Source organism: Molossus molossus, unplaced genomic scaffold (assembly GCF_014108415.1).
Source record: "Molossus molossus isolate mMolMol1 unplaced genomic scaffold, mMolMol1.p scaffold_m16_p_1, whole genome shotgun sequence".
In the NCBI taxonomy this organism is placed as follows: Eukaryota; Metazoa; Chordata; class Mammalia; order Chiroptera; family Molossidae; genus Molossus; species Molossus molossus.
Window position 1 is genome coordinate 88,902,610 of NW_023425344.1, and position 72,089 is coordinate 88,974,698.

General features: G+C 37.7%; 1 pseudogene; it reads right to left on the bottom strand.

The window, feature by feature from the left end:
- Window positions 1-51,897: 51,897 nt before the first annotated feature.
- On the bottom strand, window positions 51,898-53,212 carry LOC118619917 (annotated as a pseudogene).
- Window positions 53,213-72,089: the final 18,877 nt, after the last annotated feature.

A 72,089-nucleotide genomic window follows, 5' to 3' on the forward strand; every position in this document is an offset into this window, starting at 1 on the left:
TTTGTTTATTAGATTCCACAAATAAGTGAGATCATGTGATACTTGTCTTTCTCTGACTGGCTTATTTCATTTATCATAACACTCTCCAGGTCCCTCCATTCTGTCTCAAAGGGTAAGAGATCCTTCGTTTTTATAGCTGCATAGTATTCCATTGTGTAAATGTATCACAGTTTTTTTATCCATTCATCTACTCATGAGCTTTTCCTTGACACTTGAGCTTTTCCAGATCTTAGCTATTGTAAATAGCATTGCTATGACATAGGGGTTCATATATTCTTTCTGACTCATGTTGCTGGATTCTTAATATATATTCCTAGAAATAGGATCACTGAGTCAAATGGCAGTTCAATTTTTAATTTTTTGAAGAAAGTCTATATTGTTTTCCAGTCTGCAACAGTCTGCATTCCCACCAGCAGTATATTAGGGTTCCCTTTCCTCCACATTCTGGCCAGAACTTGTTGTTTGTTGATTTGTTGATGGTAGCCATTCTGGCAGATATGAGGTGATACCTCATTGTCATTGTAATTTGCGTGTCTCTGATGATTAGTGACGCTAAATATTTTTTTTATGTCTCTTGGCCATCTGTATGTCCTCTTTGGAGAAGTGTCTATTTAGGTCTTTTGCCCATTTTTTAATGGGATTGTTTGTCTCCTTTTGTTAAGTTGTGTAAGTTCTTTATATATTTTAGAAATTAACCCCTTATCAAAGGTATCATTACTCCAAAAACGTATGTGAAACCAAAAAAGATCACAAATAGAAGTAGCAAACTTGAGAAAGAATTACACAGTAGGAGGGATCGCAATACCAAATATAAAATTATGCCACAAAGCGATTGTAATCAGAAGAGCCTGGCACTGGCACAAGAACAGGCATATAGATCAATGGAAAAGAACAGAAATGGACCCAAGCCACTATGCTCAATTAATATTTGACAAAGGTGACAAAAGCATACAGTGGAGTAAAGACAGTCTCTTCAATAAATAGTGTTGGGAAAATTGGACAGGTACATGTAAAAAAAATGAAACTAGACCACCAATTTACACTATACACAAAAATAAACTCAATATGGATAAAATATTTAAATGAAAGTCATGAAACCATAGAAATTGTAGAAGAAACCATAGGCAGCAAAATCTCAGACATCTCACATAGCAGAATTTTCATCAATACATCACCTAGGGCAAGAGAAACAAAGGGAAAATAAACAAATAAAACTGCATCAAAATAAAAAGCTTCTGCACAGCAAAAGAAACCATCAACAAAATGAAAAGGACTTCTTGGAAACCCAGAGGGGCTTGGTAGAACTGGGACTTTGGAAAGTAGAAGTATAAAAATCTTTAAAACACTGTTGGGCATTGTTGTGTAGAACAAAAACAAAGGATGTTTACAAATGACAATTTTCCTTATTTTGTCTAATATATAATTTTCTAATGAATTTTAGATATTTATGAGGTCTAGCTTTTAGAAGTATTTTGCATATGTATAGATTTTTTTTCTTATAATGATATGAAATGCTGTTGTAATTATTTTATGGAGTGTACACTCTTCCATTTATCTATTGCTAGATAACAAACCACCCCAAATACTAATTTTCTCATTAATATGGAATGCAGGCAGGACCCAGTGGGGACATTTCAGTATCAAATGGGGTGGCTTGAAGGCTGGGGGACTAGAAATTTTAGGAAGATTCCTTCACTCACGTGTGTGGTGGTTGATATTGGCTATTGCCAAGGAGCTCAGCTGGAGCAGTGGTCTGAACACCCAGATATGGCTTTTCTATGTGGATGTTTGGCTTCTTCACAGCATCCTGTTTAGGTTCTAAGAGCAAGAGTCCCAAAGGAGAGAGAGACAGAGAAAGCTTTGCCATTCTATGGCCTCCCTTCAGAAGTCACATACTCTGAAATTGTATGACTCAGCCATATTTGGTCTGTGGAGGGTCTCACCAAAAGCTGCCTGGTTTCAGAAGTGGAAATAACACCACTTCTTGATGGGGGTGGGCGAGGTTGTGGAAGAAAAATATGCAAGACCAACAATAATGCTCGTACCATTTTTGGACAATGTCATCTACCATAGCAACTGCCTAGGAGCAAGAAAAATGAAAGACCTGTGTTCATTTTTCTATGAGAAGAAAATAAACATGAACATCACACCCTCCTTCTGTTTAGCAAACAATGTAGTACACACACACACACTGACTTCAAATTACAGTAGCCAAGCCTTTGCACTCTCAGTAACTAAACTGAGACATTTTTCTCTTCTCCTATTGTTCAGTTGGTGGTCAGATTCAAGGCCTGAATAAGAACAGAACACTGATGTATTTTAGTCTTGAAAGAACCAGGTTGATATACTGGGAATTACTTATTCCTATTCTAACTAATGCTACTATTTTATGAAATAAAGTTTAATAGAATAATTATTAATGCCTTAAGAAAAAAGTGATATATTGCCCAAAATGGTTCTTTTTTGGATTACGGAAAGGGGTCCTTTAGCAGTACTCAAAAGATATTTCTTTTTTTTATTTTATTTTATTTTTCTTACAGATGTTTCTCATTCTTTACCCCATTGACACCCTCCTCCCCATCCCCCCCCCCCACACCATCCCCAGCTTTGTTGTCCATGTCCATTGGTTATGCGTACATGCATATAAGTTCTATGGTTTATCTCTTCCCTCCCCCCACCACCCCTTCTTCTGAGGGTTGTCAGTCTGTACCCTACTTCCACTTCTCTGGGTCTACTCTGTTACGTTCATTATATTCCACAGATAACTGAGATCATATGATACTTGTCTTTCTCTGTTTGGCTTATTTTGCTTAGGATAATACTTTCCAGGTACCTCCATGTCATCTCAAAGAATAAGGGATCTTTCTTTCTTACAGCTGCATAGTACTCCATTTTGTATATGTACCACAGCTTTTTTATCCATTTTTCTACTGATAGACATTTGGGCTGTTTCCAGATCTTAGCTATTGTAAATAGTACTGCAATAAACATGGGGGTACATATATTCTTTCTGATTGGTATTTCAGGCTTCTTAGGGTATATTCCTGGAAGTGGTTCACTGGTTCAAAGGGCAACTCAATTTTTAATTTTTTGAGGTAACACCACATTGTTTTTTCCATAGTGACTACACCAGTCTGCATTCCCACCTGCAGTGTACTAGAGTCCCCTTTTCTCCACACCCTTGCCAACACTTGTCTGATGATTTGTTGATGGTGGCCATTCTGACAGGTGTGAAATGATACCTCATTGATGTTTTAATGTGCCTCTCTCTGATAATTAGTGATGTTGAGCATTTCTTCATATGTCTCTTGGCCATTTGTAGGTGTCCTGCTTGGAGAGGTGTCTATTCAGCTCCTCTGACATTTTTTAATTGGGTTGACTTCCTTTTATTGAGTTGTATGAGTAGTCTATACATTTTGGAAAATAACCCCTTATCTGATATATCATTGGCAATGATGCTCTCCCATACAGTGAGTTGCCTTTCCAATTTAGTTCTTGTTTCTTTTGCTGTGCAGAAGCTTTTTAGTGTGATGTAGTTCCATGTGATCATTTTTTCCTTTGTTTCTGATGCTTTAGGTGATGTATCAGTGAAAATTATGCTGTGTATGATGTCCAAAATTTTGTTGCCTACATTTTCTTCTAGAATTTTTATGGATTCATGGGTCACATTTAAGTCTTTTATCCATTTTGAGTTTATTTTTGTGTATGGTGTAAGTTGATGGTCTAGCTTCATTTTTTTGCATGTACCTGTCCAATTTTCCCAACACCATTTATTAAAGAGGCTGTCTTGACTCCACTGTCTGCTCTTGCCACCTTTGTCAAATATTAATTGAGCATAATGTCTTGGGTCCATTTCTGGGTTCTCTGTTCTGTTCCACTGGTCTATATGCCTGTTCTTGTGCCAGTACCAGGCTGTTTTGATTACAGTGGCTTTGAAGTATAACCTGAAATCTGGTATTGTGATCCCACCTACTTTGTCCTTTTTCTCCCAAGATTGCTGTGGCCATTCGAGGTCTTTTTTGGTTCCATATAAATTTTGAAGTATTTGTTCTAGTTCTGTGAAATATGTCATTGGTATTTTGATGGCGATTGCATTGAATCTATAGATTGCTTTGGGTAATAAGGACATTTTAATGATGTTAATTCTTCCAATTCATGAACAAGGTAAGTGCTTACACTTGTTTATATATTCCTCTATTTCTTTTTTCAATGTCCTGTAGTTTTCTGCAAATACATCCTTTATTTCCTTAGTTAAGTTTATTCCTAGGTATCTTAATTTTTTGCCACAATGGTCAATGGGACTGTTTTTTTATTTTCTCTTTCTGTGACTTCATCATTGGTGTATAAGAATGCTGTTGATTTCTTAACATTAATTTTGTATCCTGCTACTTTTCCGAATTCATTTATTAAGCCTAGTAGATTTTTGATGGAGTCTTTGGGGTTTTGTATGCATAATATCATGTCATCTGCAAATAATGAAAGTTCCACTTCCTCCTTTCCAATTTGGATCCCTTTTATTTTTTCTTCCTGTCTGATTGCTGTGGCTAAGACTTCCAGTATTATGTTAAATAGGAGTGGCAAAAGTGGGCATCTTTGCCTTGTTCCTGTTCTTAAGGGAAATGCTTTTAGTTTTGGCCCATTGAGTATGATGTTCGCTGTAGGTCTTTCATATATGGCATTTATTATGTCGAGATATGATCTCTCTATTCCCACATTGCTGACCGTTTTTATCAGAAATGGATGCTGGATTTTGTCGAATGCTTTTTCAGCATCTATTGATATGATCATGTGATCTTTATTCTTCATTTTGATTATATGATGCATCACATTTATTGATTTGCGAATATTGTACCAGCCTTGCATCCCTGGGATGAATCCCATTTGGTCATGGTGAATAATTTTTTTGATGTATTGCTGGATACGATTTGCTAGTTTTTGGTTCAGATTGTGGTGTCTATGATCATCAGGGATATTGGCCTGTAGTTTCCTTTCTTTGTAGTGTCTTTTTTGGCTTTGGAATTAAAATTATGCTGGCCTCATTATTCAGGTTTGGAAGTCTTCCTTCTTCTAAAATTTTTGAAATAGTTGGAGGAGAATGGGTATTAGTTCTTCTTTGAATGTTCAGTAAAATTCCCCCATGAAGCCATCCAGCCCTGGGCTTTTGTTTGCTGGGAGAGTCTTGATTACCTCTTTAATTTCCTTAGTTGTTATTGATCTGTTTAAGTTTTCTATCTCTTCCAGGTCCATTTTTGGGAGATTATGTGTTTCTAGAAATTTGTCCATTTTGCTTAGATTGTCAAAGTTGTTGACATAAAATTATTCATAGTAGCTATTAACAATCTTTTTTATTTCTGTTGTGTCCGTTGTTACTTCTTGTCTTTCGTTTCTGATTTTGTGTATTTGGGTTCTCTCTGTTTGTTCCTTGGTGAGTCTAGCTAAGAGTCCATCAATCTTGTTTGTTATCTTTTCGAAAAACCAGCTCATTGTGTCATTGAGTCTTTGAATTTTTTTGTTTGTTTGTTTGTTTGTTTTTTGTCTCTGTCATTTATTTCTGCTCTGATCTTTACTATTTCCTTCCTTCTACTTGCTCTGGGTTTTCTTTTTGCTTGCTTTCTACTTCTTTAAGTTGTGAGGTTAGATAGTCTATTAGAAATTTTTTTGTTTCTTGAGGTATGCCTCTAGTGCTATGAACTTCCCTCTCAGAACTGCTTTTGCTGCATCCCATAGATTTTATTGTTGTGTGTTTGTTTTCATTGGTTTTCAGGAAGTTTTTTATTTCTTCCTTAATCTCCTTGGTAACCCATTCATTGCTTAATAACATGCTATTTAGCCTTCATGTGTTCAAATGTCTTTGCATGTTCTTGTTGCAATTAATTTCTAGTTTCATGCCAATATGACCTGAGAAGATGCTTGATATGATTTCAATCTTCTTGAACTTGTAGAGATTTAGTTTGTGTCCTAACATGCGGTCTATCTCTGAGAATGTCCCATGTGCACTTGAGAAGAATGTGAATCCTACACGTTTGGGGTGTAATTCTCTGTAGATGTCTATTAAATCCATTTGGTCTAGTGCTTCATTTAGAGTCTCTGTTTCCTTGCTACTTTTTTGTCTAGAGGATGTATCCAGTGATGTCAGTAGGGTGTTGAAATCCCCTGCTATGATTTATTGCTGTAAAATTCTCCTTTGAAGTCCACCAGAAGATTTTTAATATATGTTGGTGCTCCTATATTGGGTGCATATATGTTTATCAAGGTTATCTCTTCCTATTGGATAGATCCTTTCAATATTATGTAGTGGCCTTCTTTGTCTCTACTTATGGCCTTCATTTTTAAATCAATTTTATCAGAGTATTGCTACCCCAGCTTTGTTTTCCTTTCCGTTTGCTTGGAAGATTTTTTCCATCCCTTCACTTTCTATCTATGTGAGTCTTTTGTTGTGAGGTGGGTCTCTTGTAAACAACATATATGTGAGTCATGCTTTTTTATCTAGTCAGCTACTCTATGTCTTTTTATCGAAGCATTCAATCCATTCATATTTAATGTGATTATTGATATGTACTTATTACTGCCATTTTTTTAGTGTGGTTATATTTTTCTACCTATTTCTTGTACTAATTACAGCAGTCCTTTTAGCATATCTTGCAGTGCTGGTTAGGTGTTAATATAGTCCCTTAGCCTCTTTTTTGTCTGGGAAGCTTTTTATTTGACCTTCTATTTTGAATGATAGCCTTGCTGTGTAGAGTAGTCTTGGATTCAGATCCATGTTTCATGACCTTGATTACTTCATGCCATTCCCTTCTAGCCTGTAGTGTTTCTGCTGAGAAGTCAGCTGATGGCCTTAATGGGGGTTCCTTTGTAGGTAATCTGTTGCTTTTCTCTTGTTGCCTTTAACATTCTCTCTTTGTCTTTAATTTTTAGCATTTTAATTACTTTGAGTCCTGGTGTGGACCTATTTGGGTTCTTCTTACTTGGGGCTCTCTGTGCTTCTTGAACTTGATTGCCTTCTTCCTTCACCAAATTAAGGAAGTTTCCTGTCACAATTTTTTCAAATATATTCTCTAACTCTTGCTCATTTTCTTCTTCTTCGGGGACTCCTATGATGCGAATATTACAATGTTTCCAGTTGTCCCACAGTTTTTTTAAGCTGTCTTCCTGTTTTTTAATTGTTTTTTCCTTTTGAATTTTCTGAAAGGTTGATTTTTTTCTACCCTGTCTTCTAATTCACTGATCTGGTCCTCAGCTTCCTCTACTCTGCTGTTTAGACCTTCCAATATGTTGTTTATTTCTGATATGTCATTTTTTCATTTCTTCTTGGTGGTTTTTAATTTCCAATTGGTTGATTTTCAACATTTCTATGTCTTTACCTATGGTATTGATTTCCTTACTCATGCTTTTGAGCTTCCTCAAGATCATGGTTCTGAATTCTAGCTCTGTTAATTTGCTTAACTGCTCCTCATTTATGTCATCTTTGGTAGAGGTCTCTTTGTTTCCTTATTTCTCCATTTGGCTATCATAGTGGGCTTTGGAGCCTACCAACTTTTCCCTGTGGGTGTTGAAATTCTGCTATTTGTGGCTTCCTCTCCTGGGTTTGGATGAGCATGGGAGAACCCACGTTAAACACCACTTTCAAGTCTTACTTTCCTGGGCACAGTTGCTAGCCCAGGAATGATTCAGTTATCCTCTAGCTTTTTGCCTGGAGGCTATTAGTTGTGGTTACTTGAAGAGCCTTGGCTTCTCAGTTGAATGAAAAACTCCCTCAGGTGCTCAGGGTAAGGGGATTTCCTTAGGGTGGGGCAGATACTGGTTTTTAATGAGCCTCAATTTGCATTTTGATGGCCCACAGGGTGGGGTTAAATCTCCAAGGGAGGGGCGCTGCCTCTCCCCAGAGCCCTCTGAAGGAGTAAGATGGCTCCCATCCTGCATGGCTGCAACTCAGCAAAAGCTCTGAGCCCCCTCCAAATCCCAAGTGTCCCCACACAATGCCAGTCCAGCTGCCCTCCCTCTGCCAGAGCCCAAGGTAAGTGGCTATGGCTATTTTAGTTTCTGTCCTGGCTCTGCACTGTGGAGCCACTTGGGAGTTTAACCCTGAGGGCGCTGCTCACAGCTAAGATTGCTGCTGTCTGTGAGCTCCCAGCCCCTCCTCTCGTGCCTCTGCAATCCTACCAGGATCAAATCAGTTGTCCCTGGTTATATGATCCTCTCAAGCTGCTTTTCTGTTCTTTTTTCCCAATGATTTCTCTTTATTTTAGTTGTAATTCCATTTTGGTCCTGGGAGATTCACTCCGCCTCCATTTTGGAATCTCAAAAGAGATTTCTGATAGACACAAGACATTAGACTAAATGGATCCCAGTGATATCTGTCACACCAGTTTCAACATTATCCATGGTTAGGTGTGCCCAGAATAGCAGCTTCCACAGGTACAGCTTACATAAATAGTTGCTTATTAAATTGATAACACATTTTTTTCCCTGAAGATAATTTTTAAAACCATTTTAACAACAGACATTGGCCACAGATCAAGGATTCACTGCTGTCAATAAAATGTAAAATCATCTCATATAGTTTCTCAAGATTTTCTCCATAAGCCAGGTATCCCTTTGATGAATTTTAAGACTTTTATAACTTTTATTAAAATTCAGTAGTCAAAGATTGTACCCATATAGATTTGGATACCAGGAAATCTCTCTGGTCAAACAGCAGTATTTCTCTTTTTTTTGCCAGTTATATGAGAAACACAAACCAGAATGTCAAAAAAAACATTAGACACCACAGAAATACAAAAGATCGTTAACAACTACTATGAACAATTATATGGCAACCAAGTCGACAATCTAAGCAAAATGGACAAATTTCTAGAAACACATAGTCTCCCAAAACTGGACAAGGAAGAGATAGAAAACTTGAACAGACCAATAACAACAGAAGAAATTGAAGATGTAAGCAAGACTCTCTAAGCAAACAAAAGCCCAGGCCCAGATGGCTTCACGGGAGAGTTTTACCAAACATTCAAAGAAGAACTAACAACCATTCTCCTCAAACTATTCCTAAAAACTCAAGAAGAAGGAAGACTTCCAAACTCGTTTTATGGAGCCAGCAAAATTCTAATTCCAAAACCAGAAAAAGACACTACAAAAAGAGAAAACTACAGGCCAATATTCCTGATGAACATAGATGCCAAAATCCTGAAAAATATGCTAACAAATTGGATCCAGCAATACACCAAAAAAATTATCCACCATGACCAAGTGGGATTCATCCCAGGGATTCAAAGCTGGTACAGTATTCACAAATCAATAAACGTGATACACCACATACATAAAATGAAGAATAAAAACTACATTATCATGTCAATAGATGCTGAAAAAGCCTTCGACAAAATCCAGCATCCATTTCTGATAAAAACGCTCAGCAATGTGGGAATAGAGGGATCATATCTTGACATAATAAAGGCCATGTATGAAAGACCTACAGCCAACATCATACTCAATGGGCCAAAACTAAAAGCATTTCCTTTAAGAACAGGAACAGGCAAGGATGCCCACTTTCGCCACTCTTATTTAACATAATACTGGAAGTCTTAGCCACAGCAATCAGACGGAAGAAAAAATAAAAGGGATCCAAATTGGAAAGGAGGAAGTGAAATTGTCATTATTTGCAGATGACATGATACTGTACATAGAAAACTCCAAAGACTCCATCAAAAATCTACTAGGTTTAATAAATGAATTCAGCAAAGTAGCAGGATACAAAATTAACGTCAAGAAATCAATGGCATTCTTATACACCAATGATGAACTCACAGAAAGAGAAACTGAAAAAACAATACCATTTACCATTGTGGCAAAAAAAATAAGATACCTAGGAATAAACTTAACCAAAGAAATAAAGGACCTACTCACAGAAAACTACAAGTCATTGAAAAAAGAAATAGAGGAAGGTTTTAAAAAGTGGAAGCACATACCCTGTTCATGGATTGGAAGAATTAACATCATTAAAATATCCATACTACCCAAAGCAATCTATAGATTCAATGCAATCCCCATCAAAATACCAACGGCATACTTCACAGAATTAGAACAAGTACTTCAAAAGTTTATCTGGAACCAAAAAAGACCTCGAATAGCCACAGCAATCTTGAAAAAAAAGGACAAAGTTGGAGAGATCACATTACCAGATTTCAGGTTATACTGCAAAGCCACTGTAATCAAAACACCCTGGTACTGGCACAAGAACAGGCATATAGACCAGTGGAACAGAACAGAGAACCCTGAAATGGACCCAAGGCAATATGCTCAATTAATTTTTGACAAAGGTGGCAAGAGAATACAGTGGAGTGAGGGCAGCCTCTTTAATAAATGGTTTGGGGAAAATTGGATAGTTACATACAGAAAAATGAAACTAGACCATCAACTTACACCCTTCACAAGAATAAACTCAAAATGGATAAAAGACTTAAATGTGACTCGTGCATCCATAAAAATCCTAGAAGAAACTATAGGCAACAAAATTTCAGACATCATACACAGCAGAATTTTCACTGATACATCTCCTAAGGCAATAGAAACAAAGAAGAAAATGAACACATGGGACTACATCAAACTTGAAAGCTTCTGCACAGAGAAAGATACAATCATCAAAACGGAAAGGCTACCCACTGTATGGGAGAGTATAATTGCCAATGATATATCAGATAAGGGGTTAATTTCCAATATATATAGAGTGTTCATACAACTCAACAAAAGGAAGACAGAGAAACCAATTAAAAAATGGGCCGACGAACTAAATAGACACCTCTCCAAACAGGACATACAAATTACTAAGAGACATAGGAAGAAATGCTCAACATCACTAATCATCAGAGAGATGCAAATTAAAAGAACAATGAGGTATCGCCTCACACCTTTCAGAATGGCTGCCATCAACAAATCATCAAACAACAAGTGTTAGCGAGGGTGTGGAGAAAAGGGAACTCTAGTACACTGCTGGTGGGAATGCAGACTGGTGCAGCCACTATGGAAAACAATATGGTGTTACCTCAAAAAATTAAAAATTGAACTTCCATTTGACCAGTGATCCCACTTCTAGGAATACACCCTAAGAAGCCTGAAACACCAATCAGAAAGAATATATGTACCCCCATGTTTATCGCAGTACTATTTACAATAAAAGATCTGGAAACAGCCCAAGTTTCCATCAGTAGACAAATGAATAAAAAAGCGGTGGTACATATACACAATGGAGTACTACACAGCTGTAAGAAAAAAAGATCTCTTATCCTTTGAGACGACATGGAGGGACCTGGAAAGTATCATCATAAGTGAAACAAGCCAAACAGAGAAAGACAAGTATCATATGATCTCACTTATTTGTGGAATATAATGAACATAACTGTCTGAGGAATGGGGTAGTCCCAGAGATGTGGAAGTGGGGTACAGACTGACAATCCCCAGAAGAGGGAGTGGTGGGGGAGAGAGAAACCACAGAACTTATATGCATGTATGCATGAACAATGGACATGGACAACAAAGCTGGGGACAGGGCAGGGAGGGAGGGGAGGGGGGAATCAGTGGGGGGAAAGGAGAAACATCTGTAACAAAAATTAATTAATAAAAATAAATAAATAAATAAACATTAAAAATGAAACAAATCTTAAAGTTTTCAACTTTTCTTAATTGTTCCTCCAATTCATTATGATAAATTGTGGGCTGTGGAAGGAAGGTAGAAATATAAGAAGGAAGAAAAGAAGATAGAAGGAAACATGTTTAGGGAAAAAAATAATTTTTGAGCATAATTTATTCCGCTGTGATATTTTTAAAATATAAACTCATGTTAGAAGCAATTTACTTTGACTAAATGATCACAGTTTTCAAACTACAAGAATATTAAACTACAAGGTTATCCACAAAATAGTTACTCTACATCAAAGACAAAATGAGACAGTATATTATAGTTTTTTTAAACTGAGATTATTTCATAAATTTTTAAAAAATAAAATTTTATTATAGATATAAAGAAATTTCCTAGATATTTACCAGTAATATGGCCCCATTATTCAGAGTCCATGAGCATGACTCACTGTGTCCTTTGTGCTAGGTTCAGTGTGGTGGAAAGTGAATGGTATTTCAAGTCAGAGGGCTCACCCTGCAACTCGATTTTCAAAATTCATGTCACACCCCTAAACCACAGTATCTTCAACATAAATAAGACATAACAAAATTAATCACACTTATATTTTCAAAATTAAACAAAAATGTGTAGATTAATTTATTAGTAAGTATTTAGGAAGTACTAAACTATATCATAATCATTAGTTTTATCAATTTGAATATCACATTGCAAAAAATGGCCAAATAAGAAATTGTTCTCTTTTTTTCAGCTTTATTATACTGTTTTTGTTTTTGTTTTTTTATGAAATTGGGTTTGAAGTTACAGAATAGGAGATGGAAGAAAACTTTTTTTTTAAATACTAACCAAAATTGAGTTTTGAAATATTTTGACTAATCCTTAAAATTTGTAAAGTTGATTTTCTGCTTCCATTCCAAAACAAGATTTTTCAGAAACTCAGGTATTTCACATGTCAAGCTATATATTACAGAGGCAATAATAAGGTAACAGTGTGTGAATATAATGTAGGTTTTTTAAAAAATATTTTTATGCTAATATATGTCATACGAGGAGAGAGACGATATTCTTTCTCCTAATCAAAAAAAAAAAAAAAAAAGATGAGTTGGGGAAACTTAGCCACAATTAGTGTTTCTCAGGGCTTTTTCTGAAGTGGCATCAACACAGAAAGCAAATCATGATCAGTTTTCCCAAACACTAAATGATATATATTGTAAGTTAAATCAGCTTATTTGAACTTGTCTGCACTGTGTTCCAATGGCCAGTTTGAGTTCACACTTTCAGTATAGAGCCATGTGTACCCCTTATAACTGATCATCACTGCAATGAGAAAATTCTGGACATGGTCATAAATAACACAGCCAGTGTGTTGGGCATCTCACTAGAGAACTAGCCTCCCCAGTCTGTGTCTCCAGGACCACAACTTTGATTCCTTGAACTTGACAGGAATCAAAGCTATGCTAAGATTCACACTTCCTACCTGCCGACTGATGGGAAGTAAAATAATCTTGCCCATTTAAACCAGTTATTCTTAAATTTCAGACAGCATTCACCATCACAAAGTTGTGAGGTGAGAGTCTCAGGCTGTTCCCGACCCCCGTTTCTAATAGCTGGGATGACAAGCATGGGGTGGAAAGAATAGTAAGACCTGAAGCAAAAAGAAGACTCAAGTCCAAATTCTGCCACATAGATTTGAGTGAGCTTGAACACCTGTCAACTTACCTAAGCCTCACATTCCTCAGAAAAAGAAAAAGAAATCATTGACCTACTACCCAATACCAAACTGAAAATTCTAAATGGGCGGTTGTCAAACTCAAGTATGCTTCAGTATCACCTTGTGAGTTTGTTAAAACACAGGTGGCTGGGCTCCACCCCCAGAGTATCTGACTCAGCAGGTCTTGGGTGGAGCATGGGAGTTTATATTTCTCAGGTGATGCTGCTGCTGCCAGGGGGTCACACTTTGAGGACAACTGTCTACTATACCATACAAATGTAGGTCAATAACATGGCTTCAGTACTAGGTGTCAAAGTAGCTATTAAGTAATTCATTGGCAAAACAGGACTTCTGAAACAAAATAGAACCCATTGCATAAGGCTGTGGCAGGGCTGAACAAACCACGCCACAACAGTAATCAGAAGCTTCTCAGATCACTACAGGTGTTACCACACGAAGCATGCATTTGTCCTAATGAGATTTTTTTTCAATCAGACACTGCTGAGCTCCACCAACTGGAAAATGGGAGTGCCTGCCTCTGCCACGCCCGGTTCTTGTTCAAACCCCAGAAGTCTGCCTGGCTGGTAGAGATCAGTTCCTCTGTTTGGAAATTTGAGTTTATTCTTGTTTCTGCTTTTTAAATCCTACCAACCAACTTGCTCAAACTTCAATGAAGTTTTGACCAATAACAACCTGGACTCAGTATTTAATAGCAATATTCAGTAAATGGTGGTGTCACTTCACACAAAACAAATTGAGGGACCTCAAGCTTTAGTAGTGGTGGCAAATTGTGATTCCACTCCCTTTCGTCTGGTTCAGTAATTAAACAGTCTTGAGGTTGCTCTTGGGACAAAATTCAAGAATTTAATGTACAAAAGATCGTTAACAACTACTATGAACAACTATATGGCAACAAATTCGACAATCTAAGCGAAATGGACAAATTTCTAGAAACACACAGTCTCCAAAAACTAGACAAGGAAGAGATAGAAAACTTGAACAGACCAATAACAACTAAGGAAATTGAAGAGGTAATCAAGACTCTCCCAGCAAACAAAAGCCCAGGCCCAGATGGTTTCACGGGGGAGTTTTACCGAACATTCAAAAAAGAACTAACACCCATTCTCCTCAAACTATTTCAAAAATTCAAGAAGAAGGAAGACTTCCAAACACATTCTATGAGGCCAGCATAATTCTAATTCCAAAACCAGAAAAAGACACTACGAAGAAAGAAAACTACAGGCCAATATCCCTGATGAACATAGACGCCAAAATCCTGAACAAAATACTAGCAAATCGGATCCAGAAATACATCAAAAAAATTATTCACCATGACCAAGTGGGATTCATTCCAGGGATGCAAGGCTGGTACAATATTCGCAAATCAATAAACGTGATACACCACATAAACAAAATGAAGAATAAAAACCACATGATCATATCAATAGATGCTGAAAAAGCATTCAACAAAATCCAGCATCCATTTCTGATAAAAACGCTCAGCAATGTAGGAATAGAGGGATCATATCTCGACATAATAAAGGCCATATATGAAAGACCTACAGCCAACATCATACTCAATGGACAGAAACTAAAAACATTTCCATTAAGAACAGGAACAAGACAGGGATGTCCACTTTCGCCACTCTTATTTAACATAGTACTGGAAGTCTTAGCCACAGCAATCAGACATGAAGAAAAAATAAAAGGGATCCAAATTGGAAAGGAGGAAGTGAAACTGTCCTTATTTGCAGATGACATGATATTGTACATAGAAAACCCTAAAGACTCCATCAAAAATCGATTAGACTTAATAAATGAATTTGGCAAAGTAGCAGGATACAAAATTAACGTCAAGAAATCGACGGCATTCTTGTACATCAATGATGAACTCACAGAAAGAGAAACTGAAAAAACAATCCCATTTACCATCGCGCCAAAAAAATTACGATACCTAGGAATAAACTTAACCAAAGAAATAAAGGACCTATTTGCAGAAAACTACAGGTCATTGAAAAAAGAAATAGAGGAAGATATAAAAAAGTGGAAGCACATACCCTGTTCATGGATTGGAAGAATTAACATAATTAAAATGTCCATACTACCCAAAGCAATCTATAGATTCAATGCAATCCCCATCAAAATACCAACGACATATTTCATAGAACTAGAACAAATACTTCAAAAGTTCATATGGAACCAAAAAAGACCCCGAATAGCCACAGCAATCTTGAAAAAGAAGAACAAAGTAGGTGGGATCACAATACCAGATATCAGGTTATACTACAAAGCGACTGTAACCAAAACAGCCTGGTACTGGCACAAGAACAGGCATATAGACCAGTGGAACAGAACTGAAAACCCAGAAATGGACCCAAGGCAATACGCTCAATTAATATTTGACAAAGGTGGCAAGAGCATACAGTGGAGTAAAGACAGCCTCTTTAATAAATGGTGTTGAGAAAATTGGACAGCTACATGCAAAAAAATGAAACTAGACCATCAACTTACACCCTTCACAAGAATAAACTCAAAATGGATAAAAGACTTAAATGTGACCCGTGAATCCATAAAAATTCTAGAAGAAAATGTAGGCAACAAAATTTCGGACATCATACGGAGCAGAATTTTCACTGATACATCACCTAAGGCAACAGAAATAAAGGAGAAAATGAACACATGGGACTACATCAAACTAAAAAGCTTCTGCACAGCAAAAGAAACAATCATCAAAATGGAAAAGCAACCCACTGTATGGGAGAACATCATTGCCAATGATGTATCCGATAAGGGGTTAATATCTAATATATATAGAGTGCTCATACAACTCCACAAAAGGAAGACAAAGAACCCAATTAAAAAATGGGCAGAGGAGCTGAATAGACACCTCTCCAAACAGGACATACAAATGGCCAAGAGACATATGAAGAAATGCTCAACATCACTAATCATCAGAGAGATGCAAATCAAAACAACAATGAGGTATCACCTCACACCTGTCAGAATGGCCGCCATCAACAAATCATCAAACAACAAGTGTTGGCGAGGGTGTGGAGAAAAGGGGACTCTAATACACTGCTGGTGGGAATGCAGACTGGTGCAGCCGCTATGGAAAACAACATGGTGCTACCTCAAAAAATTAAAAATTGAACTTCCATTTGACCCAGTGATTCCACTGCTGGGAATATACCCTAAGAAGCCTGAAACACCAATCAGGAAGAATATATGTACCCCCATGTTCATAGCAGCACTATTTACAATAGCTAAGATCTGGAAACAGCCCAAGTGTCCACCAGTAGACGAATGGATAAAAAAGCAGTGGTACATATACACAATGGAGTACTATGCAGCGGTAAGAAAGAAAGATCTCTTATCCTTTGAGACGGCATGGAGGGACCTGGAAAGTATTATCCTAAGTGAAAGAAGCCAAGCAGAAAAAGACAAATACCACATGATCTCACTTATATACGGAATATAATGAACATAACAGTCTGAGGAATACAGTAGACCCAGACACATGGAAGTAGGGCACAGACTGACATCCCTCAGAAGAGGGGATGGGGGGTGGGGGGGTGGGAAGAGATAAACCACAGAACTTATATGCATGTATGCATGACCAATGGACATGGACAACTAAGCCAGGAACAGGGTGGAGGGGGGGTAGGGTGGGGGGGTGCCAATGGGGTAAAAAGGTAAAATATCTGTAACAAAAAAATAAATAAAAATTCATTAAAAAAAAAAAAAAGAATTAATGTAGGCCTTTTCTCAGAGAGCTTCCGCACTGGGGAACCTCCAAGAGGACAGAACTCCTTTGCTCAGGACCTCGCCCTATATGTCTCTTCATCTGGCTGTTGATTTTGTAGACGTTTATATCTTTGTAATAAATCGGTAATTTCGAGAGTCAAACTATTTCACTTACAACTTTCAAGAACTCCACAAAAAATGTATCTCTGTAAAATAAATTTGTTTACTAAAAGCCAGAAAAGAGGGTGCTTTTAAAAATCGAAGTATTATTTGCAGTATTTACACACAGTCTTTCATGGTTATGCTGAAGTTACCATTTCCTTCAAGTGGCCATCAAAATAACATATTCTGCCCTCCTGACTGGATCTTGGACAAAGAAGCTCTGTGAACGCGATCTACTCATAACTATGTCCCATGTCTCCTTATAAAGAAGCCCAAGGGCTTAAGTCTGCATCAAGAAGAATTGTTCTACTTCGCTCAGTTTTACCTTAAAATTACCATCTTGCAAAATAAATATCGTAAGGCATTTCGTTAACCAAGTCCTTTTTTTCCTACATTAAGACTCAGAACTACGTCAATGTATTTCTAATGCAGATTTCACTTGTGAAAACCAAACGATCAAGACAGGCTGAAGCCCAGAATCTGGTATCAACTCCTGAGTCAGCTTTTTGTTAATCTTCTGGCTTGTCAGAAAAATGCTGCTGGACATTTGTGCATAGTAAAATACAAATCAAATAGTTCTTAGAACCAGACAGCACTCTTTTTGACATTACCAGCTAACATAATGAAAACTGAAAGTGATGCTATAGCCCTGGCCAGTTTGACTCAGCAGTTAGAGTATAGGCCTGCAGACCAGAGAGTCCTGGGTTCAATTCCCAGTCAAGGGTATGAACCTGGGTTGCAGGTTTGATCCCCAGCCCTGGTTGGGGTCATCTGGGAGGTAACAAATTGATGAGCCTCTCTCACATCAGTGTCTCTCTCTCTCTCTCTCTCTCTCTCTCTCTCTCTCTCTCCCCCCCCCCCCCACTCTTTCTAAAAATAATGGAAAAATATCCTCGGGTGAGGATTAACCAAAAAAAATGTGATTATATATATAGATATATAATCACCTTTCTGACATTATCAATGCATATGAGCTTGTTGGAATATATGTCTTAAATTACAGGTTAAATTAATTAAGGCCTTTCCCAACAAATTCTTCAATAGCGCTCTAAAAAGCTTTCTAATAAATAGACACAGAGATGAATTCTCATTTATCTACATTTGATATTTTACTGGAAAATTGATATTGACATAATTAAGGACAATAAATAGACTTGAGAACTAGTTTTTCCTTGTGGAAGGTAGCTATCATATTGAATTTTGGAACTTAATGCATACATACTCATGTTTATTCTAAAACATTTACACTTTATGACTCAAATATAGAAATAGTTCAAAATTCCAGCAAAAAGTATATGTTGTGATTCCAATTGTCCCTTCATGTGCCTTACAAGGGAACAAACACAAGTTCACGGAACTTCTTACATCCCATTTTCTCAGGTTCTGAAAGAAAGACGCTCAAACAAGATTAACTCTTTACTTTGGAACAGGCAGCCTGTAAAGGGACAAATGTAGCCTAGTCTTTCTCTACACGCTCTTACTGTGCCCTAAATTTTTAGTTCTTTTTACATGTATGTTGGGGGTTGGGTGTGGGGACTGACAGCTATGCTGTGTCATATTGCCTTCCATGAAAGACAAAATATAAGATGGTTTGAGCTTTCTTCTCACATTAAGGTATATAAATGGCTTTAAATCCCAGTCTCCCTTCATTAATAGTGAAGTCATTCTCAATGAAAAATGTTTCAACTGTTTTTATTCTTTTCCCAAAATATGGGAGCAACTAACTATAGGTCCATAGAGGATAAACATTCCAAGAACCACTAAAAACAGTAGGATACAAACCTTTATGGCACATTACTGTACATCAGTCTTACAAACTCTCAAAGTTCTTAGACAACTAATCTTGAATCAATCTGCACTTAATTTTTCAAGTAACACATCACACTGAACATTATTCAATTATACACCAAAGCCAAAAAATCCACAAATACTATATATGTATATTATATACAGATATTTCATTATATAAAATTATATATAGTATATAAATAAACACAGACACATACATGGTTTCCCAATATACAATAAGAAAATGTTCTGTTTGCCCTCATTTGCTTTATTAGTTTAATTAATAATTATGGAAGATCTGGTAATGTCAGGCACTAAATATTGGATAAAGATAAATTAGAACACATTACGGGACTTAGTAAACCTTACACATTAATAAAAGAGACAAACACAAAAATGTATATATAAAATAAACTTTACTTCAACTTGGTTTTTAAAAAGAGACAGACTCATAAACAGATAATCACAATATAGTGTGAAAAGGGCTATATTAGTGTGTTGTGGTGAGTTTGTTTAGTTTCTGTTTGTTTACATTGTACTAAGACAGTAAACAAGAGGTAGCTCAATTGAGTCCCTGTAAAAGCTCCGTGTCCAGGTCTTTTTCCTCCGTGTCCTGGAGTGCCTCGTAACTCACCAACTTGTAACACCATCCTCTCTGTCACACACCCACACACTCCAAGTGTTAAATATGAGTCACTGGGAGCGTAACACAGCTGATCTGCAAACTCACAGCCCTGGCGGCAGCTCACTATCACTATCAGGTGATTTCAAAACTGTCCCCTCCACCAACATGCCCACCTGAGCAAAGCCAGTCCTGCTGCTCTCCTGGGCACATCAAAGCAAACAGAAACATTTGAAGTGGGCCACACAGTGAGAACGGCCTTCGGAGTCCAGAGCAAGGGAACAGAAGTGTTGGCACAAACGCATGTGCAGTTTCTGTTTAAGCACCATCTTGATACACACTCACTAGGCACCCGGAGATGGCTCCAGGCTCTGCTGGGTACATGGGTTCAGAAAGGAATGTAGAGGACCTACTGTATGGATCATGAAATCTAACAGTTGATATTCAAATAAAGAAATGGATTAAGACATCTTGTACTTGTAATAGAATATTGATCAGCAAATTTGACTACACCATATATTTCTATAATTTGCTGCCTCATTCACTGTTACCAATTTAAGCTATTGATGATATTTTTAACTTCCAAAAATTAACGACCAATTTAATTAACAATGTTATTTTTTTAACATTTTTTCTTTATTGGTTTTAGAGAGAGAGGGCAGGAGAGGGAGAAAGAGGTAGAAACATCAATGAGAAAGAACATCGACTGGCCGCCTCCTGCATGCCTCCCACTGGGGGTTGAACCCACAACCTGGGCATGTGCCCTGACTGGGAATTGAACCAGTGACCTCTTGGTGCATGGGTCCACGCTCAACCACTGAGCCACACTAGCCGGGCTCAAGTAACAATTTTAAATATTGAAGATGTGTTTTAATAGTGGGTGGGGGTGGAAATGCTCCCTAATTAACTGGGTTAAAAGTTTCTTTCTTGAGGAGTGGCAGTCGTGAGTGGATCATCATAGGCTATCAACACAGACAGAACTATCCCCCCTGCTCTCTGTGCAGAATTCTCCATGATCACGCACCAGCTCCAATTTTGGTCTGTCTACTTTTATACACAATCCCTCTGTCAACTGATGGAATCTATAGTTCCACTTCCCAAAACTGTCCCTTTTTCCTCTAGACGAGCTTTATTTAAATTTCTAATAAATTTGGGTGTCATTACTGCATTTCAGCAGTAGTTCTCTAACCCAGTATAGTTTTCAATTGAGAGGTTAGTTTATTATGAACTGAGTATGTTTGAAATTCTGTCTAGTATGTGTTATGATCAGTCCTACTTAACGAAAGGGGACAAAAAGCACTCACAAATTCTCACCATGTCCATGCCCTAATTGTCATTAGTTTACATCAAGCATTTTTTATTTAACATGGTGGGCAAACAGGTTAATTTAATCTTTTGGCATCTGTGATTTTTTTTTTCATGCTACTGAACTTTTATAAGGTATAATCAATGCATTATTTCTAAAGCGCCAAAGTTTGTCTTTGGTTTGGGCATTTGGGAATGTCTCCTAACCAAACAATGAGATGAGTTTTTTTTTAACATGATGGATAAGAGAAAAATAACATTTTTTTCCCCACAAAACCTGACTGTAAACATTGGCCTGCCCCTCCATGACCCTGGATGCTGCCAGTCACACACGTGCACAGAGCATGGGAACTCTCCGCTCGGGAGCCCTCCCCTGCCAGCTCCGTTATGCTGCCGGGCAGCTCCAAGCAGGCAGTAAATCTGTCAGCGGGGCCTAGTACCAAGTGGCACAGGGCTCCTATCTAGCCTTTTAAGACAAGCCTCTGAACAGTTTCTTCCCTTTGGGTTGACATAAATGCCACACTCAGGAAAAGACTGATACCAAAATCTTTACTCAAGTTGCCTTTTCTCTTAAAATATTTTATCAATAGAACCCGATAAGAACACATTTCAAAGAATCATCTAAATGTACCCATACTTGAAAAATCAAGGACACTCATTTTGTTTTGGTTGACCTGTAAATACTGCCTCATGCCTGAAGAGCTGAAGATAAACGGCGTGATATACTGAGAGGGGGTCACTTCGCAGTCGCGGTCGGGGTTGAAGACTGTACCGAAGTTCCATCAACTTCAAGTGGGAGACCTGTGTGTATCCACCTTCAACTTGGATGCTGCCGTTTCAGCTTTTCTTTCTGCCATTAGTTCCAGTTCAGTGCTATTGTCAGTGATGTATTAAAATAGAAAGTCACAAAGTAATCTGAGAAGGAAAAAAAAAGCAAGACTCTGTCTGCATTCGAAATAGCGAGGCCATTTGGAAAAGATGACTTTAACACAGGAATCCCCAAACCTCTCAACTAATAACAGAACAGTCTCAAAACTGAACTGATTTGTAGTATTTCAGCCATGCAGTTCATATTTAAAATAAGTGTAGTGATTGTTTTCTCAATATACATACATATTTTAAAAATTGATCCCATGCTAGAACAAGATTTTGGAGGGAAACCTGGGGTCAAACTCTATTTTGGTCACTTATATGTAGGTATATGCATGTTAAATGAGACGGTATATATTAATATCTGAAATATGATTTTTAAAAGTATATTAGTTTTTACTTTCTCACCAGACATTAAATATTAGGATTTAAAAACATTTATTTTTACATGATCAATGTAAATTTGTTGTTTTAAACTCCCTAATAATGCCCAGCAGGTATGGCTCAGTGGTTGAGCATTAATCCATACACCAAGAGGTCATCAGTTCGATTCCCGGTCAGGGCACATGCCCAGGTTGTAGGCCCAATCCCCATTGCAGGGCATGCAGGAGGCAGCCAATCCATGTTCTCTCTCATCACTGTTTCTCTCTCTCTCTCCCTCTCCCTTCCTCTCTCTTTAAAATCAATAAAGAAAAAAGAAAAAAAATTTAATAAATTTTCTAATAACTATGGTATGATTTTTTATTATTTTAGTACTATTTCCTTTATTATTTTAATTTCTATATTTATTTATTCATTGGTATGGGCTAATCTTATTTCATTTCATAAGCTAAATCTCATATGGTGATCAAGAGAATTTTAAGATCATCCCAAGATTCCTACCTCCTGGTGTGCACACCCTATATAACCCCCTGAAATGTAGTAAGAACTTGTTATTATGATGAAATAATTGTTACCTGAATTAGGTTATATCTCATGAGCAAGGTTATAGAATAGACACTCCCTGGTGTGTTACATTATATAAAACTCTGTTTTAGCAGACTAGAGAGTAAGAGATACTGCTGCTGTTCTTGACCTAGAAAAAGTAACCATTCATGTTGGGAAAGGCCTTGGAAAAGGGCATTGAGTGGCCTCATAGGAGCTGAAACCAGCCTTCTGCTGACAGTAGGAAAATAGAGACCTCATCCTACAATCATAAGAAACTGAATTCTAGCAACAGCCACATGGTCTTGGAAAAGCACCTCAACATTCAGAGGTGAATACAGACTGGCTAAAACCCTGACTGCAGTTCTGTAAGACCCTGCACAGAGGAACCAGGCTCCTAACTCAGATTCCTAACCCACAGAAAGTGTAAAATAATAAATGTGCATTACTTTAAGTATGAATTTGGAATAACTTGTTACACAGCATAGGAAACCAATTCAAGAAGCAAATTACATTTCATAGTAAGTGACTAGTATGAAAGTCATTCCTTCAAGGAGAAAGTAAAGTATGAGTAAATGGCTCCTTAAACCAAATTTGTTAGGGAAGGCATGCCAGCGCCTATCTATCAGAAATCAGTATCGGTTGGCAGTGAGACAGAGGCTTATTTTTAAAAAGCAGATAGTTACACTACAGATGCTATTTAGGAGTAACAGTGACAACCGCTCATATTTATTGGTCATGTTTCATGTGCGGGCACTTCTGTTCTAAGCACTTGACGCTTGAACATTGAGATGTTTTCCCATGGCATATAATTGAAAGTTGAACAAAAAGGTCAAGATACTTTTCAAAACTATTTTCTCAAAATAGTTCTAGGTTTGAAACATCTAGATTAGAGCCAAATTTATAGCTGTTAAAATATAACTTATTCATATGGAATGTCAAGAGACCCAAAATAGCCAAAAACAATCATAAAAAAGAACAGAGCTGGAAGTCTCACACTACCAGATTTTAAGACTTACTACAAAACTACAGTAACCAAAATGCTGTGATACTGGTATAAAGACAGACATATAGACCAATTAAATAGAATTAAGATGTGCATATCTGCCCTGGCCAGTTTTGCTCAGCTGTTAGAGCATCGGCCTCCAGTCCAGAGAGACCCGGGTTCGGTTCCCGCTGAGGGCATGTACCTCGGTTGCAGTTTGTCCCCAGCCCTGGTTGGGTTGTGCGGGTGGCAGCCACTCGATGTGTCCCTTTCATGTCGATGTTTCTCTCTCTCTCTCTCTCCCTCCCACTCTATCTGAACAAAAAAAAAAACAAAAAACAAAAAAAAAAAGGAAAAATGTCCTCGGGTGAGGATAAAAAAAAAAACAAAAAACATGTGCATATCTGTCTAGTGATTTTTGACCAGGGCGACATGACCAATCAATGGGGAGAGGATAGTCTTTTCAACATACGGTGCTGGGAAAACTAGGATATACACATGCAAAAGAAGTCAGAACCTTACCTTACATCATAGATGAAAATAGACCAAAGGTCTAAACATAAACCTACAACCAAAAAACTCTCTAGAAGTAAACAGGGGGAAAGCATCATCATTTGGGTTTGGCAGTAGTATATCAAGCTCAAGTAACAAAATAAATAAATTGGACTTCATTAAAATTAAAAACTTTTGTGCATCAAAGGACACTTTTAACGGAGTGAGAAGGTAACACGCTAAATGAAAGAAAATATTTGTACAGCATATTTATAATAAGGGGTCAATATCCAGGATTTATAATAAATTCCTAAAACTTAACAACAAAAACAACCTAAAATATGAGCATAGTACTTAAACAGATATTTTTTCAAAAAAGATATACAAATGATCAATAGGCACATGAAAAGATGCTCAATGTCACTTCTCATTAGAAAAAAAATGCAAATCAAAACCACGAGATACCACTTCACTCATTAGTATGGTTATTATCCAAAAATCAAAAAAATAAATAAGTGTTGGTAAGGAAGTAGAGAAATTAAAACCCTTGTGTACTGCTGGTGGAAATGTAAAATGGTACAATATGGAGGTTCCTCAAAAAATTAAAAAACAGAACTGCCATTTGATCCAGAAATTCCACTTCTGAGTATATACCTCCAAAATTTAAAGCAACTACTGTACTTGTATTTGTACACCCAAGTTCATAGCAGCATTATTTAAATTAGCCAAAAGGTGAAAACAACCCAAGAATCAATAAACAAAATATGGTATATATAACAGAATATTATTGAGGCTCATAAAGAAAGGAAATTATGGCATATGCTACAATATAGGTTAACCTTAAAGATATTATGCTAAATGAAATAAGCCAGTCACAAAGGGCATGTGCGTTATAATACCACATAGATGAATTTCCTAGAGTGGTCAAAGTCATACAGAGAGAAAGTAGATGGTGGTTGCCAGCAAGTATGGGAGTGGGGGAGGAGAAATGGACAGTTATTGTTTAAAGGGTAAGGAGTTTTTGTTTGGAAAGATGAACATTTTTTGGAGATGAATGGGGTGATAGTTGCAAACACAATGTGAATGTACTTAATGCCACTAAACGGTACATTTTAAAATAATTAAAATAGTAAATTTTATGCTATGTATATTTTACCACAATCAAAAAAATTACTTTAGAAAAATCTCTCACTTATTCTAACTATAAGATAGATTTAATCAACATATGAGAGTGTGATTTTTTAAAAATCCCTTCACACCTGTAGGTTAACACCACACTTTAAAAAAGCTGGTTCTGATACACTGACCAAGTTTCCCAAAGAGCGATACTAATAGCAAATTTAAAATAAGAAGAGTCCTTGCTCACTTGAAATGCTATAGATAACCCATTCTAATATGGCAGTTACCTAAGAATCAGAGAGAACAAAGTTCAAATTCTGATTCCACAACTTAGCTACGGAAAATTGAATAAGTACTTAACTCAATTTCTTTATAAAACTTCGTCCTTTTAGGGCTATTACAAAGATTGCTATAATATATATGTGTGTATTAGTCAGGGTAATCTCAGTGTCTTATAAGACAAAGTATTCGGTTGACATCCTTCTACATAGTTCTTCAGAATCCTGGTTACTTTGTTCTCATCAAATCACTATCCACTGGCTACTCAGCATTTACCCAGTAAGAATGTTGAGAGTAAGGATATCATTTAGTTGGCCAGAACCTGATTCCAGGGTTCCAATCTTCCTGCAAGGGAAGCAGCTAAACATAGTCCTATTTGCCCAGAAAAGGGAATGAGATTGGAGCATCTAGCCTATTTTAGCCTCCTGAGAGAAAGCTGCCTCCTATCCCCTAAGGACTATCTCCAAGAATATAGTGAAAGTGAGTAAACAAACTTTCATTTCTTCTTTGATCAGTCAATAGTTCCTGGTGTCAGGTATTTCTCACTTTGTAGGTAAGATTCATTTGTCCTCAGGGGTACCCAACTGTTCTCTGGGCTGTTTAAAGCCACAAGATAAACACTGTGCATTTTCCTGGAATTTCTTAATGGTTGGGGGAGTGAGGTAGAGTTGAAGGTGAGTTAAGTGCATTAACTGGTACTTAATTTAAAACTTGAAATTTATAAAGTAAACTTGAATAATACATGGAGTAAAATGCAAAATTTTACATGAATTTCTAAATGGGGAAACATGAAATTTCTGAAGGAGAGGGACCTTTATGATGAATTTGTGAATGTGTTCATATTGCTTTAGGGTTATTTGGGAGAAAATGTATCAAAAACACTGGATTATTGAAGGTGAACATATTACCTTTGTGTCCTTAATTATTTAGCAATATTTCCACTTCTTTTTGTACGTCAAATATTTTGTTTTATACATATATATACATATATATGATTACTAAATATTAGCATACTCTGAATATTACACACTAGATATACAAAAATTTACACTTCATTAAACCCTAAATACCTTCCCACACCTTCAGTATAAATATACCAACATTCTTTCAGCTAAAAGCGGTTATCACCCGAATGGCACTATGTCTGTGTTGCCATCCAACTGTTAAGAGCAGTTTGCTCTTGCAAGTGTTCAAAGATAGGCAGGTGGAGAGGTGTTTTAAGACAAAGTATAGCCAAGCCAAATAACTAGTTCAAATTTGTGTCTGTCAACATTTCAAAAGAGGTGACTTGTTGCCTGCATTTACAGATCTAAGATACTTGTTTATTTGAATTTATAAGAGTTTAACTCTTTCACTTTACATTTTAGTATTTAATAGTATTATATTAGATACCAAATGCATGATAATGGTATTTAATTAAACAAGCTAAGATGCACAAAGATGGAGTTAATGATTTCACTCCTGCTTGGTCCACCCAGAAAACCAATGTTAACATTTTTCTCCTAGATCATACAAACACATGTAAGTATATGTGTATTTAGGATTCTTAGATGTTCCTTTTTATAAAAAAGGGATTGTACCAAACACACTGCACTTCTTACTTAATATATTATAAACATTACTCCATTTAATAAATTTAGATCTAATTTAATTTAAATTGTAGAATAATATTTTCTAATATAATATACCATAATGAATTCAACTTGGGCAGTAGTGTGCTTTTTTGTTTGTGTATATGTTTGTAAACCATTACAGAAAAATCTGCAATAACTAGCCTTATATAGATATCTTTTTACAATGGAGCTTTTATTTGTTAATATAAACTAGGTTTACAAAGAGCCACTAAACGTATTTTTTAATTAAATTATTTATTTTTGTTACAGATGTTTCTCCTTTTTACCCCACTGATTCCCCCTCTCCCATCCTGCCTGTCCTGTCCCCAGCTTTGTTGTCCATGTCCATTGTTCATGCATACATGCATATAAGTTCTGTGGTTTCTCTCTCCCACACCACACACTCCTCAGGATTGTCAGTCTGTACCCCACTTCCACATCTCTGGGACTACCACATTCCTCAGACTGTTATGTTCATTATATTCCACAAATAAGTGAGATAATATGATACTTGTCTTTCTCTGTTTGGCTTGTTTCACTTAGGATAATACTCTCCAGATTCCTCCATGTCGTCTCAAAGGATAAGAGATCTTTCTTTCTTACAGCTGCATAGTACTCCATTGTGTATATATACCACCGCTTTTTTATCCATTCGTCTACTGATGGACATTTGGGCTGTTTCCAGATCTTAGCTATTGTAAATAGTGCTGCTTTGAACATGGGGGTACATATATTCTTTCTGATTGGTGTTTCAGGCCTCTTAGGGTATATTCCTAGAAGTGGAATCACTGGGTCAAATGGCAGTTCAATTTTTAATTTTTTGAGGTAATACCATATTGTTTCCCATAGTGGCTGCACCAGTCTGCATTTCCACCAGTAGTGCACTAGACTCCCCTTTTCTCCGCACCCTCGCCAACACTTGCTGTTTGATGATTTGTTGATGGCGGCCATTCTGACAGGTGTGAGGTGATACCTCATTGTTCTTTTAATTTCCATCTCTCTGATGATTAGCGATGTTGACCATATTTCTTCTCTTTCATTTCTTATTTTGTGTATTTGTGTTCTCTCTCTTTGTTTCCTGGTGAGTCTAACTAAGGATCCATCAATCTTGTTTTCAAAGAACCAGCTCTTTGTTTCATTGATCCTTTGAATTGTTTTCTTAGTCTCCATGTCATTTATTTCTGCTCAGATCTTTGCTATTTCCTTCCTTCTTGCTCTGGGGTTTTCTTTTTGCTTGCTTTCTAGTTCTTTGAGTTGTGAGGTTAGATAGTCTATTAGAAATTTTTCTTGCTTCTTGAGGTAGGCCTGTAATGCTATAAACTTCCCTCTCAGAACAGCTTTCGCTGCATCCCATAGATTTGGTGTTGTTGTGTGTTCATTTTCATTGGTTTCCAGGGAGTTTTTTTATATCTTCCTTGATCTCCATGGTAACCCATTAATTGTTCAATAACATGCTATTTAGCTTCCATGTTTTCAAATGTCTTTGCATGTTCTTGTTGCAATTGATTTCTAGTTTTATGCCACTGTGATCTGAGAAGATGCTTGATATGATTTCAATCTTCTTGAACTTGTAGAGACGTAGTTTGTGCCCTAACATGTGGTTTATCTTTGAAAATGTCCCATGTGCACTTGAGAAGCATGTGAATTCTGCAGTTTTGGGGTGTGATTCTCTGTAGATATCTATTAAATTCATTTGATCTAGTGCTTCATTTAGAGTCTGTGTTTCCTTGTTAATCTTTTGTCTAGAGGATCTATCCAGTGATGTCAGTGGGGTGTTGGAGTCCCCTGCTATGACTGTATTGCTATTGATTTCTCCTTTGAAGTCCTCCAGAAGATTTTTAATATATGTTGGTGCTCCTATATTGAGTGCATATATATGTACCAAGGTTATATCTTCCTGTTGGATAGATCCTTTTAATATTATGTAGTGGCCTTCTTTGTCTCTAGTTATGGAATTTATTTTGAAATTTACTTTATCATATATGAGTATTGCTACCCCAGCTTTCTTTTGCTTTCCGTTTGCTTGAAAGATTTCTTTCCATCCCTTCACTTTCAATCTATGTGAGTCTTTTCTTGTGAGGTGGGTCTCTTGTAAACAACATATATGTGAGTCGTGCTTTCTTATCCAATCAGCTACTCTGTGCCTTTTTATCCGAGCATTCAAACCATTCACATTTAAGGTGATAATTGATATTTACTTATTATTGCAATTTTGTTTAGTGTGCTTCTATTTTTCTTTCTATTTCTTCTACTAATTACAGAAGTCCTTTTAGCATATCTTGCAGTGCTGGTTTGGTGTTAATATAGTCTCTTAGCCTTTTTTTGTCTGGGAAGCTCTTTATTTGACCTTCTATTTTGAATAAAAGCCTTGCTGGATAGAGTAGTCTTGGATTCAGATCCTTGTTTTTCATGACCTTGATTACTTCATACCACTCCCTCCTAGCCTGTAGTGTTTGTGTTGAGAAGTCAGCTGAGAGCCTTATGGGTTTTCCTTTTGTAGGTAACCTGTTGCTTATCACTTGCTGCCTTTAGGATTCTCTCTTAGTCTTTAATTTTTGGCATTTTAATTACTATGTATCTTGGCGTGGGCCTGTTTGTGTTCTTCTTACTTGGGGCTCTCTGTGCTTCTTGAACTTGAATGTCTTCTTCCTTCACCAAGTTAGGAAAGTTTTCTGTCACTATTTCTTCATATATATTCTTAGCTGCATTTCATTGATCTCATCTTTGATATAGTTCTCTTGTTCTTTCATTTGGGATTTGTTTCTTTGTTTCACCATTTTGGCTATCTCAGTGGGTTTTGGAGCCTTCCAAATTTTCCCTGTGGTTGTTGGTGTTCTGCTGTTTCTGGCTCCCTCTACTGGATTTGGATGAGCCTGGGTGGGCCCACATTAAACACCACTGTCAAGTCTTACTTCCCTGGGTATATTTGCAAGCCCAGGAAAGGTTCAGTTATCCTCTAGCTTTTTCCTATTGGCTAGTAGTCTCAGTTACTCAGTGCCTTGGAATGTAGCCCTGGTGTTTTGCATAAGAGGATTTCCAGAGGGTGGGATAGATGCTGGTTGTTAATGAGCCTCAATTTGCATTTCTTTGCCTCACCTGGGAAGGCTGAATCTCTGAGGGGGGTGGCTGCTGTTTTTCCCCACAACTCTGGGAAGGAGCACACTGGCCACTGTCCTTTGTGGCCCCAACTCAGCAAAAACTCTGAGTGCCCTCCAAATCCCGGGTGTCCCCATAGAGTTCCAGCCCAGTCTGCCCTCCCTCTGCTGTAGCTCTCAGGTGAGTGGCTGTGGCTATTTTAGCGCTCTGTTCTGGGTCTCTGCACTGTGGAGCCAGCTTGTTCTTTATTCCCCAAGGGCGCTGCTCACAGCTAAGACTGTTGCTGTCCTTGGGCTCCCAGCCCGCCACCCTCTTGCACCTCTGCAGATCTTACCTGTGTCCTTGGTTATATGGTCCTGTCCTGCTGCTTTTCTGTTGCTTTTTTCTGAGGGTTTGTCTGTATTTTAGTTGTAACTCCCATTTGGTCCTGGGAGATCGTTTGTGTAGCTTCCATTCACTCCGCCTCCATTTTCACGTCCTCTATGCCTATCTTGTGTGCAGCTGGGTTGCACAGGCCTCTCTGGTGCTCCCTCACCCTGCAGGTCCTGCGGGTAACTGGATCGCACAGTCCCTTTGGGGACCCGGCTCTATGCCTATGTTATGGGCTGCTGGGTGTCACAGGCTTCTCTGGTGCTTCAGCACCTCGCAGGTCCCATGGTAACTAGATGGCACAGACTCTGTTGGGTCGCACAGGCCTCTCTGGTGCTTCAGATACCCACAGGTATCACGGGTAATTCAATTTTTATTTTTTAGGTTCAGTTCATATACAATACTATATTAGTTTCAGGCTTATAACATAGTGATGAGACACTTATGTAATTTTCAAAGTGATCATCCCAATAAGTAAAGTACCCATCTGACATCATATATAGTTCTTACAATGTTATTGACTGTATTCCCTATACTGTACTTGACATCCCCATGACTATTTTTATAACTGGCAATTTGATAGTCTAATCCCTTTTACCTTTTTAAACCATCTGCCCAACCCCCTCCCATCTTGCAACCATTATTTGGTTCTCTGTATTTATGTGTTTCTTTCTGCTTAGTTTATTCACCTATTTTGGTTTTCAGATTCCACATATAAGTAAAAATCAAATGGTATGTGTCTCTGTCTGACTTACTTCACTTAGCACACTACACTCTATCTAGATCCATCCATGTTGGCACAAATGGTACGATTTCACCCTTTTTTATGTCTGAGTATTATTTCACTATATATATATATATATATATATATATATATATATATATATATAATCTTCTTTATTTGTCTGTCACTGGACACTTAGGTTGCTTCCATATCTTGGCCTATTATAAATAGTGCTACAATGAACATATAGGTGCATATGTCTTTTCAAATAGTATTTTGGATTCCTTCAGATAAATACCCAGAAGTAGAATTTAATTTTGGTGGGACCTCCATACTGTTTTCCATAGTGACTGCACCTATTTACAATCCCACTAACAGGGCATGAGGGTTTTATTTTCTCCGTATCCTCACCAGTACTTGTTGTTTGTTGATTTATTCATAGCCATTCTGACAGGTGTTGTCTCATTGTGGTTTTAATTTGCATTTTCCTGGTCATTAGTGCTGTTGAGAATCTTTTCATATGTCTCTTGGGAGAAATGTTTATTTGGGTCCTCTCCTCATTTTTTAATTGGATTGTATTTTTGCTAAGTTGTATGCATTTTTATATATTTTTTATACTAACTCCTTACCAAATGTATCATTGGTGAACATCTTCTCCCATTCAGTAGGTTGTCTTATCATTTTGTTGATGTTTTTCTTCTCTGTGCAACAACATTTTACTTTGATGTAACCCCATTTGTTTACTCTCTCTTTTATTTCCCTTGGCAGATGAGTCGTACCCAAAAAAATATAGTTAAAGAGCAATGTCGAAGAGTTTATTGCCTATGTTTTCTTCTAGGAGTTTTATGGTTCAGATCCTACATTTAACTCTTTAATTCATTTTGAGTTTATTTTTATATATGGTATATGAAAGTGACCTAGTTTCTTCTTTTTGTATGTATCTGTTCAGTTTTACCAACACCATTTATTGAATAAATACTCTACTCATTGTATTTTCTTTCTTCCTTTATCATAGATTAGTTGAGCATGTAGGTGTGGATTTATTTCTTGGCTCTCTAGTCTGTACCATGGACCTATGTGTCTGTTTTTATACCAGTACCATGCTGTTCTGATTACTATAGACTTGTACGATAGTTTGATATTAGGAACCATTTTCCTCCAACTTTGTTCTTCTTTCTCAATATCACTTTGGCTATCTGGGAACTTTTGTGCTTCCATATAAACTTAAGATTATTCTAGTTCTGTGAAAAAATGTCATTTGTATTTTGATAAAGATTGCACTGAATCTATATTGCTCAGGGTAGTGTGAATATTTTAACAATGTTAATTCTTCCTATTTACAAGTACAGTATACCTTTACATTTATTTGTATCCTCTTCAATTTTGTTCTTCGGTGTCTTATAGTTTTGCAAGTACAGGATTTTTACCTGCTTGGCAAAATTGATATGTGTATTTTATTCTTTTTAATTGTAAATGGATTTTTTATTTCTCTTTCTGATAGTTTGTTATTCATATATAAAAATGCAACCAATTTCTGAATGTTAATTTTGTATCTCTACTTTGCTGAATTCTTTTATTAGTTCTAAAAGTTTTTGTGTGGAATCTTTAAGGTTCACTATATACAGTATCATGTCATCTGCAAGTAATGACAGTTTTACATCTTCCTTTCCAATTTGGATGCCCTTTGCTTTCTTGTCTGATTGCTGTGACTAGGATTTCCAATGCTTTGTTGAATAAAAGTGGTGAAAGTGGACAGACATCATTGTCTTACTCCTGATCTTAAAGAAAAAGTTTTTGGCTTTTCACCATTGCATATGATGTTACCTGTGAGTTGTCATGCATGGCCTTTATGGTGTTGATGCATGTTTCCCTTAACCCCACTTTGCTGAGAGTTTTTGTCAAAAATGGATGTTGGATTTTGCCAAATGCTTTTTCTGCATCTATTGAAATGATTACATGATTTTAATCCTTGATTTTTTTTTTTATGTGGTGGATAATGTTAATTGATTTGTGGATACTGAACCAAACTTACATCCCAAGAATAAATACCATTTGATCATGCTATATTTTTTAAATGTATTAATGAATTCAGTTAGCTAATATTTTGTTGAGGATTTTTGCATCTATGTATTATCCTATACATAGATTCAAATCATGGGTATTGTACTATGATTTTTTTTTTTTTTTTTTTTTTGGTAGTGTGTTTGTCTGGTTTTGGTATCAAGGTAGTGCTTGTCACATGAAATGAGTTTGGGAGCCTTTCTTTTTTTTCAATTTTTGGAATAACTTGAGAAGGATAGGTACTAATTATTCTTTCAATGTTTGGTAGTATTCACCTGTGAAGCCATCTCATCCAGGGCTTTTGTTTGTTGGGAGTTTTTTTTATTACTGATTCAATTTTGTTAGTAGTTATCAGGCTGTTCAGATTTGGTTTCTTCCTGATTTAGTCTTGGAAGATTGTATGTATCTAGGACTTGATCTATTTCTTCCAGGTTGTTCAATTTGTTGGAATATAATTGTTCATAGTATTTTCTTATGATGCTTTGTATTTCTGTGGCATTGGTTGTCATTTTTCCTCTTTCATTTCTGATTTTACTTAATGAGCCCTCTCTCTTTTAATCTTCATGAGTCTGGCTAAAGTTTATCCTTTTGTTTATCTTTTTTTTCTCTTTTTTTTTCCCCCTTCACATTTTTTACCCAGTCCCCCTCCCCTTATTTTTTAAAGAGCAAGCTCTTGCTTTTATTGCTCATTTCTATCATTATTTTAGACTCTATTTTGTTCTGTTCTGATATTTTTTAAACACTCATTAAAAACACTTTATTAAAGCCTTAATAATCTTCAATACAGTTCAGTTGTAAACAACAAGTGAGAATCAAAGGGCAAAAGAATCCTAAAACAACATTAAAGGTCAATTCAACATTAAAGATCAGTTTCAGATGAAAGAAATTATCAGTAATGGTAATTAAGCAGTTAGCAACTCTTTTATTTTTTAATTAAATGCTTTGGGGTGTCATTGGTTAATTAAATTATATAGATTTCCAGTGGACAGCTCTATTATGCATCATCTGTATATTGCACTGTGTGCCCAACACCCAAAGTCAAATCTTCTGTCACCATACATTTAATGTCCTTTATCCTTAGCTGCCCCTCAAACCCCCTTCCCTCTGATAGTGATCATACTGTTGTGTTAATGAGCTTTTGTTTATTTGCTTGTTTTGTTTATTTGTTGCTTTCAGTTTTATATCACATACACGAGTAAGAACATATGCTTCTTGACTTTTTCTGCCTGACTTATTTTGCTTAGCATGACATTTTTAAGATCCACTCATGTTGTTCAAATGAAAGTATTTCATCTTTTCCTATGGCTCAGTTGTATTTCATCATATATATATGGTGTGTGTGTGTGTGTGTGTGTATGTGTGTGTGCGTGTGTGTGTGTGTGTATCTCCAATCATCTACCAAAGACACTTTGTTTCCATGTCTTGGTCAATTTAAATAATGCTGCAATGAACATAGGGATAAATATATCTTTGTGAATATGTTTTCAAATTTTTCAGGTAGATACCCAGAAGAAGAGTTGCTGAGTCATGTGGTAATTCTATTCTTAATTTTTTGAGGAGCGTTCATATGTTTTCCATAGTGGCTCTACCAGTTTACATTCCCACCAGCAGTGAAGTGGGGTTCCTTTTCCTCCACAACCTCTCCAACACTTTTTATTACTTGTCTTGTTGATAATAGCCATTCTAAAAGGTGTGAGGTAATATCTCATTGTAGTTTTTACTTACATTTCCTTAATAGCTAGTTGTCTGCTCTGATCTTTATTATTTATTTTCTTCTCACTTTGGGTTTTATTTGTCCTTTTTTCTAGTTTCTTTATGTATAGACTATATATAGACTATTTGAGATTTTTGTTTCTTGAAGCAGTCCTATATTATAATTACATTTGTTTTTGTCATTTTTTTTTACTTCTGTGTGTGTGAGAGAGAGAGTCTCAATTTATTATTGTAATTACACATGGTTTTCCTATTATTGTCTTGTAACCTTTGTACTTGCTTTATAGTTGGCCGATCCACTGTTTTTTACTGTTTGCCACTGTTCGTGAGAAGTTTTTTCTTTTCCTATATTTTCTCATTTATATTTTTTATTTTTTCTTCTTAAAGGAGTCCCTTTAACATGTCTTGTGATACTGATTTAATAGTGACAAAGTTTTTTAGCCTCTTCTTCTCTGGGAAACTCTTATCTTACTTTTGACTGTAAATGACAGTCTTGCTGGGCAGAGTAATCATGGTTATAGGTCCTTGTTTTTTATCACTCTGAGTATTTAGTGCCATTCAGTTCTGGCATATAAAATTTCTGTTGAGAAATCACCTGACAGTTATATAGGAGCATCTTTGTGCATATTTAACTGCTTTTCTCTTACTACTATCAAATTTTCTCTTTGTATTTAATTTTTGGAATTTTAATTATAATGTGTCTTCATGTAGACCTTTGGGTTTATCTTGTTTGGGATCATCTGTGCATCCTGGACTTGTATGTCTGGTTTGTTTGTTTGTTTGTTTGTTTGTTTGTTTTGTAGGGTTAGGGAAGTTTTCAGTCATTATTTCTTCAAATAGGTTTTTAATCACTTTCTCTCTTCTTCTTCTGGAATCCTTGAGATATGAATGTTGATATCTTTGATGTTGTCCTACCAGAAGTATCTTAAACTATTCTCTTTTTTTATTATTGATTTTACAGAGAGAGAGGGGATGGGGTGGGGGAGAGAGAGAGAGAAAGAGACACATCAATTTGCTGTTCCACTTATTTATGCATTCACTGGTTGATTCCTGTCTGTGCCTTGACCTGGGATCAAACCCCCAACCTTGATGTATTGGTATGATGCTCTAAACCACCTCAGCTACTTGGCCAAGACTATCTTAATTTTTTAATTCCTTTTAATTTTTGCTCTTCCAATTGGGTGCTTACTACTATTTGCATTCCAGTTCACACTGATTTGGTCCTCTGCTTTATCTAATCTGCTGTAGATTCCCTCTAACATTTTTTTTTTCACTTTAATTATTGTATTCTACATTTATGCCTGATTTTTTTTTGTTTCCTATCTCTTTTTGTATGTTTTTTATCTCTTTGTTTCTGAAGTTTCACTGAGTTCATCTACTCTTTCCCTAAATTCAGTGAGCACCCTTATAACAAGTGTTTTGAACTTTGCCTCTGGTAGATTGCTTTTTTCATTTTATTTAATTATTTTTCTGGACTTTTGTCTTGTTCTTTCATTTGGGACATAATTTTGTTGGGGGGGGGTTGTTGTTGTTGGTTGTTGTTGTTTTTTGTTTTGTTTTTGTTTGTCTCCTCAGTTTGGCTGATGCCCTGTGTTTGTTTCTATGTATTAGGTACATCTAGTATATGTCTCTATTGCTGCAGTTTGGCTGTATGTAGATGGCAGTTTGGCTGTATGTAGATGGCAGTTTAGTCTTCTGTAGAAGATGTGTTATGGGGCCCCTGATACAGTCTTCCTGATCATCTAAGCTGGGTGCTCCAGGGATCTTCCCTGTGTGGGTTGTATGTCTTCGTGTTATAGGTGGGCCACAGTTGCTATTGTCATGTCACTATGTGGAGTTGCTCCTCAGCCTGACTAGCTCTACAACTGGCCATGACTACAGCAGATAAGCTGTCATTCAAGGTCTGACCCCATAGGGTGGGAGTTTTTTTAGTGAGGTTTCAGTTCCAGCCAAGTATGCCCTTCAAGGTATTGTTTGTGGAGCTGGTTAGGTGGTGCTCTGATGTGATCTTAAGCCAGCAACTAGGTTTGTTGGTTCTGGAGCTTCTTCAGAGGAGCTCTGGTGTCTGACAAGTTCAATCACACTGTGCCAGGCTTGGGACCACAATCTGCATTTAGTGGCTGCTTGTACTGGTCTTGAAGGCACTTAAGAGAGGCTGTCCTGTGAACCTAAGCCAGATGCTACTTGTGTGGGTTTTGGGGCCCTTTGGTGGGCACGGGTGAGCTGAGGCAAGTTGACACTTGTGGCAGGCCTGTGGCCACTTAGTTAAAGCTATGTTGCAAGCCAAGACTGGCCCTGCTTATCCAGGCTTGGGGCCACCTGATGGGAGTTACAGCGCAAGTTTAAACTGGTTGCCACTTGTGCCTGGGCTGCTTAGCAAGAAGTTCAAAGCACATGGAGGCTGACCACTGCTTGTTTGGGGTTTGTGAACCTTTGAGACATTTTACAAAAGTTCACAGAGAAAGCTGAGGCAGGCCACTTGCATGGAGGAGGTGCTGGAAAAGGCTCAGCCAGGCAAGCAAATGGGATGGAACAGGGTTTTAGGAAATCACCAGGCTGAAGTGAACAGTGGTAGCCAGGTTAATGGAAAGCACAGATTTTGCCCTTGCCTTTGCTGGGTTGACTGGGTGGGACAAGTACTCAACAAAGGAACAGTGGTGCCTGCCATCATTTCTATCCCCAGAGAGAGTGGCTCCATCCGTGTACCTCCAGGCCTTGCTCTGAAGTCTGTCAGTTTAGTTCTTCCTCTTATGTCCCTGATGTATTCAAGCTGCTATCCATACACTGGAGTCTGTACACAGGCCTTTTAAAAGGATCCTCTCAGTCTCCAGCATCATTGTGTCTTACTGGGATGCAATCCCCAGTGGTTTTCAAAAGCAGATGTTACAGGTACTCCTCTTCCCAACACTGGTGCCCCGACTGGGGATCACAGTGTGAGGCTGGACCCCTTGCTTTTAAGCAAATCTCCACAGCCAAGATATCTTTACCAATTCTTAATCACTACACTGTGGTTGTGGGACCTGGCTATTCCACATCTTCATCCCTCTTACCAGTCTCAATGTGGCTTCTGCCTTATATCCTTAGTTATAGAAGTCTGTTCAACTAGTCTCCAGCTGGTTCTCAGCTATGCTTGTTCTATAATTCAGCTGTAATTTTTATGTGGTCATGGGAGGAGGTGAGCAGAGCATTTTCGTAGTCTGAGGTTTTGATTGGAAGTCAAATATATTTATTGTAAATTAGCTTGGTTATCACATTGTAAAGTATAATAAATGTCAAATCACTATATTATACACCTGAAACTAATATAATATTGTATTCCAACTATACTTAAATAAAATAATAATTAATAATAATAATAATGCCCGGCCGGTGTGGCTCAGTGGTTGAGTATCGACCCATGAACCAAGAGGTCACTGGTTCAGTTCCCAGTCAGGGCACCTGCTCAGACTGTGGGCCAAATCCCCAGTTGGGGGCATGCAGGAGGCAGTCAATCGATGTTCTCTCTCATCAATTTCTATCTCTGTCTCCCCCTCCCTTCCTCTCTCTCTCTCTATAAAAATAAATAAATGAATAACAATGAAGTTGATATATTTAATATGCCTTGATATATTTTTTGTTCCATTTGCCTGATCTAGTTGTCTTTTTCTAGGCTGGTAACATTGTTTTGTAGTGTATGGTGGAGATGGAAACTGCCCATCAGCATCTGTGTGCTCCTCATCTTCCTTGGTCCAGCACCAGAAGACATTTCTCATTGCTCGTCCATGTAAGCGAGGCCACATGACTCCTCACCAAGGAAGTTTGAAAAAGATGAGACTTCCCCACCTTTCTGCCAATTCCTGGATGGATAGAGACTTTCAGAAGGAAGGAGGAGCACAAGCTAGAAGGAACACATGTGTGCTAGTTTATCAATGTGTTGCCTCAGTGCCAAAGCTACTACTCTTGCCCTGCTCCATCATGCTGGTGCTGATTCCTATGAACTAGATGGAGGGAGGTGAAACTTGCCAGCAGAAGGCATGAGAAACTTGCCAACGCCCAGACAGGAAGGAGCTTCTCATCCCCATTCTGAGGTGGCTTTTCCTATTGATTCCTGCAGCACAAGGCAGCAAACAGCCAGACACCGAGTGGCACTCACCCTCTCAGCAGGTTTCTCTGGCAGCCAGCACACCCTTCTGACTATCCCCAGCACAGTGGGCAATTTCCTGCCTGCCAGCTCCAGACCGTGGCCCCTCAGCAAAGCTTCTCCCCTTCCAATGGGCCACGGGAGCTCTGACTCAGCCTTGGGGATTTCAGGGAGGCTCTTCAAGTTTATTCCTTCCTCGAGTGCTCTGCCTTAGCCCTGGAGATAGTGACTGCTCCCCTATATTCTATTCCTCTGTTCTTTAGAGTTCTCACTACAACTTAGTAGTTAATCCTCCTAGTTAATAAATCTCCATATTAAATTTTCTCCATTCAAATTATTGGCATATTTTTTGTCCCCTGACTGAAACAGCATATCCCTAACTGACTGCTACAAAAGAGCCTTTGGTCCCTCCCACAGTTACAAGAATATGAACTAATTGTTTTTAGCCTCTAAAATGTGGGGGTTGCTTGTTATAGCAATTAGACAACCTTAAACAAACAGTCAAATTACAGAAGTGTAGTGGTATTATCTAGTAAATCAAATGCTCTACAGTCTTTTTTCAAATTAGCATAGATATTCTCAAGAAATAATACATTCATATAAAATGCGTCTTATCTCATTCTAGTAAATGAAAATTCCACCCCACTGGAATTCTGACTGAAATGATATATTTATGAAATTTAATAATTTTACAATATTAATATTTCACCCTGAGAAACACATTATACCTCTTTATTTGTTTAGGCTTTATAGAAGGTCCTTCAATAAATGTTTTATATTTTTTTCATTTAGGAAATATCTTACTTGTTAAATTTATTTTATCACTACATTAACTTTTTTAAATAGGTTTAGAAAAATCCTTTGGGTTTTTGTCATCTGAAATAGCGATGAATCTATCTACTATTTACATTGATTGTTTCACTTCTTATTATATTACCTGAAGCCTCTAAAAAATGTTTACATAGGCATGAAAGTAGGTATCCCAGCACTTTTTGTGATTTTAATGGATATAGCTTAATTTTGTACCATTTATTTTGTCATTAACTATTGAAGACAAATTAACTTGTCCTTCTCTTCTTTTTACTTAGAATTCAGATAAGAAATAGTTGCTGGGTTTTACTAACAGTAGGCTTTCACTAGCCATGGCTTCCTTTCATGGGAGCCAAGGCATATTCCTAACCTTGAAATTATCTGCATAAGACTCCGCTGGGAAAAGACTACAGAGCTCCAAGTGTCCCACATGAGACCTTGCTCCCTCGCCTCAGAACTACCAACACAACCATAGGGGACTCAGAGCTCCACATGGTCCCAATGAGACTAATACTTTCCCACCCCATAAAACGTCCTATGTCATCAATGCACATTGTTTAAGAAACCATCCCCCAAAGGAGAATATAATTAGAATTATCTCCATTTTCCTGAGAGACCTTGAAGACAAATGCCATCATGTCCTAGATTCCTTGTTAGTTTAGTCCCATCACTGAAATCCGAAGCCACTCCACACTCTGTAGATAGCCTTCATTCCCAGATGCTGAGCCCCTTACAGCTGTAGAGATTTCCTAATCTGATCAAGCTCTTCTTAGTCCTAACTGACTCTCCCACTAGATCTCAGCTAAGGTGCTACTGGCATTTTGTGCAGGAGCCACAAATTCTAGAAATCCTGCAATACATGGACAGTTTCTGCACTATAGGAATTGTCTCATTTAAATGGTCAATAGTTTATTTGTTGAGAAACACTGAATTTTCATAAGTATCTCCTAAAACTCCTGTCTTTCATCAGCAACATCTTCTCTGTCCTCAACCTCATCTCTAACGCTTCATTTTAGCTTCTTGCTCTAAGAGAAACTCAACTGGTGAATCACTGAGTGACTCTTCTCAAGGAGAAGTTCTCATAGCTTCTAAACCCCAGCTCCTTAATTTCAACCTAACCTAGTCTATGCCACCCATGATCAAAAGTTATGACCTGTAAACTTCAACTGAAAGAAACTTCCCTTTAAGAAGCTAAGTATATTTATTTGCAGGAGAAAATCTACCTGTACATATTGTCACCTGTCTCAAGCTGTGGCATTTGAGGAAGTCTTGTCTTATTGCACAGAAATTTGCAATAGTTGTGTACCCCAGGCAGCAAGACTTATTTGAAGAGCTTCCCACCCTTCCCCCACATCTAGCTTATTTAAAACTTTCTAATTTCCCTCTGAGCCTGTGTTGTCATCTTCCTAGTGCAACTGAGTGTGGCCTCTGTGTCCTGACAGAGCTCTCGTGTGCTGCTCTGTGCTGTTGTCACTACTTCTTGCTATTGAATTGCCTAAGCCTATGAGACCTACCTCCTGGGAAAAGTTTCCCCCACATACTCATTTTTTTTCAGCTGGAAAATAACCATTCAATAGAATGCTTATCTGAAGCTTCTACTGATGCCTCTGAAGTTCATGATGCCCTAGTAGTGCCTAGTGGGGATCGAAATAGTTCCTATTTGTCCCTGAGAAGAGTCTCAAATAAGTATCATCTTCTCCTGATCTGTTCTAGAGCTTCTCCATGTGCTGCAAAATATAATGAGCACTGCCAGTGGGCCATTGCCAGGATCTCACCATCAGATACTCTGGTTAAACTGGTATGAGGTGAGGCCCAGGCCTCATTATTTATTAATCCCCCCAGTGGTTCTAATGTGCAACCACCATTGAAAACCACTATCATACTTTTATGTTGCGTTTGTAACAGTCCCATCTTCTTCACTAAGAGTTTGCCTGCCCTTCCATAAGTGAAGCCAATGCTGTGCGTTGACTTTGAGAGCATTCTTTCCTATTTCCCTTTGCATTCTGGTGAATACAATGTGTTTTTCTAATATAGTACTTTATGTTTCATCTTGTGGACACTCATATTCTGTAAGCTATACAACCAGTGAGTTCTCTGTCTTACCAAGACATTTGTTCATATAATTTTTGTCCACTATCACTTTGGGGTCAGATAATTCCACTCAGGCTTATCCTCCCATCTAACCAAGGTCTAACTAAACTCAATCTATTCTTACCCTAACAGGCAGCTGACCAGTAAGCCTTGTCATTGCTATCTATGCCTTCCCTTGGAGTCCACAAATGTCAGGCATGCTCTCAGAGGGCACAGCCAATACCTGCATAGTCACCTGCCATAACTGTTCTCTTGAAACTCACCTGGATACTCTTTGAGAATTTTACATTGATCCTTTAGGTTCCTTCTCCCAAATTTATAACCATATAGTATAACAATCTCCCTGCATTTAATATATCATAACTACTTTTATTCAGAATACGAAATCTAGAAAGGATATGTACAGATTTAAAAGCCCACCTTTCATTAAGCATCCCAGTCTACTTTTTATGATCTTCATCCTATTCTTCTGCTAATAGTCTCCAGGACAAATTCATAGTTTTTGATCAGTAACAACTAAAATCTACATATACCCTGACTTTTCAAGGCCCCTCATTTAGAGATCTTAATCTTATGTATATTTTTTTATCTCTCTCTTTTTCACTTTATAGTGAATTTTAATATCCAATTTTCCCTTTTCTGTCTCTTACATCTTTGTATATCACAACTTTCTCTTATGAAAATATCTCTGTTCTTTTAATTTAGTCAATCTTGTTTTCTTATGTTTTTCTTTTACATTATCCCTCTGCTCTTGGTACAAGAGTAAGATTTAAACATGTTTTTCAAATCAATTCAGTGTATCTTTAATACCCTGACCAGACTCGATTCCTAAAAATAGAAGTCAATTAATGCTTTGCACCACATAAAGAAATAAAGGATAAAAAATTATATGACAATATCAATGGAAACAGAAGAAGCACTTGACAGAATCTAGCATCTATTTATGATTAAAAAATAATAATCAGCAAAGTAAGAATAGAGGGAACATTCATCAACATAATAAAAGCCATATATGACAAACCTGCAGCTAACATCATACTCAACAGGGAAATACTTAAAGCATTTTCCTTAAGATCAGGAACAAGACAGTGAAGTCCACTTTTGCCACTTTTTTATTCAACATGGCATTAAAAGTCTTAACCACATCAATTAGACCAGAAAATGAAAAGAAATAAAAGGCATCCAAATTAGAAAGGAAGAAGTAAACATCATTATTTGCAGATGGCATGATACTATATAGAGAGAATCCTAAATATTCCATACCAAAAAACTATTAGAACTAGTAAATGAATTCAGTAACATAGCAGGATACAAAATTAATATTCAGAAATTAGCTGCATTTTTTTAACACCACTAACTAACTAGCAGAAAGAGAAAGTAAAACAATCCCATTTATTATTACATTTAAAAAGTACCTAAGAATAAATTTAATCAAGGAGGTAAAAGGCCTATACTTGGAAAATTATAAGACATTGAAAAAATTTAAACAGATACAAAAAAATGGAAGCATATATGGTACTCATAGATAGGAAGAACTAACATTGTTAAAATGTCCATACTACCCAAAGCAATCTATAGATTTAATGCAATCTCTATTTTTTAAAATGGTGTTTTTCACAAAACTAGAACAAATAATTCTAAAATTTATAGGAAACCACAAAAGATCCTAAATAGCCACAGCAATCTTGAGAAAAGACAAAGTTGGAGATATGACACTACCTGATATCAAACTATACTAAAAGGCTATAATAATCAAAACAGCATGGTACTGACATAAAAAAAAAAAAAAACACTAGTCAATGAAACAGAATAGAGAGCCCAGAAATAAACCTACACCTATATGATCAATTAATCTATGACAAAGGAGGCAAAAACAAACAATGTGGTAAAGACATTGTATTCAATAAATTATTCTATATAACATGTCAGGAAAACTAGACCACTTTCTTACATCATAAGTTTATATAAGAATAAACTCAAAATGGGTTAAAGACATAAATGTAAGACCCAAAACCATAAAGCTCCTAGAAATAAATATAGGCAGTAAACTCTCTGATGTTGCTCTTAGTAATATTTTTTTCTGTTAAATTTCCTTGAGCAAAGGAAACAAAAAAAAAAGTAAACTAATGTGACTACTTCAAACTAAAAGGTTTTTGCAAAGCAAAGGAAACCATCAACAAACCCATAAGACAACCTACTGAATGGGAGATTTTGCCAATGGTACATCCAATAAGGGGTTAATATCCATAATGTATAAAGAACTTATACAACTTAAGTCCCCCCAAAAACTCCAATTTAAAACATGGGCAGAGGACCTGAATAGACATTTCTCCAAAGAGGATGTGCAGATGGCCAACAATCATATGAAAAGATGCTGAACCTCACTAGTGATCAAAGAAATACAAACTAAAAGCTCAGTGAGATATCACATCACACCTGTCAGAATGGCTATTATCAGTAAATCATCACACAACAGTGTTGGGGAGGATGTGGAAAAATGGGAAACTTCATGCATTATGGGTGGGAATGCAGATTGGTGCAGTCACTATGGAAAACAGTATGGAGGTTCCTCAAAACATTAAAAAATAGAAAAACTACCTTATAATTCAGCAATTCCACTTCTGGGTATTTATCAAAAAAATCAAAACCACGAATTCTAAAAGATACATGCATCCCTATGGTCATTGCAGCATTATTTACAATAGCCAAGATATGGTAGCAACCTAAGTGCCCATTAACAGACAAGTGGGTTAAGAAGAGGTATTACATATATACAATGATATATTACTTGGCCATAGAAAAAATTGAAATCTTACCATTTGCAAGAACATAGATGGACCTAGAGGGTATTATGCTAAGTGAAATAAGTCAGATAGAGAAAGACAAATACCATATGATTTCACTTTTATGTGGAATCTAAAGAAAGATAAATGAACAAACAAAACAAAAAACAGACTCATAGGTACAGAGAACAAAATGATGGTTGCCACATGGGAAGGAGACGAAGGGATGGGTGAAAGGTGAAGGGATTAAGAAGCACAAATTGGTAGTTACAAAATAGTCACAGGGATTTAAATTACAGCATAGGGAATACAGTCAATAATATTGTAATAACTATATATGGTGGCATATAGGAACTAGACTTATTCGGGGGATCACTTCATAAATTATATAATGTCTAACCACCATTCTGTACAACTGAAACTAATATAAAATAGTTTTGAATGTTAACTATAATTGAAAGTAAGAAATAAAAAACAGTAGATGTACAGAATTGTTCTAATTTTAGTCATACTAATAAAGTCACTGGATTTCCACTGTATGAGGAAGTTTTTCAAATTACTCAATATCTTGCTTTGTGTGTTTCTGCTTTTAGGAGCTCTTGAGATACTCATGGCGGATAATTAACACTTTCCTGCAGAGATGAGAACAGAATCCTCAAGGGAATCAGTCAAAAAGCAGAAACAGTGAGCACTCAAGGAAATGTGCACTGAAGAACCTGCCTGTCAATGCGATGCCAGCTCAGCTGCCATTTATATCCACATGATCTTTGAAATAGAAACTTTAAAATATCACTTTTGACACAGCCAAGCAAAGGAAGACTTGAAAGTAGTGCTGTCATTAAAAAAAAAAAAAAGTATTGTCCCATCAGCACAATTTCTCCTATCACTTTTGTCATTTTGCAAGTCAGGACACAGAAATAGTATGCAGAAACACACATTTGCAAGCATTTGCTTGTGGTACTATAGTAAGGTTTGTGTTTCCATGTGTCATTCTCCACCAATACCCAGATAGCCTTAGAGACCCCTGAACCTGTACCAAAATCACAAGGTGTCAAGTTAGTGCTCCATGACGGTTATCTCACACTTAGGTTCTTGGACATGATAAATTCAAGTTTCCAGGGCCCCACTTGGAGCTGTATCATTCCTGGCAGGTAGATGAAGGGACAATATACAATCGGCCAGGAGGCTCCTTGGAGTTCTTTCTGTCAAAAATCACTCAGACATGATGTTTATTTGTAGTAGCCTTTTTGTCTGGACTAAGGGAAGATGGATGAACTAAAACCTACTTGGACTTGTCATTAATGGCCCAAATCAATCACTGCAAAAAGTCACTGCATTGCCTCAAAAACAGGATTGCAACAAAAGCATTCTGGTAAAATGGGAGATGACAACTTTACTGATGCTTATTCTAATCATAAATAATTGTTAATGCATTCCACAGGTGATTGGAAGATAATTGATTTGTTTGTATTAGTATGTCAACATTGACTCAATTAACTTGACAAAATATTAGAGAAATTTTAACCCTTTATAAGTATGTAAACAAATATATTATGTTGTATGTGGTAATACAAGAAATCAACAAACAGAAAGTTTGCACCAAATTTTCCACAATAGTACTTTTCAAAGCAGAAGATAAATAGCTTTGTGGATTGTATTGGACATACAGAAACTCAAGTAGACCATGAATTTAAGGCAGGGTGGGGCTATGAGAGGTTCTTTGGAGACTATATTTACAGTTCAGAACTGCATCAGCTCAAAACTGTCTTCCATCTATACTCCTTAGTATACATAAGAGAAAGTAAACAAATGAAGCTTCATGAATATGGAATTAGTAGCTATCATCTCTGTATTACTTGGTTTTCTGGGCTTTGGGGCCCACTGACCTTTGGTATTAGCAAAGACCACAGCCTAGGTGATGGCCAAGATACTATCATGCCCACATTCCCCCTTCTTGCTAAACAGAGAATTATTTGTAAGGAGTGTAGGCCAATGATAGTGATAGATTATTTACCTTTGGGAAAACTCTCATATTCAGTGTATAAAGATGTTCCTTTTCTCTGAAATATGCCTACTTTTAACAATGCAAGAGATCAGACAACAGGGAATACTTGACTGATGTAATTGTTTTCTAGACTTTTGACTCCAATAAATTACGACCCAGGAGATTGAAATAATTTGCAAATAAGATTGTAATGTGTTTATTACTGAATACTAGAAATTGATAAATATCTTGTTTCAATTTTAAAAAATGAAGAAAATAGAAAACGTGAATTGGAGGCTAGCAAGCTTTGTATTGATCCTGGATAAGTCTATGAAACGGGCCCTCAGTGGGTGGTTTGTAGGCATTGTGAAGGAAGTGGTCACTAGAAGCCAAGTGGGTTCAGTAAGAGGAAGTTATGTTGCCTTCCCTTCTTTGTTTACAAGACCAGTTTCTTTCTTGGGAAAGTATCTCAGCAAAACCCAAAGGCTAATGCTAATTAAATAAGTAAAGAAAGCTAAAGGGGATGGTTCTTTGCCAGAAAATAGAGCTTGGAATTAGCAAGAGTAAAAAAGATGAATTTGATGGTAGTTCAAATACAGGACACAAACAAGGCTATGTGCTCTAAAAAGGAACAAGAAAACAAAAATCCATTAAGGTAATCCAATAAGCATTCCAAGCAAAACAAACAAGCAAATAGAAAGAATGAAATTTAATTAGAGATGGTATTTGCTACAGTGATATTTGCAAAATTTGAAATTTACAAGTCTCAAAACATGTTGTTATTATCTAGAACATGAATTTAACATTTTTCATGGGCTCAAAATTCTTAAAACTGGAAATTTCCTGAATTAGTTTTATTATGCAACCATTAGTCTTCAAATTTAGAAAATGTTCTGTCTTCATCTGCAGATGAGGCAAATGAGACCCAAGAATTTTAACTGGAAATTAATAAATTGCTAAAACCCTAAGTAAATATCTTCTTTTTAGCATTTCTATTTTTGAAAGAATGAATAAGTCAACCCTTCTGTGATTTGCAAGCTCTTTGTGTTTTCTCGAACACCAGTAGAGAATCTGAAACCTCAAAGGGATTACAATGATAGTCTATAAAATGTCTGAATATATCAACATTCTCCATGATAAACCTTTTAAAAAGCATGCATATTAGAAATAGCAGAGACCTTAGCCTTGTGGTCTACAATATAAAGGGTGACCTCGTAAGAAAATGGGGCAAATGTAGAGGCTTGATGGGAAGAAAACAAATGCAAGCAAGCACAAGGACTAAATTGACATTTAATAGATGATTGATACAAGGGCAGAATTTAACTAAAAAATAAAACAAAATGTTAGGAAGCGCAGTCCTCTCTGTCTCCTCACTGTTTCCCACTTTCATTCCCACTGGGTCCACATTAAACACCAAGCAAGTCCAGGTCACTTCTGATAACTAGTTCCAGATGATGGCCAAAGTATTGGGTTGCATGGTTTAAAAATAAATTACAAAATACAGTAGTAGTCATCTGTTTTAGAATGTCCTGTTTATTGTTTTCTGTGGAGTAACAGGCAAAAATAGAAACAAAACAGTTGTCATGGAGAACACTGAAAGGCAGAAAACTTTTCTCTTAAAGCAGTGTTAAAATGAACAGATTAGTCATTTTGAATAACCAGATTTGTTTTTAAAAAAACTGCCTATGAATTTTTTAAATTAAGTTGTCTTATTACATTGGCATCACTTTGCCTCAAGCCATTAATAGCTAAGGAATATCATAAATTCTTGAAATTTATATAAACTGAAAATTACTTCCCACTGACAAATATGTACATAATATGCTGACATGTATAAGAAAGATTTTATTTAAAATGGGAGTGGATTGGCAGCCCCATGAATTTGACCTCTCACGACTTCCCATTTAAACTGTGTTCATACTGACAGAAAATGATATTGCTGGATATTTGGAGGAATTACCAGAAACAGATTGATCTAATTGGATGTAGAGAAAAATATTTTCCTACCCAAAGATAGGAAGAAAATACAGAGATTGGCAAAAGGGGGTTTACAGTTGTTCATAATAAATAATACCATAATTAATAAATAAATGAAAATACAAGAATAAACTGTGTTTTACGTCCTCACAACTGTAAACCCACTTCTGCCCACCCCTGTATTTTCTCTTCCCTTGTCTTCCTGTGGATTCAGAACTCTACGGATTGTGTCTTTGCTTCCAGACCATTACTACTTCCACCCTGAGTCTTTCATGCAGTTTTATTACAGTCTCTGTCCCTCTCCTGTTATTAGAATCCAGTGAAAGGAAGGCCTTTGGCATTTGGCTCGGTCTCCCGCTCCATGTGAAAGAAGACCTGCCATCTGCCTGAAGGACATCAGTGTTCCCTCAAAACCCAGCCCTTCAGTTCCCTGGCCTGAATTCCAAGTAACCTTGTTCGCTTCCAACTCAGACACCCACAACCAGGTCGGTACTCCAGCCCTTGTCACAATCCACAACTCTACCTCCAGAACGTCCGTTCCGGGGCCCTGCGTTCTCAGCACAACTGCCTCTCTTTCACCTTACCTGGTCAGCTTCTCCCCACTAACGGTGCTTTGGCCTCATTAGACCACCAGCCCATGGACAGACCTGTCACAACTCCTCCACTACATGAGCAATCTCTTTTGTGTACTTTCCTGTTATCCAAATCCCAGTCATCGTAAATACCTGACTCCAAAACCAAAAATCCAGATCCCAAAAGAAAAACCAAATCACACACCTAACAGAAAGTTTGGTGAAAAGAGGAGAAAAAGATGGAAGGCGACACTCTCCCCTACTCCGCTTTATATTCTGCACATCCTAGTCCAGCATCTTCCAGATCCATCTCCATACATGGGTTGTTTTTTTTCTGGTTCCTGAGGTATTTCTGGTTCCTGAGGTAAATATGAGTGAACTATATCCTATGTTCTATGTCTCCTGAAGAAGTAGTATTTCCCTGGAAAGACCACTCTGAGATTTGGCTTTATTGGCTTAGAAAGAAATAAGGGTAAGTAGTGAAAGTTCCTGGGAAGAATAAAGATCTTTTTAAAAAAAAAAAAACTACTTCATATAAGGCTTTTGCCTCCGTGTAATAAGTCTGCTGTCTTTTCGAAAGGAGGAGGTGGAATAGCCAGCCTGGGGAATCATGGGAACCCGTGATTCTACCCAAATGTCCCCATTACAGGTCTTTGACTGCGCATAGAAGACTGGCTAGAGCTATGAATTCAATCCCTTGGAACTCTGCCAGTCTTATCAAATTTCAGGCCTAATTCTCAGCACAGGTGGCTCTCTGGCTGCAGATGAGGCTCCCTTCAAAGGCCGCTCAGTAAGTTTTCTGGCTTACACCATGTGCCCTAAGTTGGTAGTTGACTGCCCTGAACCTGTCATTCTCCTCCTGTGAAACTTTGGTAGCAGTTAATCAATGCAAATCATCTCCACTATTGTTATAATAACCATTGCCCCCCACATCTGTCAAGTGCTAAAGCTATAGCATGAACCAGTGCTTTCTCTTTCTTCTGTATTCCATCCTAGTTCCCTAAAATTCAGTCATTGAGTAGGGTACAAAATGATTTTTGCACAAAGAATAGATTTTTGTACACAGAAATAATAACCGATTAGAAGATACAATGGTAAAATACTCACAATACCAATAAAAGAGACAAAGTGCTTAGTACATAAATTAGCATTAGGTGCCACGTAAAACCAGAGCCAGTCCGACTCCATCCAGCTCTCTGCTCCAGCCAGTGTCCCCTTCTTACCACAAGGAAAAGGAAAGAGAACATTCCTCTCCCTTAAAGAACACTTCTCAAAATTGTACATGCCACTTTCACTTGTAATCCATTGTACGTAACTTAGTCACATGGCCAGGTTTACCTTCAAGGGAGGCTATAAAATGAAGTTTTTATTCTGGGTAGCCATGTGCCAGCAAAAACTCAGGGCTTCCACTGCAGACAAAAAAAGGGGAGAAATTATATTAAGGAACAACTAGCAGTCTCTGGCACACCTAGTAATGTTTAGGAAGAAATATGGAAGATGTACTAAGAAATACTTTTAAATTGCATGAGAGATACAAAAGATCTGAACAAATGCTTACGTACACCATGTTCTTGGGTAAACAAAGGGAAATTTTACCTTGATAATCTGCAAATAAATTGTAATAACCATGAATTTTAATGCATCAAATAGTATTTAAAAATGTGTATAAAACAAGACTGTTAAATATGTGTGCAAATAACAGAAACAATTACAGTAACAAATAACACTTGGCAGGCCAAATAAACAAAAATAAGGGTATAATTATTTTTAACAATTGAATAACTAACATCTAGATGTTAGCCTAGGTCGTGTTTTTATGAAAAATAAAATTGATACATGTCCCCATTTTGCGTCAGGAAAGGTTTGGTGGCCTCTCCCAAGACTTCTGGCAACTCTCGTGTCTTTCTTTCTAAAGAGTCCCTCTAGCCTTGTTTCTGTTCTCTGACCCTCATTAGACTCTTGCCTTCCATCTTATTGTCCTTTATCCACTGTGCCTAGGTCCAGACACGGGACACAGGCCCTCTTTTTCTTTTATCTAACATTGGCTCACATAGGCTTTTTTTTCTCATTAAACTTTGTCTTGATTGGTCTCAAAATTCTGTGACAGATTTTTGGTCAAGTTGCTTCCATTAAGAAGTACTGATTTTAAAAACTAATAACTTAAAAACTGCCACACACACACACACACACGGCCTACAAAACATTCAGCATTCTCCTTTCCTGAAGGTTTTACTCTACATTGGAATCATTAACCAGTCTGTTACTATTAAACTTAAATGGCCAATTGATACAAACAGTTCTGAGACCATTCTTCCACCACTGATTAAGACTGGGGTGGCAGGTTTTGGGGGTAATATTCATCTAGCCTTCTGAGCTTTCTAGGAAGACTTGGTGGCCTTGTCAATTCTGACTACCTTGTTGTCCACTTCTTGATGACACCTACAGAAACTGTCTGTCTCATGTCATAAACAGCAAAAAGACTCAGAGGAAGATAATCAGACAACCTCTTAACACACATGGGCTTGCCAGGAACCATATCAACAATGGCAGCATTACCAGATTTCAAAAACTTTGGGCCATCTTCCAGCTTTTCCCCCGAACGACGATCCATCTTCTTCGGCTCAGCAAATCTACAAGCACTGTGAGCCATGAGATAATCCAGAACAGGTGCATCTCCAGCACTGGTTTGGCCTGGAGGGTTCAGGATGATCACCTGAGCTATGAAGCCAGCTGCTTCCATTGGTGGGTCATTTTTGCTGTCACCAGCCAATTGCCATGACAATTATCTTTGACGAACACGTTCTTGATATTGAAGCCCATATTGTTTCCAGAAAGAGCTTCACTCAAGCTTCATGGTGCATTTCAACAGAATTTACTTAAGTTGTAACATTGGCTGGCGCAAAGGTGACCACCATGCCAGGTCTGAGAACACCAGTCTGCACTCGGCCCACAGGGACAGGACCAGTGCCACCAGTTTTGTAGACATTCTGCAGGGCCTTGTCAGTTGGACGAGTTGGCAGCAAGATGTGAGCCAGAGCTTCAAGCAGTATAGTTCTCCTGCATTGCCATCTTACAGGTGACTTTTCTTCCCTTCAGCTAAGGCATGCTAGTTGATTGGCTTCAATATGTTGTCACCATTCCAACCAGAAATTGATACAAATGGTACTGTGTCCTGGTTGTAGCCAATTTTCTTAATGTAGGCGCTGACTTCTTTTTTTTATCCTCACCCGAGGACATTTTTTTTTTTTTGGTTAAGATAGAGTGGGAGAGAGAGAGAGAGAAACATCGACATGAAAGGGACACGTCGAGTGGTTACCACCCACACGACCCAACCAGGGCCGGGGACAAACTGCAACCGAGGTAAGCGCCCTTAGTGGGAACCAAACCCGGGTCTCTCTGGACCGCAGGCCGACTCTCTAACCAATGAGCCAAACCAGCCAGGGCAGGTGCTGACTTCTTCAACAATTTCCTCGGATCACTTCTGGCCACCAGGTGGGTCAGTAGAATCCACAACACCAACAATTAGTTTTTTCACACCCAGTGTGTAAGCCAGAGGGGCATGCTCACAGGCCTGCCACTCTTGGAAATACCTGCTTCAAATTCACCAACACCAGCAGCTACAATCAAGGCAGCATAGTCAGCCTGAGATGTGCTTGTTATCATGTTTTTGATAAAGTTTCTGTCTTGGGGCATCAACGATGGTCACATAATACTTGCTGCTCTCAAATTTCCACCGGGAGATACCAAAGGTGATACCAGACTTACATTCAGCTTCCAGTTTATCCAAGACTCAGGCATATTTAAAGGGTTTCTTCCCCACCTCAGCAGCCTCCTTCTCAAATTTTTCAATGGCTCTTCTGTCAATTTCAACACATTTGTAGATCAGATGGCCAGTAATGGCAGATTTGCCAGATTCTCTGTGTCCATGAGGACGGTGTTGGTATGAGTCTTTTCCTTTCCCAGTTTGGCTTTAATTTAGTGGTGGTTTTCACAACAGGTCTGCTCACAGCAAGCCCATTGCTAAAAAGCCACATTGGCTGAAAGTTTGGACCAGAGGAGTAGAATTGTGACCTTAACAAGCAAATTATTTACACATCCTCAGCAGACTATTAAAAGCCATTAGTGGTAGGCTACCCCACCACCATGAATTTCACCCATTTTTCTGGTAAATCTAGATTCTCACCTTGTTACCTAGCTCTGCTTCCCCAAGGAAGAATACCCTAACATTTCCCTGTTGCTCTATTTTCAGGTACACTCCATCTTGCCTCACCTCAGAAAATAACTTTTTCTTATTTTCTAAAAAAATTACAGGTAGCTCCAACAGACAGCTTGGATGGAATGTATCATAGGGTTGTAATATCGCCGTAATTTCCATCAGACTCCACAGACATGCCAAATACACATCAACTTCACGATGCGCTGCTGCTGGCTTGTGTGGCTCAAATAGCCAGGTATGTGGATTTCTTTTCTACTCTCCATTCAGTGAATTCATATCAGGTGGAAATCCACACAGTGAAAGGACTTATACCTTGTAAGTTGGCAAACAATTCGAATATCAGTGTTTTATGTTTTGTTTGATTTGGGGTTGAGGTTTTTTTGTCGTTTTCTGTTTCTTGGAGTGTTTATTTAAGTCTTTAAAGGGCCAGTTTACCAATATAACACTTCACACAATCTGTGCTTTATGTGCAAATAAATATATTCAAGTCTTTTGACTCCCTCCCACAAGACTAGCCTAACCCTCCAAGGCAGTAATAAGAACAGGGAGAGCCCTGGCTGGTGTGCTTCAGTTGGTTGAGCATCATCCTGTGCACCAAAAAGTCGCTGGTGATTCCCAATCAGGGTACATGCCCAGGTTGTGAGTTCAGGCCCCAGTCGGGGTGCGCACAGGAGGCAACTGATCAATGTTTCTGTTTCACATCAATGTTTCCCTCTCTATCTTTCTTCCTCCCTCTCTCCCTCCTGCTCTGTCTGAGGATAAATGCAGGGGTGTCCTAGGGTAAGGTTAAAAACAAACAAACAAAAAACATTAAAATAAAAAAAGAACACTCAGCAACAAAATGACACCATTGCTTGAATTCCACACAGACCACAGGAATATGATATTCTGCCTTATGTTAGTCCGTAATTTTCAACATAAAACAATATTTAGTAGAATAATTCAGTCATCCTGGATATGCAAATGTGCAATAAATGTGACTTGAATAAAACTTGAGATAAGGAGGTGCTATTATACCACATTCTAAAGAGAGGCTCTGGGGCTCAGCATCTCTCACAAGATCCAATACAAAGCAGAAGAATCAAGCCTACAACCCCAAGCCTGGCCCCACCCTCAACCACCTGCATAAGATAACTGAAGGTGGAGAAGAGAAGGCCACTGGGCCTGTGGGGAATGTAGTGTTCATGGAAAAGGGTACTTCTCCAGCACTCACATCACAATTATAACGGGATTCTCTCACAGATTGTTGAGTAGAAAATTTTAGTTCCTCCAAGATGAGCAACTGGCCTTACTTTTGAGGAACGGCTATCTGCTAAGACTTGCTGACCTGTTCCTATGAATTGAAGAGAAATGATGGTAGGTTAAGAAAGAGGGTGGCAGGAGAGCACCCAAGACTCCTGCCATTGGGGGTGCTAAGGGAATGTGAATTTTTCATAGGTCCAGGGAACACCAGAAAAGAAGCAAACCTTGAGATCACCTTGCTAGCTACCCTCCAGGCTAAGGGAATACAGCTTGGGGAGGCAGTGGCATATATCAGTGTGGATAGGAACTGAGTAGAAGAAATTAGGTGTGATCTTGTGCCAGAGAAGATGCCCCATGACAGAGAAGTGATCCACAGGGAGCTCTCACAGGACAGGGCACAGAACACACACACATGCCCCTCCATGAGAGAGCAACTCTATCAGTGCTTTTACACAAAGAGCCCACCATAGCAGCCTGTCAGAGTTAGCCAGAGGAGCAGCAGAAACCAACAGAGGAAGAAGTACAACTATAACCAGTTAAAACAGATTGACTTCCACCTTTTCTTCCTGTTGTTCCCAAACAGGAGGAGTGAAGGTCAGGGAGTGCAAACCATCTTAACCTCCCACTTAAAGACCCTTGAATTGTGACTTTAAAAGGCAATTTAGTATGGAAAAGATTTTGAGGGAAATTTTAAACTTGATGGGTTGAGTTTTTAAATCTGAGAGTGTCCAAAGTTTGTGAAATCTGTCCACAACACTCTTAAAAAGTAAAATAGAAAATTTGATAGATGTTGAAAGCACTGATGAGAGAAAAATAAAACTTATGTCTATACTCACCAGCTGAGATCCACGTCTTAATAAACAGTGCTTATTTAGATGTACACAAAACAGAAACAAGCTAAAACAAAACCTTCTTCCTTTATTTCCTTTTTTCTCTCCACCCAAATTCCCATTCAGTGTTTCCTCACTGTGACAGGACTCCCTGTTGGTTTATGCTGGTTAATGTACCTCTTCTGGCTAATGCTGGCAGATGGCTGATAATGTGAGAAAGGCATTGAAAGATGTCTGAAATTTTGTTGCCTTCATTTTCTTCTAGTATTTTTATAAGTTCATGAGTCACATTTAAGTTTTTTATACATTTTGAATTTATTCTTGTGTATGGTGTAAGTTCATGGTCTAGTTTCATTTTTTTGCATGTAGCTGTCCAATTTTCCCAACACCATTTATTAAAGAGGCTGTATGCTCTTGCCCCCTTTGTCAAATATTAATTGAGCATATTGTCTGGGGTCCATTTCTGGGATCTCTGTTCTGTTCCATTGATCGATCTGCCTGTCCTTATGCCAGTACCAGGCTGTTTTGATTACAGTGGCTTTGTAGTATAAGCTGAAATCTGGTAATGTGATCCCTCCAACTTTGTTCTTCTTTTTCAAAATTGCTGTGGCCATTTGGGGTCTTTTTTGGTTCCATATACACTTTTGAAGTATTTCTTCTAGTTCTGTGAAGTATGTCATTGGTATTTCGATGGGGATTGCATTGAATCTATAGATTGCATTGGGTAATATGGACATTTTAATAATATTAATTCTTCCAATTCATGAACAAGGTATGTGCTTCATACACAGCAGAATTTTCACTAATACATTGCCTAAAGCAACAGAAACAAGGGAGAAAATGAACACATAGAACTACATAAAACTCAAAAGCTTATGCACAGCAAAAGAAACAACCACCAAAATGGAAAAGCAACCCACTGTATGGGAGAGCATAATAATTGCCAATGATACATCAGATAAGGGTTAATTTCCAATATATATAGAGTGCTCATGCAGATCAACAAAAGGAAGGCAAAGAACCCAATTAAAAAATGGGTAGAGGAACTAAATAAACACCTCTCCAAACAGGACATACAAATGGCTAAGAGACACATGAAGAAAACTCAACATCACTAATTATCAGAGAGATGCAAATTAAAACAACAATAAGGTATCACCTCACACCTGACAGAATGGCTGCCCTCAACAAATCATCAAACAACAAGTGTTGGCGAGGGTGTGGAGAAAAGGGGACTCTAGTACACTGCTGGTGGGAATGCAGACTGGTGCAGCCGCTATGGAAAACAATATGGTGTTACCTCAAAAAATTAAAAATTGAACTTCCATTTGACCCAGTGATCCCACTTCTCGAAATATACCCTACGAAGCCTGAAACACCAATCAAAAAGAATATATGTACCCCCATGTTCATAGCAGCACTATTTACAATAGCTAAGATCTGGAAACAGCCGAAATGTGCGTCAGTAGGCGAATGGATAAAAAAGCGGTGGTACATATACACAATGGAGTACTATGCAGCTGTAAGAAAGAAAGATCTCTTATCCTTTGAGATGACATGGAGGGATCTGGAGAGTATTATCCTAAGTGAAACAAGCCAAACAGAGAAAGACAAATATCACATGATCTCACTTATTTGTGGAATATAATGAACATAACAGTCTGAGGAATGGGATAGTCCCAGAGACGTGGAAGTGGAGTACAGACTCACAATCCTGAGAAGAGGGGGTGGAGGAGGAGAGATAAACCACCGAACTTATATGCATGTATGCATGAAGAGTGGACATGGACAACAAAGCTGGGGACAGAGTGGGGAGGGAGGGGGAAGAAGGTGTCGGGGGGAAAAACGAGAAACATTTATAACAAAAATTAATTAATTAATTAAACTTTTTTTCAAAAATGCATTGAAAGAGTAGATCTCTCATTGAGTTGCACGTGTGAGTTCTTCACCCGGTCCTGCAGCTGTTTTCTGGAATGGAAGAACAAGCTTATACTCCCCAGTTCATTCCTTGGCACATCTTTATATGTTCATAAGTTGTTTGGTGTCCTACACAATTTCATCGAGAAAATGATGCAATTATTCCTTGATGAAAATGTTACTGTTAATTAACTTGTGTCTAAGTCTGTGCCATAGATCTTGTATAATGCTGAAGAAAACACTGCAAAGCTTCTGCACAGCGAAAGATACAATCATCAAAACGGAAAGGCTACCCACTGTATGGGAGAGCATAATTGCCAATGATACATCAGATAAGGGGCTAATTTCCAATATATAGAGAGTGCTCATACAACTCCACAAAAGGAAGACAAAGAATCCAATTAAAAAATGGGCAGAGGAACTAAATAGACACCTCTCCAAACAAGACATACAAATGGCTAAGAGACATATGAAGAAATGTTCATCATCACTAATCATCAGAGAGATGCAAATCAAAACAACAATGAGGTATCACCTCACACCTGTCAGAATGGCCGCCATCAACAAATCATCAAACAACAAGTGTTGGCGAGGGTGTGGAGAAAAGGGGACTCTAGTACACTGTTGGTGGGAATGCAGACTGGTGCAGCCACTATGGAAAACAATATGGTGTCACCTCAAAAAATTAAAAATTGATCTCCCATTTGACCCAGTGATCCCACTTCTAGGAATATACACTACGAAGCATAAAACACCAATCAGAAAGAATATATGTACCCCCATCTTTGTAGCAGCACTATTTACAATCGCTAAGATCTGGAAACAGCCCAAGTGCCCAACAGTAGATGAATGGATTAAAAAGCTGTGGTACATATACACAATGGAGTACTACGCAGTGGTAAGAAAGAAAGAGCTCTTATCCTTTGAGACGACATGGAGGGACCTGGAAAGTATCATCCTAAGTAAAACAAGCCAAACAGAGAAAGACAAATTTCATATGATCTCACTGATTTGTGGAATATAATGAACATAACAGTTTGAGGACAATCCCCTAAGGAGTGGGGAGGTGAGAGAGGGATGAACCACAGAACTTATATGCATGTATGCATGAACAGTGGACATGGACAACAATCTGGGGAAGGGGCAGGGAGGTAAGGGGGAGGGGGGAATCAGTGGGGGAAAAAAGGAGAATCATTTGTAACAAAAATTAATCAATTTAAAAAAATAAATAAATAAATAAATAAAAAACACTGCAAAGAACCAAACACTTATTTTCTGTGGTAAATATGTGTTGCTAGCTGGTTCATCTCATTTCACTTTCCTTTTCATTAGAATACTGTAGGTTTTGTTATATTTTCATGCATTTTCCCCTTCAGGTTGTAGTTTCCTTATTTTTTAAAAATTTTTTTAAACTTAAATGCATATTATTGCAAACTTTACTTCTCATCATTTTACTTCTGATTTTTTATTAATTTATTTATTTTTTATTAATTAAATTTTGTTACAGATGTTTATCCTTTTTCCCCCACTGATTCCGCCCACCCCCGCCCTCCCTGCCCTGTCCCCAGCTTGTTGTCCATGTCCACTGTTCATGCATACATACATATAAGTTCTGTGGTTTATCTCTTCCCCACCACACCCACTTCTGGGGATTGTCAGTCTGTACCCCACTTCCACATCTCTGGGACTACCCCATTCCTCAGACTGTTATGTTTATTATATTCCACAAATAAGTGAGATCATATGATACTTGTCTTTCTCTGTTTGGCTTATTTTGCTTAGGATGATACTTACAAGATCCCTCAATGTAGTCTCAAAGGATAAGAGATCTTTCTTTCTTGCAGCTGCGTAGTACCCCATTGTGTATATGTACCACTGCTTTTTTATCCATTTGTCTACTGATGGACACTTGGGCTGTTTCCAGATCTTAGCTATTGTAAATAGTGCTGCTATGAACATGGGAGTACATATATTCTTTTTGATTGGAGTTTCAGGCTTCTTAGGGTATATTTCGAGAAGTGGGATCACTGGTCAAATGGAAGTTCAATTTTTAAAATTTTGAGGTAACACCATATTGTTTTCCATAGTGGCTGCACCAGTCTGCATTCCCACCAGCAGTGTACTAGAGTCCCCTTTTCTCCACACCCTCACCAACACTTGTTGTTTGATGATTTGTTGATGGAGGTCATTCTGACAAGTGTGAGGTGACACCTCATTGTTGATTTAATTTGCATCTCTCTGATGATTAGTGATGATGAGCATTTCTTCATATGTCTCTTAGCCATTTGTATGTCCTGTTTGGAGAGGTGTCTATTTAGTTCCTCTGCCCATTTTATAATTGGGTTCTTTGTCTTCCTTTTGTAGAGTTGTATGAGCACTATCTATATATTGGAAATTAAACCTTATCTGATATACCATTGGCAATTATGCTCTCCCACACAGTGGGTAGCCTTTCCGTTTTGATGATTGTATCTTTCGCTGTGCAAAAGCTTTTGAGTTTGATGTCATTCCATGTGTTCATTTTCTCCTTTGTTTCTATTGCCTTAGGTGATGTATCAGTGAAAATTCTGCTGCATATGATTTCTGAAATTTTGTTGCCTACAGTTTCTACTAGGATTTTTATGGATTCATGAGTCACATTTAAGTCTTTTATCCATTTTGAGTTTATTCTTGTGTAGCGTGTAAGTTGATGGTCTAGTTTCATTTTTCTACATGTAGCTGTCCAATTGTCCCAGCACCATTTATTAAAGAGGCTGTCCTTGTTCCACTACATGCTCTTGCCACCTTTGTCAAATATTAATTGAGCATATTGCCTTGGGTCCATTTCTGGGTTCTCTGTTCTGTTCCACTGGTCTATATGCCTGTTCTTGTGCCAGTACCAGAATGTTTTGATTACGGTGGCTTTGTAGTATAAGCTGAAATCTGGTAATGTGATCCCTCCAACTTTGTTTTTCCTTTTCAAGATTGCTGTGGCTCTTCGTGGTCTTTTTTGGTTCCATATGAACTTTTGAAGTACTTGTTCTAATAATGTGAAGTATGCCGTTGGTATTTTGATGGGGATTGCATTGAATCTATAGATTGCTTTGGGTAATATGGACATTTTAATGATGTTAATTCTCCCAATCCATGAACAGGGTATGTGCTTCTACTTTTTTATATCTTCCTTTATTTCTTTTTTTCAATGACCTGTAGTTTTCTGTGAATAGGTCCTTTATTTCTTTGGTTAAGTTCATTCCTAGGTATCTTAACTTTTTTGCCATAAATGTAAATGGGATTGTTTTCTTAGTTTTTCTTTCTGTGAGTTCTTCCTTGGTGTATAAGAATGCCACTGATTTCTTGACATTAATTTTCTATCCTGCTACTTTGCCAAATTCATGTATTAAGTCTAGTAAATTTTTGAGGGAGTCTTTGGGGTTTTCTACGTATAGTAACATGTCATCTGCAAATAATAACAGTTTCACTTCCTCCTTTCCAATTTGGATCCCTTTCATTTTTTCTTCGTCTCTGATTGCTGTGGCTACAACTTCCAGTACTATGTTAAATAAGAGTGGTGAAAGTGGGCATCCTTGCCTTGTTCCTGTTCTTAAGGGAAATGCTTTCAGTTCTTGCCCATTGAGTATGATTTTGGCTGTAGGTATTTCATATATGGCCTTTATTATGTCTAGATATGATCCCTCTATTGCCACATTGCTGAGCATTTTCATCAGAAATGGATGCTGGTTTTGTCTAAGGTTTTTTCGGCATCTATTGATATGATCATGTGGTTTTTATTCTTCATTTCATTTCTGTGGTGTATCACATTTATTGATTTGTGATATTGTACCAGCCTTGCATCCTTGAGATGAATCCCACTTGGTCATGGTGGATAATTTTTTTGGTGTATTGCTGGAGCCAATTTGCTAGTATTTTGTTCAGGATTTGGGCATCTATGTTCATCAGGGATATTGGCCTGTAGTTTTCTTTTTTTGTAGTGTCTTTTTCTGGTTTTGGAATTAGAATTGTGGTGGCTTCATAAAACGTGTGTGGAAGTCTTCCTTCTTCTTGAATTTTTTGAAATAGTTTGAAGAGAACGGGTGTTAGTTCTTTTTGAATGTTCAGTAAAACTCCCCCGAGAAGCCATCCAGGCCTGGGCTTTTGTTTGCTAGGAGAGTCTTGATTCCATCTTCAATTTCTTCTGTTGTTATTGGTCTGTTCAAGTTTTCTATCTCTTCCTGGTCCAGTTTTGGGAGATTATGTGTTTCTAGAAATTTGTCCATTTCGCTTAGATTGTCGAATTTGTTGCCATATAATTGTTCATAGTAGTTGTTAATGATCTTTTGTATTTCTGTGGTGTCAGTTGTTACTTCTCTTTCATTTCTGATTTTGTGTATTTGGGTTCTCTCTCTTTGTTTCTTGGTGAGTCTAGCTAAGGGTCCATCAATCTTGTTTATCTTTTCGAAAAACCAGCTCTTTGTTTCATTGATCCTTTGAATTGTTTTTATGGACTCTGTCGTTTATTTCTTCTCTGATCTTTACTATTTCCTTCCTTCTACTTGCTCTGGGGTTTTCTTTTCTTTTCTTTTTTTTCTCTCTAGTTCTTTAAGTTGTGAGGTTAGATAGTCTATTAGAGATTTTTTTTGTTTTTTGAGGTAGGCCTGTAGTGCTATGAACTTCCCTCTCAGAACTGCTTTCGTTGCATCCCATAGATTTTGTGTTGTTGTGTGTTCATTTTCATTGGTTTCCAGGAAGTTTTTAATTTCTTCCTTGATCTCCTCGGTGACCCATTCATTGTTTAATAACATGCTATTTAGCCTCCATGTGTTGAAATGTCTTTGCATGTTCTTGTTGCAATTGATTTCTACTTTCATGCCATTGTGATCTGAGAAGATGCTTGATATGATTTCAATCTCCTTGAACTTGTAGAGACGTAGTTTGTGACCTATCATGTGGTCTATCTTTGAGAATGTCCCATGTGCACTTGAGAAGAATGTGTATTCTGTAGCCTTGGGGTGTAATTCTCTGTAGATATCTATTAAATCCATTTGGTCTAGTGCTTCATTTAGAGTCTCTGTTTCCTTACTAATTTTTTGCCTAGAGGATCTATCCAGTGCTGTCAACGGGGTGTTGAAGTCCCCTGCTATGATTGTATTGCTGTCGATTTCTCCTTGAAGTCCTCCAGAAGATTTTTAATATATTTTGGTGCTCCTATATTGGGTGCATATATGTTTATCAAGGTTATATCTTCCTGTTGGATAGATCCTGTCAATATTATGTAGTGGCCGTCTTTGTCTCTAGTTATGGTCTTCATTTTGAAATCTGTTTTATCAGATATGAGAATTGCTACCCCAGCTTTTTTTTGCTTTCCATTTGCTTGGTAAATTTTTTTCCATCCCTTCACTTTCAATCTATGTGAGTCTTTTGTTGTGAGGTGGGTCTCTTGTAAACAACATATAGATGAGTCTTGCTTTCTTATCCAATCAGCTACTCTGTGTCTTTTTATGGGAGTATTCAATCCATTTACGTTTAAGGTGATTATTGATATGTACTTATTTATTGCCATTTTTGTTTAGTGTGGTTCTATTTTTCTTCCCATTTCTACTGCTAATTACAGCAGTCCTTTTAACATTTCTTGCAGTGCTGGTTTGGTGCTAATGTATTCCATTAGCCTTTTTTTGTCTGGGAAGCTCTTTATTTGATCTTTTATTTTGAATGATAGCCTTGCTGGGTAGAGTAGTCTTGGATTCAGATTCTTCTTTTTCATGACTTTGATTACTTCATGCCATTCTCTTCTGGCCTGTAGTGTTTCTTGTGAGAAGTCAACTGAGAGCCTTATGGGGTTCCCTTTGTAGGTAACCTGTTGCTTATCTCTTGCTGCTTTTAGGATTCTCTCTTTGTCTTTAATTTGTGGCATTTTAATTACTATGTGTCTTGGTGTGGGCCTGTTTGGATTCTTCTTACTTGGGACTCTCTGTGCTTCTTGAACTTGAATGCCTTCTTCTTTCACCAAATTAGGGAAGTTTTCTGTCACTATTTTTTTGAATATATTCTCTATCCCTTGCTCATTTTCTTTTTCTTCGGGGACTCCTATGATGCGAATATTATTACGTTTCCAGTTGTCCCATAGTTCTCTTAAGCTGTCTTCCTGTTTTTTAATAGTTTTTTCCTTTTGTTTTTCTGATTGGTTGATTTTTTCTACCCTGTCTTCTAATTCACTGATCTGGTCCTCAGCTTCCTCTACTCTGCTTTTTAAACCTTCCAATGTGTTTTTCATTTCTGATATGTCATTTTTTATCTCTTCTTGGTGGTTTTTAATTTCCAATAGGCTTATTTTCAGTGTCTCTATGTCCTTACTCATGCTGTTCAGCTTCCTCAAGATCATGGCTCTGAATTCTAGCTCTGTTAACATGCCTAATTGCTCCACATTGATCTCATCTTCGGTGGAGGTGTCTTGCTCTTTCATTGGCTTCTGTTTCTATGTTTCACCATTTTGGCTATCACTGTGGGCTTTGGAGCCTGTCAAGTTCTCCCTGTGGGTGTTGGTGTTCTGCTGTTTGTGGCTCCCTCTCCTGTGTTTAGATGAGCGAGGGAGGACCCACGTTGAACACCACTGTCAAGTCTTACTTTCCTGGTTAAAGTTGCCAGCCCAGGAAACGTACTGTTATCCTCTAGCTTTTTGCCTGGAGGCTAGCAGTCTAGGTTACTTGATGAATTTTGGGTTGTCAGTTGATTGAAAAACTCCCTCTGGTGCTGAGCCAAGGGGTTTTCAAGAGGGTGGGGCAGATGCTGGTTGTTAGTGAGCCTCAATTAGCACTTCAATGGCCCACAGGGTGGGGTTGGATCTCCGAGGGAGGGGCTGCTGCCTCTCCTCAGAGCCCTGGGAAGGAGCAATGTGGCCACCGTCCTGCGTGGCTGCACTCAGCCAAAGCTCTGAGCGCCCTCCAAACCCCGAGTGTCCCGACACAGTTCCAGTCCAGTCTGCCCTCCCTCTGCCGGAGCCCAAGGTGAGTGGCTGTGGCTGTTTCAGCCTCTGTCCGGCTCTGCGCTGTGGAGCCGCCTGGGAGTGTGACCTGAGGGCGCCGCTCCCAGCTAAGGCCGCTGCCGAGCTGCCAACCGTGGGCTCCCAGCCCCCGTCTCGTGCCTTCGCAAGCCTACCGGGATGGAGTCAGTGTCCCTCGTTGTATGGTCCTCGCAAGCTGCTTTTCTGTTGGTTTTTCCCATCGATTTGTCTGTGTTATAGTTGTAATTCCAGTTTGGTTCTGGGAGCCAGTCTGTGTAGCTCCGTTCACTCCGCCACCATTTTTCGGTTCTTCCCAAACTTTTTTGATGAGGCCCGCATAATCCTAATTCCAAAACCAGACAAAGACACTACAAAGAAAAAAAACTACAGGCCAATATCCCTGATAAACACAGATGCCAAAATTCTTAACAAAATATTAGCAAATCAGATCCAACATATATCAAAAAATTATTCATCATGACCAAGTGGGTTTCCTCCCAGGCATGCAAGGATGGTACAATGTTCACAAACCAATAAATGTGATACATCACATAAACAAAAGCAAAGATAAAAACCATACAATCATATCAATAGATGCTGAAAAAGCATTCGACAAAATCCAGCACCCATTTCTGATAAAAACGCTCAGCAATGTGGGAATAAAGGGATCATATCTCAACATAATAAAGGCCATATATGAAAGACCTACAGCCAACATCATACTCAATGGGCAAAAACTAAAAGCATTCCCCTTAAGAACGAGAACAAACAGGGATGCCACCCTGGCCGGTTTGGTTCAGCGGTTAGAGCATTGGCCTGCAGTCCGAGGGACCCGGGTTCAGTTCCCACTAAGGGCATGTACCTCAGTTGCATTTTGTCCCCGGCCCTGATTGGGTTGTGTGGGTGGCACCCACTCGATGTGTCCCTTTCACATCAATGTTTCTCTCTCTCTCTCCCTCTCTCTCCTTCCCACTCTATCTGAACAAAAAAAATGTCCTCGGGTGAGGATAATAAAAAAAAAAAAGAGATGCCACTTTTGCCACTCTTATTTAACATAGTACTGAAAGTCTTAGCCAAAGCAATTAGACATGAAGAAAAAATAAAGGGAATCTAAATTGGAAAGGAGGAAATGAAACTGTCATTATTTGCAGATGACATGATGTTGTACAAAAAAAACCCTAAAGACTCCATCAAATATCTATTAGACTTAATGAATGAATTTGGCAAAGTAGCAGGATACAAAATTAACGTCAAGAAATTGATGGCATTCTTATAAACCAATGATGAAGTCACAGAACGAGAATCTAAAAGAACAATCCCATTTACCATGGCAGCAAAAAAATTAAGATACATAGACATAAACCTAACCAAAGAAGTAAAGCACCTCTTCACAGAAAAATACAGGTCATTGAAAAAAGAAATAGAGCAAGATATAAAAAAGTGGAAGCATATACCTTGTTCATGGATTGGAAGAATTAACATCATTAAAATTTCCATACCACCCAAAGCAATCTATAGATTCAATGCAATCCCCATCAAAATACCAATGACATACTTCACAGAACTAAAACAAACACTCCAAAAGTTTATATGGAACCAAAAAAAAAACTAAATAGCCACAGCAATCTTGAAAAAGGACAAAGTAGGAGGAATCACTTTACCAGATTTCAATTTATACTATAAAGCCACTGTTATCAAAACAGCCTGGTACTGGTATATGAACAGGCATATAGACCAGTGAAACAGAATAGAGAACGCGGAAATGGACCCAAGACACTATGTTCAATTAATATTTGACAAAGGTGGCAAGAGCATACAGTGGAGTCAAGACAGTCTCTTCAATAAATGGTGTTGGGAAAATTGGACAGCTGCATGCAAAAAAAATGAAACTGGAACACCAACTTACACCATACACGAGAATAAATTCAAAATGGATAAAAGACTTAAATGTAACTCGTGAATTTATAAAAATTCTAGAAGAAAATGCAGGCCACAAAATCTCAGACATCATACACAGAATTTTCACTGACACAACACCTAAGGCAAGAGAAACAAAGGAAAAAATGAACACATGGGACTACATCAAACTAAAAACTTTCTGCACAGCAAAAGAAACAACCATCAAAATGAAAAGGGATCCCACTATATGGGAGACCATAATCACCAATGATGCATCAGATAATGGGTTAATTTCCAAAATATATAGAGGGCTCATACTACTCAACAAAAGGAAAACAAAGAACCCAATTAAAAAATGGGCAGAGGACCTAAATAGACACCTCTCCAAATAGGACATGCAAAGGGCCAAGAGACATATGAAGAAATGTTCAACGTCACTAATCATCAGAGAGATGCAAATTAAAACAACAATGAGGTACCACCTCACACCTGTCAAAATGGCCGCCATCAACAAATCATCAAACAACAAGTGTTGGCGAGGGTGTGGAGAAAAGGGGACTCTAGTACACTGCTGATGGGAATGCAGACTGGTGCAGCCTCTGTGGAAAACACTATGGTGTTACCTCCAGAAAGTTAAAAATTGAATTTCCACTTGACCCAGTGATCCCACTTCTAGGAATATACCCTACAAAGCCTGAAACACCAATCAGAAAGAATATATGTACCCCATGTTTGTAACAGCCCTATTAACAATAGCTAAGATCTGGAAACAGCCCAAGTGTCCATCAGTAGACGAATGGATAAAAAAGCGGTGGTACATATACACAATGGAGTACTATGCAGCTGTAAGAAAGAAAGATCTCTTATCCTTTGTGATGGCATGGAAGGACCTGGAGAGTATTATGCTAAGTGAAACAAGCCAAGCAGAGAAAGACAAATATCACATGATCTCACTTATTTGTGGAATATAATGAACTATACAAACTGATGAACAAAATTGACCCAGAGGCATAGAGGTGGGGTACAGACTGAGAAGCCTCAGAGGAGCGGGTGTAGGGAGGTGAAGAGATAAACCACAGAACTTACATGCGTGTATGCATGACCAATGAACACAGACAACAAAGTTGAGGATGGGGCGACGGGAAAGGGGACAAGGGTGTCAATGGGGGAAAAATGAGAAACATCTGTAACAAAAACAAATTAATAAATTTTAAAAAAAATAAAGTAGAAATTGGTACTTATACAATAGTCATGGGGATGTAATATACATGCTATGAAATAATAGTCAATAATATTGTAATAACTATGTATAGTGTCAAATGGGTACTAGATTTATTGGAGTGAACTTTAGAAAGTTATATAATATCTAATCACTGAGTTGTACACCTGAAACTAATATAATACTGTATGTCACCTGTAATTTTAAAAAAACAAATTTAATTTTTAAATTTTTAAATGATATTAAACACTCATAAAACACTTTTATTGAAAATGGGGAAATAATATAAATAGAATTTATAGAAGTTGGCATATAAATAGTTAATAAAATATTCAAGTATTAATAAATAGAGATACCAATAAAAAGACAGAAAATATTGATTATCTAATTGTCCTCTTTTTAAGATAATAGTGCTGCCAAGAGTACAGTGAAAGGGTCTCACACACAGCGGGCGAAACAAACTGGTATAAACTCTCTGAACAATAATTAGACAATGTGAACAAAGATGAGTAAATATATTACTATTTAACCTAAAAGAAATAGAGATGAGAATGAAGATTTATATTGAAGGAGGTTAACAACACTATACACATAAAAGCAAATATTAGGAAAAACTGACTTCAAATAATAGAAAAGTAATTAAACAAATAATTTTTAAGGATATTAAATGAAATATAAATGTATAGGTATTAATATATGTCAACTCATAAAAATTCTAAATCATGTTATAAATCACAAAGGATTTGTTTAGGTGGTACAATTATTAAAGTTTTATTTTCTCCTAGAAACTGCAGTATTTTCTAAATTTTGTAATATGTGTATATTATAAATGTTTTTATAAAGTAGTGGTTGAGTACTGAGTAAATTATTTCAATAGTTTGGAAACCTCTAATGAAAGAACTTAAAATATAGCTTTATATCACAGTGAGTTTGGCGTGGTTGTCACAGAAGACTTAAATTCCAAAGCATCTATTATAAGCCTAAGTTTTGGAGACAGACAGACAAAAAATTGTCGGAATTGTCTTGCCCTTGAAAAGTATCCAGTCGAATGAAGAGACAGACAAGAAAGTCAACTAGGAGAAGACAACATGCTAAGAAATTCACAGCATAGAATGCAAATACAGATGAAAAACAGTAAATTCAGCCTAGAGAAAGGTGTTGGAATAACGTCCACAAAGAAGATGATCTTTGATCTGACTCATTTTTCTCTCTCATCTCCCCTTTCTTCACCACATATGTTAGAGACCAAGGAGACGCCGTAAAGGGATAGAGCCTTTAAATTTGGCAACACAGTCATATTATAACAGGTTCATGAAATCAACCGGAGAAGAGTTATTCATTTTTACTATCTTTATATGAAAATCTAAGGCCCCTTGCTAATACATAGAGGAGGAAAATACCCTTCAATGGAACCAAAAATTGGGGGTGTTGAGAACTTTGCTGCATCTCAGGTGTGAAAGTGTAATCCTAAGGGTATGGAGCAGGATGTAGCAAAGAGTCCTTTTCAGAAAGGACAGGCTGCCCAGCTGCAAGGTGCAGAGTGCAAGACTGATGTCCTCCAGCCATTAATGATATCAGGGTATATTCTAGCTTCCCATCTGAGGTCACTCTTTTGTCAGGGTGCAGGGGACCAGTCAATGACTGAACAAGACAATGATATAGGAGCTGGTTATTTCCACCCAATGTGGTACCCCCCTAAGGGGTGATCCTTGCTCCAAGGAAGCCCTCTCTGTTGGGCTTCATCAGGTCCACATAACCTGGCTTCTCCTTGCTCATGTTCACCTCCTTTCTCCTTTTCTTCCCCTTGGCACTCCTTTTCAGTCTCCACATCTGCTTCCCAGAGAACCGAACAGTCACCAGGGAAATGAGTCAGAAATGTCGGGAGAAAGGTGAATAAAGGCAAAGGACCAGAAGGAAAAATAAATTTGGCCTCTCGTGAGACAAACTTGGCCAATAGCAATGTAATTTTCTTTCTGATAATGTTCTGTAGGCTGTTGCAGGCATTGAAAAAAAGGCACACAAAAGACACAGTAAAGTGACCAACATGTGCAGCAATCAGGAGGAATTACAACATTAGGAAACTGTTACTAATTGTTTGATTTGGATGAATAAAATAGAAAAAAAGTATATATTGGGACATGGCATGAATTCAGAGTATAAAGATAGGAGCTAAACCTTGGAGAATGTTGCATAATATATCAAATAAATAAGCAACATTTCTTTCAACTTCCTTAAATACCTTTGTTTTTCCTTCCATTATTTCTATCGTCTTATGAGAAGGCAGTGGAATTACATGAAAATTCTGAATGAAATTTTTTTTAATTATCATACTTTCAATGAATATTAGAAATAAACTTAAAATCAAATATCAGAAAGGAAATATATGATTTCCTAGGTGTCCTAGAATAACTACTTACACTGTGTCTGGAAAAATTATTTCATAGGCACACATTGGACTCCAATGATCATGAAATAGGTGGCAATTTGAGCACATATAAAATGTAGTTAAGATATGTGTTGAAAGGTTTTTATCACCAGTGTGCTCTCAGGCAATAACAATTTCTCTGTGTTGTGGTCTCTCCCAATTCGAAGTTTCCAGCTGCTTTTACGAAACTATACGTAACCATCTATTCAAACAGCTTTTCTATCCTGTGACCTTTCAAATGTTTGCCTTTCAAATGTGTCATGATCACTTAACCATGACGCACAACCACTTTGCATAGACACCTATATCAAATTGACTGTTGTTTTAAAAGGCCTGGAAACTAGACTAGTTCCTAATGGCCGTAAGACAGTAAGCTCGTAAATTAATTTTGTTTCAAGTGTTATAAAAAGACAGAAGAGCTCAAATAGTCAAGGTATTCTCCTCAATGGGTATTTTTTACTGATATCCCACCGCCCTCACCCGCTGACAGTGACCTATAAAACATTCCTAATACAGAGGCCTGTGTCCATAGTAATGACTCAGATAGGCTTAAACCGAGAATTGCTTGAAAGCAGGGCTCTGTCTTATCACTGTCCGTATCTGCAGTGCCTAGGGCAATCAGTAGACAGCAATTTCTGGTCTGTTTCAGCTTTGCAAATCAGAAATACCTTCTCTGAAAGCAGAATAGCATGTATTATTCCCATGACTATCCCCATGAGCTAGAAATGGAACTGAGAAGAAAAAACATGCAAGAGCTTAGCAAATTCTAATTTTTAGTAAAGTGTTTGATGAAGTAAATGGTTCCTAAGGTTACACCCGCAGTGGCTTTTTCTCATTCCGCCAATGGTTCGCCTCCACCACGCCTGACGTGCCACCAGCCCGGTGGGAACTTCACGGTGTAACAGCACCTGCAAAGATGCCGCTCTTCCCCAGCAAGAGCTAACATCTCTGATGCTAATGCAAGTTTTCATTGGGTATGTTTATTACCAAACAGAGTCAAAAGGTCAGCCTTGATTAACATTCTATTAAAGTCATTTTATAACATGTTTTTTGCCTCCATCTAGATTATCAGTTCAATTTTTATGAATAACAAAAAGTGAACAAAACACAAAAACATGGATACGCTTGAACAAAATTGCCAAAGACAACACAGGTTAAAAGTGTAAATGCCACTTGCGTTGTGTTCCGTTCCTGTTCCTCCACCCTGTCCTCTCCTTCCTCCCCAGGACTTGCATGAGTTATACTGAACAGAGCAGACGGATGCCCTCATGCCCTGCCTCTTGCTCCTCGGAGCTCCAGCATAATTACAGTTGTGCAGATGTTTAAAAGGCTTTACCTGAGAGCATAGCTCAAGTAGAGAACGCCAACAAAAACAAACAATTAGAACAATAACACATAAAGGAAGAGCTTAACTATCTAAGGAAATCATAAATTTAGTAGAATGTTTCATTTTGCCTTCATAGTTTCTCATTAACATAACAGTTGACTATAAATATGCTTCCATTGAACAAAATACAGGGTGAAACCATAGTTTAATGTGAAGCGGAGAGGTTAATAGGCAAAGTTTTATTGGAGAAAAACCTCTGGTTTAATTAATCAAGATGGTATAAAGATTGTGAAATAAACTAGTTTGCCTTTGACATTATTCCCAGCCAAGGGAATTTTCTCCTCCTGTTTTTATCCCCCTTTGATCTATCTTTGCTCCCTTTAAAATATATTATGGTTTCTTATTAGTAAAATAGCACATGTCCTTTAGACAGTAGTTAACATAGGAAAGTGTTGTGTATCTCTTTATGTTATCACTTATCAATTACATTGACACATT